The sequence below is a fragment of the Leiobunum rupestre genome, chromosome 7 (assembly GCF_980474605.1).
Source record: "Leiobunum rupestre chromosome 7, qqLeiRupe1.1.hap1, whole genome shotgun sequence".
NCBI classification, from domain to species: Eukaryota; Metazoa; Arthropoda; class Arachnida; order Opiliones; family Sclerosomatidae; genus Leiobunum; species Leiobunum rupestre.
The window spans coordinates 48,699,136-48,770,359 of record NC_143390.1 but is presented as its reverse complement, the minus strand read 5'-3'; the positions used below and the strand labels follow the sequence as shown (position 1 = coordinate 48,770,359).

The 71,224-nt window shown below is 36.9% G+C and overlaps 8 protein-coding genes across 9 annotated transcripts; 7 read left to right on the top strand and 1 right to left on the bottom strand.

Moving 5' to 3' along the window:
* The first annotated feature begins 3,415 nt into the window (after positions 1-3,415).
* LOC149936620 (uncharacterized) lies at positions 3,416-4,054 on the top strand. Its single transcript, XM_090153704.1, has one exon. It carries the CDS (start codon positions 3,416-3,418, stop codon positions 4,052-4,054), a length of 639 nt encoding a protein of 212 aa, XP_090009830.1.
* Positions 4,055-8,272: 4,218 nt separating this feature from the next.
* On the top strand, positions 8,273-9,643 carry Slbp (Stem-loop binding protein). The gene is made up of 7 exons (XM_090152888.1): positions 8,273-8,516; positions 8,591-8,725; positions 8,782-8,868; positions 8,926-8,958; positions 9,024-9,137; positions 9,194-9,328; positions 9,392-9,643. Exons 1-7 carry the CDS (start codon positions 8,407-8,409, stop codon positions 9,522-9,524), a joined length of 747 nt encoding a protein of 248 aa, XP_090009014.1. The 5' UTR covers positions 8,273-8,406; the 3' UTR covers positions 9,525-9,643.
* A 2,774-nt stretch (positions 9,644-12,417) lies between these two features.
* LOC149936618 (uncharacterized) lies at positions 12,418-26,759 on the bottom strand. 2 transcript variants are annotated; one of them, XM_090181091.1, is made up of 9 exons: positions 26,605-26,759; positions 23,794-24,291; positions 21,737-21,801; positions 20,494-20,750; positions 18,742-19,747; positions 16,206-16,360; positions 16,005-16,144; positions 15,744-15,904; positions 12,418-15,427 (listed from the first exon to the last, which is right to left on the bottom strand). In XM_090181091.1, exons 2-9 carry the CDS (start codon positions 24,239-24,241, stop codon positions 15,377-15,379), a joined length of 2,283 nt encoding a protein of 760 aa, XP_090037217.1. In that variant the 5' UTR covers positions 24,242-24,291; positions 26,605-26,759; the 3' UTR covers positions 12,418-15,376. The 2 variants fall into 2 exon arrangements, with proteins under 2 accessions (XP_090037217.1, XP_090037218.1); XM_090181092.1 differs by lacking the exon at positions 26,605-26,759 and adding an exon at positions 24,660-24,727.
* A 2,074-nt stretch (positions 26,760-28,833) lies between these two features.
* Positions 28,834-31,747, top strand: LOC149936617 (ABC transporter G family member 20-like). Its single transcript, XM_090181641.1, has 9 exons — positions 28,834-29,098; positions 29,171-29,485; positions 29,561-29,966; positions 30,034-30,402; positions 30,463-30,640; positions 30,703-30,818; positions 30,877-31,213; positions 31,354-31,440; positions 31,522-31,747. The coding sequence occupies exons 1-9, from the start codon at positions 28,986-28,988 to the stop codon at positions 31,731-31,733; spliced, it is 2,133 nt and encodes a 710-aa protein (XP_090037767.1). The 5' UTR covers positions 28,834-28,985; the 3' UTR covers positions 31,734-31,747.
* Positions 31,748-32,076: 329 nt separating this feature from the next.
* On the top strand, positions 32,077-35,276 carry LOC149936616 (clarin-2). The gene is made up of 3 exons (XM_090181411.1): positions 32,077-32,860; positions 33,504-33,692; positions 33,756-35,276. Exons 1-3 carry the CDS (start codon positions 32,608-32,610, stop codon positions 34,025-34,027), a joined length of 714 nt encoding a protein of 237 aa, XP_090037537.1. The 5' UTR covers positions 32,077-32,607; the 3' UTR covers positions 34,028-35,276.
* An 8,030-nt stretch (positions 35,277-43,306) lies between these two features.
* LOC149936615 (uncharacterized) lies at positions 43,307-45,325 on the top strand. The gene has a single exon (XM_090153703.1). The coding sequence runs from the start codon at positions 43,307-43,309 to the stop codon at positions 45,323-45,325; it is 2,019 nt and encodes a 672-aa protein (XP_090009829.1).
* Positions 45,326-45,428: 103 nt separating this feature from the next.
* On the top strand, positions 45,429-48,037 carry LOC149936614 (uncharacterized). Its single transcript, XM_090153702.1, has 2 exons — positions 45,429-46,300; positions 46,363-48,037. Exons 1-2 carry the CDS (start codon positions 45,429-45,431, stop codon positions 48,035-48,037), a joined length of 2,547 nt encoding a protein of 848 aa, XP_090009828.1.
* A 7-nt stretch (positions 48,038-48,044) lies between these two features.
* Positions 48,045-48,539, top strand: LOC149936613 (uncharacterized). The gene has a single exon (XM_090153701.1). It carries the CDS (start codon positions 48,045-48,047, stop codon positions 48,537-48,539), a length of 495 nt encoding a protein of 164 aa, XP_090009827.1.
* Positions 48,540-71,224: the final 22,685 nt, after the last annotated feature.

The following is a 71,224-nucleotide window of genomic DNA, read 5'->3' as shown; positions in this document are numbered from 1 at the left end:
AAGCCTGACGCATCAAGTATCGTCAACCCGATATTAATCCAACCTAATAATATAAATAACCTAACCCATTATCCCCGCCAAAACCCCTAAAATGCATTGAAATACGGCGAAAATACCTGAAATAAAAAAGAAAGTTAGTATGTTTTGCATTTCCACATTTTCTTTTTCGTCATCAGCGCCACGTTATCCACAACGCACTAAAATCTAGGAATTTAAAGAATCGTTCTAGGGAAAATTCACTGCAAAAGGCCAATGTTTAAAAATGCATATCTTTGTTAATATTCATTTTCGCCAAAATAAAATGAAAATTAAAGTAATCCCCATCTTGCCCTCTATCCAAAAAAAATATATAAAAAATCGGGTGGGGGGCAGCTATTCTACACTTAACCCAAAATTGCTGGCAAATAACAATTTTATATTTATCATATCTTTCTAAATAATAAATTGCGGTTAAAACTTTTCGCATTACTGTAATCCTTGACAAATAATAAACAAAAAAACAATAACAAAACCAAAAAAGCCGTAAACACATTTTCGGTTTGCACACGTTTTAAAAATTTAGTAATATCTTGTCGTTAAATCTAATTCGTCATCAGTCCTACCTCATCCAGCAAGTACAAAAATCTCGAAATATGTCGTATTTTCCTAGGTAAAAATTGCTGGCAAGTCACAATTTTAAATTTATCATAACTTTCTAAATAATAAATTGCGGTTAAAACTTTTTGCATTATTGTAATCCTTGACAAATAATACAACTAAAAAAATAAACAAAACCCTATAATCACGGGTTATATGATATTTATCTTCACGTGATCAAAAAAATTAGAATTTTACGCATATACTAAGTAAATCTAGTAAACGTGCATTTTTAGCGTATTCACGACGAAACACCGAAGCAGCCGAATTCTCAAAATAAAAACCGAAACAACATGGAACAATTTTTCTGAACTAGAGGGCGCTCAAAACAGGAACGCGAGCCGGTATTTTACATTCGTTTTCCACCCGCTCCCACCCACTGGGCGTCTCACGCTCTCTGACTACGGATGCAGCCATAAGAGGAGCCTCAGTACAACTCCCCTTCCCTTAATCCTCCTTGATCCTATGCGAATTTCCCGAGCTCAGCTGTCGAAGGCATCGTCTGCAGCTTTCAAATTTATTCAACGATAGATTACGCGTCGGGCGTAGCATAGTCACTAAATTGCCTCTCATTGGCTGAAAGGTACCATGTGATTAAATATGACCTGGCGACAGGCCCGGCCGTAGGCGGCAGCATTCTAGTTACCAATGAGATTTCTATGGCCAGTATCTCCATACCGAAAATGGCCGACGATTACGCCGCCGAAAGGTTTTTACTAAACTGATCGGCGGCGTTTTTGACCGTTATTTTGAATTATCGACTAAGACTATTGGTAGATAAAGCCACTGGCTTAAATTATTCTCACCGCTAACTTGCGGTAGATGACGCCACCGTCTAGTGATAACTGTTTGGCCCTGGGCCAGCCATAGAATAAAAATTTTGGCTCTAGAAGTACTATATTCCCAACTCAACGTGTTTTAACTAATGACGTTTGGGCAGCTCCGATTACTTCCAGAGTGCTCTGAAAGTCGTTGTTTGTCCCAGTGGGCTATCTTCAGTGAAAATGTATAAAACTTTGCTATTCCATTTTTCAAATTTTAAATTAAAATTACCCTTAAAAACATTGCTTTCCTATTTTTGAAATTTTTACTTGACACGTGTAAAATTTGCTTTATCCGAGTGGGAGTTGAGAGCATTTTCGTAGTAACCAAAGGAAAAACGCCAAAAAACCTGATAACATCGGAAAAATAAATGTTTCTGAAAAGTTTTTCAGCACTTTCGGTGTTTACTATTCCAATCGAACGGCATCAAATAAAGTGACGTCATTCTGAAATAGCACGCGGAGACAGACGGGAGAGTTTCGTTTGGCCCACTTCTCATTTGGCCCACTTCTCATTTGGCCGACTTCTCATTTGGCCGACCACAAAATACACGTTACGCCGACTGTCCATTTGGGGGGGGGGGGGGCGAGCCGGGCGGTCGCCCAGGGCCTCTAAAATTTTACCATATGGATGCATATACTGGAGGTCCGCTACTCTCAGTTTCGCTCATGCATTTCATCCGGGGCCGCGAGCCCTCTAAGCCCGGCCCTTTGTAGACGTCAGTCTCTCATGGGTGGCCCAGATCGACGGGCTGATCTCGACTTCTCTGGAGCGGCTCAATCTTTTGAGGGCGGTTTCAGTGACTGGCTGGGGGGCCGACAATAGCAGTCAATAGACTGCTTTATACCCATCTCATTCGCTCCCGGAGGGATTATTCCAGCTCTCTCTCTATGCGTCGGCCACCTCCACTGTTCTCGCTGAGCTCGACAAGGTTCAAAATGCAGCTCTCAGAGTCATCCTTGGGGTCCCGCCCTCAACGGCCATTAGTCTCATGGAGGTGGAAGCAGCGCTTCCACCATTGCGCTTCAGACGCGATTTGTTGAAACTCCTCAACCTCACTCCGTGCGGCGCAGCGGACACTCCTGCTTACTAAACCTGGCCCTTAACGGGTCAGAGTGTGCAATAACTGGTGGCTTTACCGGGGAGTTGGGGTCCAGCCCTTGTAACCCATAAGGGCGATGGCGCACTTGGAGATGTTAGCTCTGGTCAAATGGTCCTATCTACACCTCCGACTTCGGTCAGGTAGGGGCTGGAAACTGAGTTTCGGCTCAGGCTAACGGAGAGGGTCCGTGCAATGTGTCCGCCTCGGCGGATTGGGTAGCCTGCTGTGGGGTGGCGGGCCTCCGTATGATGGCACGGTGGTCCTGTTTCCCGGCCTTTTGGAGTCACTCCGGGATCTCCGGTGCCAGCTGTGCCGGGTTACTAGGACTGCTGTGTGCTCGTCATTCCCGTTTAGGAGCTCTCTCCAAGGGGTTTGACTCTTTACCTAAGTAGGTGGGGTGTCGGCTGGAGTTGCTACAGCATCCACTCTAATCCCACTGCTGTGTGCGAAGTGGGAAATGGTCCACCCATTGCTGCACCTTCTGATGGGTGGAGTGGCTTGCGTCAAAGGTGCGACCATCAGTAGTAGGGTACTACTACCCATGCTAGAATTGTCACCTGTCCGGGCTAGGTGGACGCTGGCGTAAGGCACTATGATTATAGACCTCCGGTGGTATGGGCTCTGTTACTAGGTACACCGGGCTATAAATTCTGACACACTGCTTACTACACCTCCTTTTTGAGGGAAGGATTGTCTCCTCTCGAGACTTTGGAACATCGCTTCCCGTTGGGACGTTTACCATTCCTCCTCAGGGCTTGGCGTTTGGCACAGGCCCACAACCTGAGCTGGCTCTTCAATATCTCCCGTCGCCATTTGTCTTTCAAGGATTTGCCGTCCTGGCAACCGCCCGCCGCGATGATTCTCTCGACTTGGCTCACTACCGCTAAGGAGGACAATAGTTCGGATATGCTGCGACAACTTTTCCTCGCGGCTCTAGAACTTCACGGAAAGAACGCTACAGTCATCTATACCGACGGCTCGTTGGCTGAGGGCTCGGGTGAGGCGGTTGTTGCTTTCGTGGTCCCGGCTATCAATGTCGGCACGACGTGTCTTGTGGATTCCGGTCTTACCATAAATAGGATTGAACTCTTCGCTTTTCGAATGGCTTTGTCTTACGCGTCGGTCAACCTCCAAGGCACTCTGGTTATTTGCTCGGATTCCAAAATCGCTCTCACGCAGCTTCCCTCTCGTTCTACGGACCCGGTGGTCACCACCATTCACGACTTTTGGGATGGATACCAGTGGCCCATAACTCTCCTGTGGTGTCCGGCTTATGTTGGAGTTCCGGGTAATGAAATGGCGGACCGTCTGGCGGGAGTTACTAAGCTTCTACGCCCACCAAAGGTAGACTTCCTCCTCGCGGGGGAAAAAAGCGCCTGCCGCAGGGCAATTTCATCAGTATGGACTCCAGTGTGGTCAGTAACTAGGACACAATGGCCTCTTCTAGACGCGAAGCCTTTTCCTTGCTCTCAAGCCATTATGCGGATACTTTAACGCGGCGGGATGACACGCTACTCGCGCGCCTCGGCTGTGGCAGACAAGTCCCACGGCCTCCTTCACTCGGTGTGGAGCCGCTTCCCACGCCTTATTCGCTTGCCTATCGCGACGGATGGCCCGCGCTTTTCTTCTTCGGGCACTTACGTCTAGGGCTCTGCCGACCAATCTAGCAGACGTCCCCAGAGCGGTACACGCCGGATTCACCGACGTCGTTGCGGCGACCTGTGACATTTTACGTAAAACCATTCAAGCTTGACTATAACTCTTTTCGGACGTTTGTTTGGGCCTTTTGTATTACTTGATGGTATTGTAGTTAATGAGTCCTTCTCCTATGTGCATGGTGTGAAGTCTTCCAGCCATTTACTTCAACCTTTTACACGTTATTCTGCCCCCCCCCCCACCATGATAACGTCGTCAGAGAGCCGTTGTTGAGTATTATAATTAAACAACTTATACTCTATTTAGTGGACTTTAACTTAAATTATATTTCCCATGTAAAAAATATTGTTTAAAATTATTGTAATTTATGCTATTGACCAATTTACAAACGATCCAATCAACGCGAGGTGCACCTATAATTATCGTCTTTTGGGTCAAAATGTCACTTAACTATCTTGTTTTCGTGTAAACGATAGCCGACACTTGCTTTGAGGCCCGAAAACGGTTTTTTAGTGATTTGAAACGGTTATAAGCGATTTAACCAGAGATAATTTATAATTTTATATTATTAATTCTCTCTGATATAACTATGTTCACTTTTTGGTCGAAAACGATTTGAAGAGCTTCGAAACCTTTTTAGAGGTATCGCGTATGTGTGAGCGTGGCTATAGTTGAATGGTATTCGTATTACCGAGCGTATTAGCCTCGGTATTAGCTCGTCGTATTCTCGGGCGTGTTACAATCGATTACCATTTGGTTGGCTCGAAGTTTTTTTTATTCGATTGTAACGTGTGGGACAGTTCATTTGATTAATCAGGGTGAGATATGTGTAACGGTCAGGCCAACGGGGGATACGTGGAAACAAGGGTGGGGACACCAGTGGCGGAAGTATGCCGACCACACGTTGGCGGATTGGTGGTCGTCCTCACACGGTCATCCACAAACTCTGCTTCCCGGACGCTTGGGATTACAGGAGTGAGCCACTACTCCCGGCGTTGGCTTGAATTTGGAACTTTGAAGGCGAGGGGGGAAATAAGGAACTTATTAAAGTGAACCAGTGAGTGGCAGTGACCATCGACTTAGCCTTCAAACCCGTGCCCTGAAATACCTGAGCTAATCCATAATATGTTTCCGTAGACCAAGTTGAATTAAAGGCCACACCGGCCTCCGAATTAATACAATTTCCGGTGCGAAATTATGACGTAGGGAATGAAAAGTCACCTGCTACTCGATTTTCGGGCTGGATTTTTCACACCAGTGGGACCCTTTTATTAAGTGGGCCAGTTAACCACTGACCCCTCAATTGACCACCTTCGATTTAATTTTTAAACTGACCTAGACAATTTTAATTGGTCATTTGCCTAGTCACACCGCCTTTTCTATAATATTCGAGCAGCTAGATTGGTTTTGGTTGCGAATAGATGAATCAAGGAACCTTGTACAAGTGTGTAGCCGAACAAGAATCACGGAACTGAACAAGAATCACGGAACTGAACAAGACTTACGGAATCGAACAAGAATCACGGAATTCCAGATTCCTTGATTCGGAATCTCGTACACGATTCATCGAAGTGACGGACCCCTCGACTGTAACTCTATGGCCGCAAATAAGCTTATTCTAGCTTAGTGACAAATATCTTGCTTTTTAACATAAATAAAATAAAGATATAAACAACCGATGGAAAAAAAATTATATTAAAATGCAAGTATTTTATAAAGTCAAATTTTCGAATAACGATGAAGAAAAACTATTTTTTTTTGATAGACACAAATCGGTGTCGACCCAAGGCCTTAGACACCAGCACACACAATAAATAATTAATCAGGGTGAGATAGGTGTAACGGCCACGCCAACGTGGGGATACGTGGTGACAAACGATGAAGAAAAACTATTTTTTTTTGATAGACACAAATCGGTGTCGACCCAAGGCCTTAGACACAAGCACACACAATAAATAATTAATCAGGGTGAGATAGGTGTAACGGCCACGCCAACGTGGGGATACGTGGTGACAGGGGTGGGGACACCCGTGGCGGGAGTATTACGACTGCCCGTTGGGGATTGGTAGTCGTCCTCACACGGTCATCTACAAACTCTGCTTCCCAGACGCCTGGGATTACAGGAGTACGCCACTACTCCCGGCGAAGGAAACTTAAGCCAATACCTATCTAGGTTTCAATGACCACGGCCAACTTTGACACTCGCGCAATAGCGGCCAATCCATTTGCCGAAATTATATGAACAAGGATTTTCCCACTATAAACTATGCTATAAGCTATCGGCATTCAGCGCCACGCTAGTTTTATATTAGCTTCATTGCAAAAACTATTCTCAAAATAATTTTCCGCTAGGGGCGCTCAGGGCCGAGATATATTTTTGTTAGTAGGTTAACATAGAAACTTCAACGAATGGGTTGGCTGCTATTGCGCGAGTGTCGAAGTTGGCCGTGCAATGACGAAACAAAAGGGGCGTAGCGATAGTGTTGTCGAACTTGTCGGTCGTAGTCAATGAGGTAGAATAAACAGAGATCCAAACAAATCTGGGATTCGCGGGTCACGTTTTATTTGAGTAGGAGAATTAGGCTTAAGTTTCAACTTTATCCAATGGTGTTGGCGCCATCTGTTTCTATATGCAGACACTTTTGCAAAATATATTAAGGTTTAGTTTTCCAATAACACGATAGATGGCGCCAACACAATTTGATTAAGTTCATTTAGTAGGCCTAACTCTCCAACTCAACAAATATTGTCCCGCGAAACGGTAGGTCCTGGAAGGCTGATTTGGATCTCTATTTATTCTACCTCATTGGTCGTAGTCATCGACTTTCACCAGATTCCCCTGACATCTAGTGACTGCACCAGTTGGCTGTGTTCTCAAAAGCGTAGAAATTGTGTAGGAATTAAAGTCGGCGTTTTTGCTAATTAACTTATTTATAAAGGTAAATCAAAATGCCTTCAAATAAACAAGAAATAGCGTGTAAAACCAACTAGAAATCTTTACTGAATGCTATTTCTTTGTGCTTATTTTAAATTTGCTTTCAGTACATGAAAAAAGTACTTTTAATACACCTAGCTCACTTAAGCCTTTGCAATTGGCATTGCGACATACATTCAGCCAATTGTAGTATCATTTAAATAATTTTTTAACATACATTAACCTTGGATTAATATCAAAAGCTAAATAATTATAATTCATCATACTTTTTTTATCCTAAGCTCGTATAAGTCATAACTTATGGAAGCCAGGGATTTTGGATTAAAAATATAAGTTTATATTATTAATCCAAGCAGAAGCATTAAAGCAATGTTTATAGCCAAGGCTAACGCTGAGCTAAGAGTAGTGCGAACTTCACCAAATAATATTATTCGGGTGCCGCCACCAGATGTCGGACCAAATTCTGGAGTCACCTCTACAACATATAGTTTCCTATCTATATACGAAGGTATTTTATCTATGGTCGTAGTCTTTGAAACGATAATTTGACCTTGGATTAATAATAGTAGTTCCTACCTGGATATATCACTAGGGAAAAAATCTGACAAGCAAATGGCTTTTGCGACAGCAGCGCCGCTTCGGCGAACTTAACGGAAAATTTCCGAAATTCCCATAACACGTAGCCTTTTACAAGGCAGAACCCGTAACAAACACTCAGCAAATGCACGCGGAACGCTAGAGTGATATATCCAGGTAGGAACTACTATTATTTATTCAAGATTTGACTTTGGCGATCTGGCAACTTTGACACTCGCGCAATAGCGGCCAACCCATTCGTTGAAGTTTCTATGTTAACCTATGCACAAAAATATCTCTTGGCGTTGAGTGCCCCTAGCGGAAAATTATTTTTCGAATAGATTTTGCATTGAAGCCAATATAAAAACGATCGTGGTGCTGAACGCCGATAGTTTATAGCGGGAAAATCCTTGTTCATGAAATTTCATCGAATGGGTTGGCCGCTATTGCGCGGGTGTCAAAGTTGGCCGTGGCTGAACGCAGCCCAGATCATGTGACTATTTTAGCGGGCTAAGCGGGAAACAGGAAGAATAGAATATAACAACTCCCGCGTAAAAGAAGTGTTCTTTTTGTGCTCTTCGTATTTATACAATTTTGATAATTTGGACTTTAGTTAAACTAATATTTAATTAGTCTCACCCTCACAAAGATAATCTGAAAGTCAAATTATTCATTTAACATGTCTGATAATGATAAACTCACTAACTGGGGTGACATTGTGGAAAATGAAGAAAGAAAAGAGGTAACTCAGATTTTGAGAAATTACAATGGCAGAGAAAACAGAAAAAGGTATTGGTGTTTTCTTATTAATATTACCACCTAGCTTTTCATAAACCATTGAAATGTGTTTAATAATGAATTAGGTTTTCGGATGCAACTTCTCCAGTAAATCGACAAATTAAGCAAAGAATTTCTAGCAAAAATTGTAACTCATTTCTTGGAGACCTGGTTCTTCACGATAACTTGAAATTAGAAGTCAGAGAAACCATTTCAAACGTGTAAGTTTCATAATATCAAATTTAAATATTGATGATAATGTTCCATTTTACTATAGAGCAAAGTTGAAAAATGATAAACGTTTGGCTAAATATTTTGATGAGGAAATGGAACAGAAATGTGCATCTTCTGATGCAAGCACAAGGTATTTTAATTCATTTTTAACATTGAGCTTGTCCTACAATAAACAACTTTGTTTCAGCACACCAAAGAGAAAAATGTTAGGGGTGCCACGGTTAGTATAATATTTGCTATAGTTAATTTATATTACTTAAGTTGAAATAATATTTACGTTTATAGTACTCCTGTGGATATTTATGAAATGGATAAAGAAGTTTTAGAACGCAGACAAAAACAAATAGATTTTGGGAAAAATACTTTGGGTTACCAAAACTACGCACAAACTATCCCAAAGTAATAACATAAAAAAAAAATATTTTTACTTATTTATTGAAATTTTTATTTTTTAGAACTGAGAGAGATAGAGATCATCCTGTTACACCAAAAAAGTATCTCAAGTACTCTCGTCGCTCATGGGATGCTTTGATCAAAATTTGGAGGAAAGGATTACATACCTGGGATCCCAAAGATTTGTTGGATCAAAGGTAAATTTTAAGTTAAACCTTAATAAAAATTGAACTTATAATAATTATACAATTCCCTCTTAGCTACGAAGCAGCATCTGACACCTCATTTTCTAGTAATTGCGCATCTGGACACACAAGCACCTCATCAGCCATAGATTTTGATATTGAAGAAGATCCGATGAAGGGAATTTTCCCTGAACTAATGGAAAACTGAAGTGTTTTTTTTTTTTTTTAACTTTTTCACAGCTTTGTACAAAACTCAACAATTTTATCATATCATTGTCATTTCATATATTCAAATAGTTTTTATTAAAGAGTTTTTTAAAAAATCTTATATGCCTACAATTGTACTTCACCCTTAAAATCAAAATGTAGTGTGTTTGTTACCTATATCAAATTGTGCAGGCAAATGTAAATAATACAAATTCATTAAAGAAGTATCCACTAGACTAACACATTAGTGCCTGGAAAAGTTTTAAACTATCACAGACTGTATGGCTTCACCTATCTAACTGGTTTGAATGAAATTAAAAGTAAGTATTGTGGTTATTTGTTAATTGAATTAGTCACAAGGGAACTTAGCTTTAATAAATGATGTTTCCCCATGTAATGGTTTTAGAAAATCACTATGATGTTTTTCAACCTGCAGTTATTGTTTCTCAAAACTTATTTGGTAAATCGATTGCAAGCTAATAGCATTAACAGTATCAACCAATTACTTTTCTGTTAGCAAGATCTTCTGCATACTTCTGGTGAATGCTAATTTTTAGGCATGTGCGAGAGTGATTTTTGGGTTTTGAGCTGAGCTTGAGTATGAAAGCTTTATCAATTTAACGAGCTTTTAGGCTTAGTTAAAAAAGGGGTTTCGCGTATTGGAATAATTAACCAGTGGGCTGCATTTCATCAGATGAGGAATCATTTTAACTAGAATCTTCACTTTCATCACTGGGTTCTACTATTTCTTCATTAAAAGAATATTTACTGCCAGAGCTTTTACGTTTATTTGAAGCCATATTTGTGAAGTCTAAATTAATAAATGGCCATACAAGGGATTACAACAAGAAAATAGTGGACTGAGGAAATTATTGTTGCCCAGTGGCGTAGCTGGGAACTCAGAGCCCCCCCCTCCACAAAAATCTCTATAGGGCCCCCCTTTTTAATTTTTTTTATGGTTAGCGCCCCTGCCCCCTCCCCGAAGCTCGAGGCTCCACCGGACCATCAGCTACGCCACTGTTGTTGCTGTATAATCAAGGAGGATAGGAAGGGAGGCGAAGTAGGAGGGATGAAAGCGCCAGCATCCTTGTAAGAAGTTTAGCGCGCGCTCGGCGGGAAAATTTCGGAAAAATGGCGGCCACACGTATCGTAGCGGCCGCAATCTTGCCGCCATTTTTCCGAAATTTTCCCGCCGAGCGCGCGCTTAACTTCTTACAAGGATGCTGGCGCGTTCATCCCTCCTACTTCGCCTCCCTTCCTATCCTCCTTGGTATAATTTAATACCCCCTTTTGAAACTGGTGATAGGGCACGGCCAAGTTTGATCTCTCGCGCTAGCGCAAACAGCGCGTGATTAAAGTTGGCCGTGGCTAGGGCACCCTATGTTATGTAACTTATGGTTTTGGTTTCGTTTTCTACATTTAAAATCTGTGACCAATCAGAAACAACTACGACTTTTACCTCACCCAATAAGAGATCTTAAGGCCAGGCGCTCACTGCTCTTCGTAACGTCTCCGTCCTAGCTTCCACAAGGGTTTGCTTCATAACGGAGACAATGCCTTGTGGAAGGCAGGACGGATTCGAAACGGAGAGCCAGTGGGCGCCTAGCCTAAGGCGGGACCAAAGGGAATTTCTTAGCCGCGTTCACACTAGACACTTTGGAACCGTTTTAAAACGATTTCGAAAGTACAAATTGTAAAATTTTGCTGTCGAATGTATTTATCCTATGGCTATTAATACAGTTGACTCCGAAAATGTTCAATTTTAGCTTTCGAAACCGTTTAAAAACGGTTCCAAAGTGTATAGTGTGAACACGGCTCTTGTAGCTTTTCCCGCAATTTTTAAAAGCTCGCGAGTAGTGCCTTGGTACGAATAATAGTTTCGAATACTCGACAGTTAAGCCTAGGCCTCGATTTGAGGCTTGAACCTAGGTGCAACCAAAGATAATTTAAACTGGTATTTTAGATTCGAATACTGAAAGCTTTCCCATTGACGGTTTTGTTACGAAGCGTTTACCCTTTTCCGGCACGTGGCCTCAGAAAAATCGGGCTCCATGGGTTGCGGTAAGGCGCAAACCATGGAGCGAATTTTTTTTTAGTTCCACCGGGAAAGGGGTAAACGCTATCGGCAATGCGTGAGAGAGTGATTTCGAATCTAGGGTAAGAGTTTAAATTATCTTTGGAGCAACAAACAGCACGCCACGCAAGGAGAACGCAACCACCAACCAGTCAAAAGTCGTGCATTTTCTTGTGTACAGTTTCATTGGTTAGACCAAGGAGTTAGACGCTTGCTGCCTTGGGAAGGATAAAATTTGGAAAATCAGCGAAAAGGCTCTTCCAATGAAATTTGTACACAACCCTGCGTTTAAACTTTAAAGGCTAGCTGGGTTCCCCTTGCTTTTCAACTAAGGCTTTTCGAACGAAAACGAGTACTCGCACATGCCTACTAATTTTCCTAATAATCAATTACATCTCTATTATCAAGAAAAAATCACATTTTATTTGTTATTGCTAATAGCAGTATTTGTTTAAAATGCTTCTTATAGATAAGACCCTATATATGCTTTTACTTATACTATGAACAAGTAAACCGTTAACCTTTTTAGAATTCTTACCAATACTCAGTTTGCAAGAGATACCATACATTTCCTTTGATTTATGAAAATTGGCTTCAAAATGATTGAAAGCTAACACAACCCTGAGTTATCAGTAAAAAAAGCCCACATTTTGATAAAAAGATTACCACATATTTTAAACCAATTTTATCTATTTAAGCAACCATTACTTTTGGTTTCAGTAGAAAATTTCAGTGACATTTAATGTTGTAAAAAAGTAGGGTAAACACTACACCAGCTTGCAATAAGGAATTCATAATAATTGTAATTATATTTAATAAAGTGATATTCAGATAAGCAGTGCTTTTTGAGGAGCACAACATTTTTTAATATATATATAGAAATAAACTAAAATAGGCTGAAATTAAATTAGTGTCAATAACAAAAACATTAGGAATTTTGTAATACCACTAAGGTAACATAAACCCATTTGTTTTACACCAAAGTATGAAGCGTAAAAACCTTCCCAATTTTTTTTTAAGATTGTGATAGAGTAACCAATATATCTGTCAGCTTCTTTTGGCAGAGTGGGGATTTATGGTAAGAAGTAAATTGGCCCATAAAGTTAGGCTTTTAAAAGCGTGGTAATGTCAGCCAAATGAAGTTGGCATATACTGTAATAATTAATATTTCACTGGTAACAGACGTCTTTAGCAAAAATCACACGTTTGATTATTGTATTACAACCTTACAAAGCCATTAAAAGCAAATAAATTTAATTTGCATAATACGAGACTTGGCTCAGCAGTATTTAAGTTTTAAAAATCATTCTCATATGGCACATAAAAATTTACCCATGACATAAAAAATGGTAATTATGTAAATTATGGTGAAGAGGGTTTCTTTTTAGAAATTTTAATGGCCTTTTCTTTTTTTAATCTCAAAGTGCTTTCAGATCACATTTCATCTTCCATTTCTAATTAATATTACATTTCAAACGTGACCTGATAGCATTCCATGAACAGTAAAAGTAAAATACCACAACAAAAAAATCCATATCCTTACGGGATATAAGAGGCGGAGATTAGATTTTCTAGTAAATAAAAATTTGCCACTTATTTACCATCATTTATCCCAAAATCTGACTGCTTTTGCGACAGAGCTAGGAGGTTCATTTCACATATAATAGAAGTATTAAAACTAATATTGGGTACAAAGTGTTATCATTAAACATTAAATCTGGAAAAACCTAATCTTGATTGAAATATTAAAAAAAGTGAAATGATCTTGGTATATTTAAATTACCCTACCTTAACCTAATACGGAAAGCAATGGTTAGGAATAGAGATACAAAGACAGCCAGTAGTTCTGTGACAACAACATTTAATGTATCACAAACAAAGTCCATGAGGTAGACAAACAATAGTTTGTACTCATTTTGTTTAGAAGCCTATGATAAAGCCACGCTTACATTTTCATCATAATTAAACTGCCATAATGAAAATTAATACCTATAGCGGCGTTTTCAATATTGTAAACAAAACATTTGGCATAATTTCTAACAAGTTAATAACAACAATACAACCGCTTACAAAAAACATTCCAGATAATTTGAAGTTACGTATAAATATGTATTTAAAAAGTAAAATAAACAAAAAGATGGTAGAATAACGATAATTAGCTATTCACACGGGAGATTAATGGAACCGCAGAACGCAGAAATTAACAATAAACACTATATGCTCTTACAAATCACTGGAACAAAGATATAACAATAAAAAAGAATGTAAAAATATAACTTTACAAATACACTGGTAGACATAGCCAACCAAATACACGTGTAGACAGGCAAGCAATTTAGTTATAAATAATAAGGTAGACAAAATTAAAAGAGCAAAACACATGTACAAAATTACTTGTGTTCAAAATAAACCCCATCCGTTGTTTGCACCGAGTGAAATGTATATTATTTAACACATTTAAGGGACGCTAAAATTGGTATTCTCCAAAGAATGACAAAACCCTATAAGCATACTCCTTGAATAAGCTCATACAAAAACTTTATACCATTTCGAACAGTTTGATGATCATGAAAATAGATTTACGAAGGGAGGGAAAACTTAATTATCAACAAATTGCTAAAACCTTTAACTTCAGATTAATTTAAAAATTTGTTAACACGATAAGTGGAAATTTTGAAGTACAAACATTTTAGCCTGGTCTTTGAATATGTATATTACTACTAATTAACTCCAATACAAAAAATTTTAAATTGAAAGCATTTATCTTGAACAAAAATGAACACATATTACAAAGCCACTTTGAGCTGTATTTAAATAAGGTGCGAATATTTGAGCTCCTAAAAAGTGTTAATATTTGTCACAGACATCACTTTTTAATACCGGGAAAGGATAACGCATTACTCCCATTTATAGGGTAGCGTCATTTCACACCAGTTTTTAACTCAAATGAAAATCATCTCGACCAGCAAGAAAATTATTGCGTATGATTACCAATACTTAAGCCATAGGTTGGGCTAAAGCGATAATTATTTACAAAAGTAACTAAATTGTAGGCCTAACTGTATATAAAATATTACATAGAACTACTGGCTGAATATTTGCGGACTCTTTAAGGGGGAAAAGTTGGCACAAATGTAAATATAACTTACACAATTACATTAGAATGCAATCAATATAGTGGAATATAACTTCCATAGTTTGAACTAAAACATATTGGTAATGTACAATTAATAATTGATAGTCATTCGAATAAAAAATAATGTCAAATGCACATTCAAAATATACGGTATTGGTAATTAATTCTCGCAGTTTGAATTAAGGTACTAATGAGCTTTTACACTACTACGTGAGAACTCTTGAAATGGTAAACCCGATATCTTTAATGGAGAAAAAATTCTATCGTTGACAATGCAATAACTTATTGCAAAGCACCCAATTAATATTTCCCAAATTTTACATTAAAAACTGTTTAAATTTTGGCATTTAACTACCACATTGTCACACAGCACTATTTTTAAGGATATGTTGGAACACCATTCTTTCAAAAAGGGTTTCGCGCATTAAGTCTAGAACACCAGGAGAGGGGGGAAATTTGAGGAAGCGTAACGCATTGTCTTAATGAAAGAATACACTGTTTGGAAGGCTTAACTCATACCGATGAGAAAACTGTTTTGCCAAAAAGAGAAGGGTAGACACTGATATCTTAAGAGTTAAATAATTTTCACCACGACACACGTACTGCAATTTGATATCAATAATATTAGCAAAAGTAAAACTTATCACCCATTTTCCGCTGCATCTCCTCTGCATATTGGACAGGTGCGATTTGCCTGAAATTTATTGCATTCAAATTAATATTTTTTTAAATTACACAATGAAAATGGAATATTATTATTATTATTATTAAAATGGAATATTAATAATAATATAATAATAAAGCTTTATTAGGATATTCCCATCACAAGGGAGTGTTATAGTTAAAAATATGAATTAAATTAAAAACAAAACAATTGCCTAGTCGGTGTCTCAATCCTCTATACTAGAAACAATTATTTTACATTTAGATTTAAACCATAACCATGATGGTATTTATCCTTTCATAAAATGTAAAAATACTGGCCACATTTACTGTCCCAAAAGACTTACCTTTAGCCATTTATCTACACATCTTGCGTGAAACTCATGACCACATGGTAAAACTCTTAAAATCTGCCTCAGTTCAAAGTCACACATGCATACAACGCAAGAAAGCTGTTCAGATTCGTGAGTTTCTGGATTGAAGCGGTAAGATGGTAGCAGATCAATTTCTATAAAAATTTTAAATATATTTTTATTCCATAAAATTCCTCCTAATATCATAAGTGGCATAACAGTAAATTTGTATAAATAAACTGAAACCGTATGTACCTGCTTTAGTTAATCCTCTGGGTTTAGCTTCCCCGAGCCGTTCAGCCAAATTAAGAAGAGCTTCATAGTTCTCAGCCTCCGGCGATTCAGGGCTAGTTATTTCTTGCACGTAAGGAATTGATGGATTAGACAGCATAGCTCTATTATAAAATAATATTATGAAGTAAATTAGTGGCACAAATCTGGTAAAAGTGAACTTACAAGAAATGCAGAACAAAACCGGAGTATGCGTTGGGTGCGGGAGAGGCACCAGCAGCAATCAATGGCCCTCTCCACCTACGACTCGCTGGTTGAGGTCGCCTAGGTGGCGGTGGTGGAGGTAAAGTTTGTTGGAAATGTCTTGCTAATTGATTACCCTACAAATAAAAATACCATATTGTTTATTAAAGTAGCTGCAACAGGAATAAACTAAAATAAGAATGGATATGCTGACAAACTGATGACAGAAATTGGAACAAACATAATAACACTGACTGTATACAACATTTGTCTCAATTGAATTTAGATCTTGGACAGCAAATTTGAACCACAAATTCTCCCTGAATTACTGAATGGAGGAGAGCCGAGAAAAATTTATACAAAATATGCCATGGAACCTATTTCCTATCTTACAAACCTTTACACCTATATAATAAGTTAACCCAACAAAACTGAGAAGAAATGAATTGGCAACTAATATTTGCATGGTATCCAAAACAAGCACGTTGGCTATTTTGACCAAGCGTCCTAGTCAGAAATGGGTTGAGGGGGAGGATAAAACTGTGAAATTACAAAGGGGAACAATGTGGGGGTGGAAACTGAGTAGAGTCGAAATTTCAATGCTTGTCCACTCCACAATAGCACTAAGAACTACAATTGTAAGGACAATGCCATAATATCTTAGTCTCTTATACTGGCGCACACACTACACCTAAAATGTGCCGGGAACACTTTTCTAATTGAAAACAAATTTGTATTTCTAATGGTTCTCGAGATAAATTTTAAATGACCTTGAGAAATGGTAATTTCCATTGTCAAGTGACCCCCTGCACGTTCTATGTGTCCTGAAAGTTTCAAATTCATAGCTAAAATACATTTGGTGTTATTGTCCTTGTATCGTTTTTTAGTTAACACCCGTTCATATTTACAAATAAAGAAAATGGTTTCACAATTAAAACTGACTTAAGTAAAAAACCCTAAATATGACAACGTCGAAATAGTTTTTGCATCAAACTTAATTGGAATTCGGTAGGTAGTGCTATACTACAATAGCGCCATGTATGTGACCCAGGGTTGGCTGATTTAAATCAAAATTTAAATCAAGTTATTTTTTTGTAGTTCAAAGGAGAAATAAAAAATGGCAAATAAATAGGTTCTTAAAAAATTAAAATACAGAAAATCTGAGCAAACTAAAATATAAAATAATGAAATTTAATTAATTCCAGATTATCTAACTGATTAAAGTAAAATATCCGTTAATTATACATGAAAAGAGCCATTAATTGTATAAAAATCAATTTCAAATAAAAAAAATCCGATTGGGGTGAAGTGTAGTACAGCGGCCTCATCGAATTTGATATTAATTTTGGTTGCGCCTGATAGACCTTGTCACGTAGATGTCGAGGGTAATTTTTATTTTGGCCGCAAATGATTATTTAATTGTTTAACTTAATTTTTTTTAATTTACGGGGAGTTTAGTAACGTCTTTTACGTGTTTTGGAAGTAATTATCTTCGTCGGGTTGTCACCTACACCACAGCTTGTTACTGTTTGTTTAGGTTTCCACTCTACTAACTTTTTAACATTAAGTTAATTAATTTAATTATCATTTTCAACCCAAAAACAAAAGTTTCGTAATCTACGCGTCAAGTGCTACATTCTCCGCCACCCACAAATACAAAACCACGGTAATTCCCTAAAATTAGTACATTTTTAACATTAAGTTAATTAATTTAATTATCATTTGCGGCCCCAAAAAAATTAGTTTCGTAATCTACGCGTCAAGTGCTACATTCTCCACCAAAAAAAAACAAGAAATTACATGAGGCCGCTGTAGTGCAATTTTGCCTCAGATTGAAATCAAAATAATTGATTATTTTATTTTTATTAAAAAAAATCCAAAAAGTGCGGTCTCTATTGGCAAAATCAAGGACCGATCTTTTACGAGTATAAGTTGTATAATGAACTTGATTTTGGTGATGAACATAACTAAGATACCATAACACACTCGCTACGTGAGCACAAACGCTAAGTGGTGTTCTGGGCGCCTGCTTTGCAAGTGCAATATGTTACCAGTATTGGTTTTGGTAATTTACCTTCAACTGGTTGTTGCTGTTGTTCTTCAATATATGATATGTATTGTACATACACTGAACCGTGTACCCTGACACGCGAGCTTGGTGCGCTAACCAATACGCCGTAAACATTGATTTTAACAAATAGACTATACCAAGTTTTGTCAAACATTTGACAACTGTTACTCAACAAACTATGGAACCTAGGAGAAATTCGTAACGGACAATATTGCTTCTTAGAAAATGTTAAACAAAACGTTTCAATTTGAAAAAATTTGTCGAAAGCCATTTCCCACAGAAAAAGTGGGAGGTTTTAAAAATATTTACTAAAATTTGATTTTTAAGATAACTTAGGTTGCAAATGATCAATAACTTGTAATACAAGTTAAGACACTGGTAGAGAGCTATCCTCCAGTCACAGAAAAATTTGGGAGGAAAGTATCCATTAACAAAAGAATTACTTACCATACAGAAGAAGTCAGTTTGAGCTGCCATGGCTAAGCCATGATCTTGCACTTGGTGATGCATAGTAGATGGGTTGGAGACAAGTGGGTTTCCGTGTTGATTCATTGACGGATGTGGTGGAACCATGTGTGGTGGTGGTGGCGGCGGTGGTGGGTGATGCTGGTGATGAGTGAAGTGACCAGACGGAGGAGAAAGAGTTCCGTAAATATTGATTGGTCGCCGATCCAGAGGATGCTCGTTGGCATCTCCATTAGATGGGGGAGACTGTGGTGTAGTTGGTGGTGTGTTGGTAAACTGTCCGTTGCTAAATTGAACAGAATTGAAAGGAACCCTTTGCTGCCCAGCCATTCCCATTTGTGGACCAATATTGGCAAATGGTGATGGAACACTAGTAGGTCGATTCATAAGGTGCGGAGGACCACCAGGAGGTTGTGGTTGGAATCTGGCCCCAACGTTAAAAAAATTATGGGGTGTTGAGCCTGAAGAATGGCTAAAAGGGTAATGTTGTTGGGCAACGGGGCGTTGAGAAGTTGCATTTTGTAACTGATGAAAGCAACAACTGCAAGAGAAAGATGGGATTCCATTCCCAGTTGCATTAATTCCTCCAGAATTGCTATAAGGGTGCGGTGGTATGCCGCAAGTGGTAAAATGCGACGGAGGTGGAGAATGAAGGTGCATTTGACTGCTAGCGCCACTTGATGTGCAGAGAGGAAGTGGTGGTGTTGGAGTTAGTGAAACGGTGAAAGAGTTTATTCCTTGAGATATATCAAAGACATAATTTTGCGATGCAACTGATGATGGCAGATTCTGAATAGGTTGCCCAGGTGGTGTTGGCTGCTGTTGATTAGGGCTTAAGGCTGGGTGAGGCAAGAGACCTGGGTGATGAGATTGAGGTGGGAGAGAAACTTGAGGTTGAGGTTGATAGTTTCTTTGGTCAATATTATAGTTTGGTGGATGCCAGAGTCCAGTCCGATCTCTGTACCGACTTTGACGCATCATTGTTGGGCTGAAATAAAACCAACAATTTAAGCAAATTTTAAACCCTAAAATATTTTACAAAACATTCTCACTATCTCAAGGGCCTCTAATATTTTCAAGGTTTTTAGATTAACATAGATGGTCACTGCACATTGTCATTCTACATTTAAACTAAACAAATACATATACCATTTGTGAAAATTACATAACCAATTTACATTAAAAAATTCACCATTACAATTGTAGAGCTTACAATTGTTATCAGACCAATCATAAGTATCACAAATTTATTTTTTTAAGTATTTTCCTTTTTGGGATAAACATGCACATTTGTTGTTAAGTGGTAAGTGTTATAGTTAGATACCTCGTGGTATTTAAAAAAAATTACAAAATGCATTATGCACCCACTTAAGGCACGAGCGAATTTTTGAAAAGCCTAACTGAAATTAGGTAATTATTTTGAAAGTTGAGACCTAAGCTAATTTTGTATTGTATACATTGCCTACAATCTAACTTGCTAGAACTACTTGGTGGAATCATGTCTGTTTAATTACTGCTCGCATGGATATTGTAATGTAATGGTAAAAATCCTTACCTACTTTGAGTTGATTTCTAAATTAGCTCAAAACTTTCTATAGCCTAACTAAAAAAGGGCATGGGTTACCACTCTTGTACCCGGACCAACAATTAAATCTAACAGCACTGCCCATGTCAGAAGTTAACTTTGGTGATCCATACAATAGACTTAAAATTAAAATGTGTTTGTTTGGCTACCTTCGCCGACATCTTTGAATGTTGCTGCATCTCTGATCTCCAATCGGAGGAGGTAATGGAGCAAGGCGTCGCTGAGGGATGCTCCTGCGCCAATTATTTCGGTCAGCCATATTTGAATAGAATGGCTCCCAAGCTGCAAAAGGTATTGGAGATGATGCTGTAGATGGAATGCCTTGCTGCTGTTGACCGAGACTAGAATGGCGATGATCTATTCCATGATTTGAGAGACGCCTACGTTTACGACTCGGACTTTCACTCTAGAGACAAGCAAAATAATTGTCATTTGTATTAGGCGAGATCTAATACAAGGGTTATATTATTTCATGTGAATTTGCCAAAAATTTTTGTTAATTTCTAATTTTTAATAATTTTCATCTATACAATAGTCAGTAATCCATACCTCTACTTAGAATGCTTATCCTGCCGTATCGCGTATGGTAAGATCACTGACGGCTTTGGCCCCGCCTAAGAGAAAAAATCCCCTTTGAGCACGTTCCCACTCACATTGTTGTTTGTTAAGTTAACATAGTGACGTCAAATAAACCGTCAGCCACATTGAGACGAAAATCCACCGTGATAAGCATTCCAAGTAGAGGTATGGATTCCTGTCTAAGTAAACGCGATTCCCAAAATTTATTTTATACTCTAAATGAATTATAATTATATTAAGTTATATTTTTTTAAAGTATAGTCATTTGGTTTTTCATTTTAGTTTTACTCAAATTATTCACAGACAAATTGATATAGCAAACTACATAGATAGTTTTCTTGCTTATATTGACACCAATTGCTCCTACTATCAAGCAAGAGTAAAAAGTGTAACAACGAATGTCCAAATAATTTACAGTACAGTGTAAAATTGGGAAGCGAATAATTTCAAAAAGTGTAAATTTTTCATTCACATATCTTTCGCTTTGGTAAATTTAAACTAAAATATTAAAATTATATATATATATATATTCCCCATTTGATGAGATTAGTTATTTAAAATAAGTAACTTATCATGTCCAAGACCAATTTTCATATTATTTGAAGGTTCCAAGTCATATATTGGAACTATTTGTCAGAAATAAAAATCATGCAAGAAGACTAAGCTTTCATTACTTTTTATCAAAAAAAAAAGATATGAAAATTCAAATCCTAACAATTTTTGTAATTTTCAAACAGAAAATATTATATATTTAAGAAATTCAGGTAAGAGAGATACTTATAGCTACTGCATTGCAAAATGTCAGGGCCATACCTTTCGAGATCCATCATCGCTGCCACGCATAACAGAATATGGAAGAGGTGAATGAGGCCCATGATCTGTAAAATTTACAAAAAACTATCAGAAATCATAATGTGGAAATAACATTTTGAAATCACAATAGTGAAGGATATCCCCTTTTATAAAATTATATTATAGGGTTTCCACATTTTTTTTCGGATTCAAATGCCGACTTTTCCAGGTTTTTCCCTGGCCAATTCCAAAGATTTTGCTTTAAATTGAGATGAAATATTTTAGTTTTAAATCAATTTTTCCAAAAAAGAAAAAATGTTAAAAAATTAATAATAATCCAATTTAAAACGTTGATTTTTTTATTTTTGAATGAAAATCAACCATCTTCAGAGGGAATGAGTATTCAGCTGACAAATTCAGTTACGGACACTAAGTCAGTGGCTGATTTTTACCTGCGTTTTTTTTGTACAGAAATACATTTCCCAAAGTTTACAATGTGTACTGACATGGACCAACTACCGAATTACAATTGTTGGCAAGCTTCCATAGCAACATCTCCAAAGTTTGATTAAAAGATATTTTTACAGATACTTGTCTTTTGGGGGTTATAACCAACTTTCCAGAAGCAATACTGTGATCCATTACCAATCTGCTACACTGCATTATTTAGTTTTTTTTTAATCATGAACCAATTAAATATCTATTTTGTCAGTTAGTATTTAGAAATAGCTTATGACAGGGAGAACCACCACGGTTCATATAAATAATATCATAAAATAAATCCTTTACCTCACTAAAAATCTTCCATACCTTTTAATTCTTTTTAAATGAAACTATAGAGTTGAAATTCCAGAAACTGAGTACTGACTAGCCAGTTAAGCAGGTTGTAGGAATGCTGAAATCATACTGTTTTATTTGCCCGTGAATTTGAGAGATTCGAAAACTAATCCAATCTCAAGCTGCTATGGAACCTTAAATTAAGTTAAAAGTGGCTTGAAAAGTGTCCTTCAATAGTTTGTCCATGGGGCAATGCAGCATCCTGATTCACAATCACAATTATATTTAAAGATAAATCTACTACCGCCACTTACATATAATTTCTATCAAATTGTTTATTTATTTTATGCAGCTGAATTATCGTAAAGTAATAGGTTTTTATTCTAAAATAAATAGAAATTAGGTTGCTGGAAAAACAGTTTCAATGTGGAAACTTCCATGAAATTTTTTCGGTTTTAACCAAAACAACCTCTGTATCCGCAAAAGCAATGCCAGCCCCTAGGCTTAAGTCTACTCAGTCAATGGGTTAATCTGCCACTATTTAAAGGACTACTAGTAACAACCGTTACAATTAGACTGGGCCCCCAGTGGGTCCGATTCCAATTATTGTCAAACATTAAGATTCACATTTATTATAATTAACTTCTTAGATATTGTTGATTGTGATTAAATTTCTATTCAGCTTTTGTTTATTTTTGACTGTCTTTTTAACTAACATAACTTTTATTATAATAGTGTGTTAAATAAAGCCAAATCAATGTGAAAAGCATTAACTCAATTCTAAAATTGATTTAAAATATCCATTCTGCAACATAAGTTTTCATACGAATCCAATAATGGTACCAGCATAAATAAGATTTTTCTATTAACTACTAACATTTATCCACTTAATCCCAACAAAAGTGTTGCTCAAATTCGCTGTAAGCTGCTCCATGAGGAAGAAAGCCCAAAATATTTGATGATAATTACATTCATTTTACGTTCTCATAGTGCTCTCCCATTTAAAATTTAACGTGGAGAAGATATGGAACCCGCACGCTCATATGAAATATATAAATTTAAGATTGTATTGAGTTAATTTTCAAACACCAAATTTAGTCATTTTGTCCAAACAATTATTTTGTCATAATTTACAAAATTACCTTCAGATTATTTATTAATTTTTAAATATTGTAAGCTTTTCTCTGGTCAAATTGGTTGCTAATTTTGGTGACAATGTGAACTAAAAATTAAATCTCAATTAAATTTAGTTACTTCTTGAATTTTCGTTTCTGAAGACACAAAATAAAAGCTCAACATACCAGCATGACGACTCCTAGCTCCTGGAACTTCCCGAAATTCATAAACTGTAGGTGGAGAATTCCTTTGTATATGTGCGTACGCAGATGAAAGGCTTATAGGAGGTTGTTGGTCTAGAGTGGGTGAAATTGCTAGAAGACCACCGGGCGCTGGAATCACATTCATCTGATGAGCTGGGTGGTGGCCAATGTGGGGTGGGCCACTGTAGTGATCCGTCTGATGAAGAGCCATGGAATAATTAGAGCCTGGATTGGCCAGCTGTCGGATTTCCTGCATGCAGGCTTGAGGATCCCCTTGGAAGACATGCTGAGCTCCAGAGGGGGCCAACATCGGAGGTGGGCCATGATTATCGTGGTGATGAACGTGGTTATGATGACTTGACTTTTGATGCAGTGCAGAGTGATACCGTACAGCCTGTTCTTTTTGCCCAGCACTTGGTGCGACAGGCATTCTCTTGTAATAAATATTAATGCTGAAAACTGATCCTGCAGTACCGAAACCTTTGGGCAAAAATTTGGGTGGAATTATTACAAAATCTTTATCGCTTCTAGGCCTATAAAATATTTTACTGCGAGCTATTCACAGATGGACATCATCAGATAAACATCTCCCACTAAGAGAGAGGGAGCAGATTCAAAATGACCACGAAGCCCACTATAGACTATGCGTATTTGGTCTAAATTTGGCATGTTAATAATAGGAAGGGCCATTCTTATGGAACAAGATATAGACTTATGCTTCTATTTAAAACTAAGTGAAAGTTTAGACCACAAGTTATGGCATTAAATAGGCTTTCTAGGTGGTATGATGGTTGAAGAAATTTGCAGTGCCACAAAGCTAGGTTTAACCTTGAATTAATTACGCTTACTGGATATAGCACTACAGCTTTTAAAAAGTCATTCCAGGAAGTCTCTAAGTGTTCCGAGGTGGAAAATGCCAGGTGGACAATAGCGCGGAAAATTCCGGCCCAGACAAAAGTGAATTTAGTGGCCAATCTGGCCAAAAGTGGCCAATAAATATTTTTACCACAGAAAATTATACAATAATAATAAAAAAATATTTGAACACAGAAATTTCAGATTTGGGTTACTTAAGGCTAATATATATAATAATAATAAGAATAACATCATCTTTATTGAGGATATCATTTTTAGCTACAGCTATTTTTCTCATGGTCCTCAGTCTAAATTTAAATTACATACAATAAATATAAATAAATTTGAATAAATCAAGCTTCTAATTAGTTTCATTTTTTATCATATAAAAAACGCTTAGCTTAACCTTAAACTATATGCATAGGAATTGTCAGATTCTTATTAACATTAGAATAGTCTTAATTTTTTTGGAATAATTAATTCAGTGTAAACTAAGACATTTTTACAATAAACTTAAAAATTTAATTCCAATTACTTTTTTAAGCTTTGAAATGCAATTTTTCTTTATTAGCCACTATAAAATGTCAGGAAATAACTAGCAAGCAAAATTAACGTTCCAGGGAAACGTTGATGCAAGCTGTTTGATGCAATGCATGTTCATGGTGTAAAAGCTTGACCTGTAGTTCTTGGATCACTACGCAAACTTTTAAAGACTTAAAATGATAGTGCTATATTCAGTAATTATTATTAATACATGATTTTAATTAAGAAATTGAGGCAAAGACAAATGCATACTGATACGGGTACATTAAAACAGGTACTCTAATGGCCGTGCACTACAGTTTTTTTACCCAAAAAAATTTTCTAACGTGCCACAATTCCCAGCTTATATTGAAACCATAGTTCTAAATAAATTAAAATACAAAACTTTTTTCTTGGAGCAGGAATTTCTTAACTAAGACCCTCAAATTACATTCATCGTTCAGTCATAGATCCAGTAGGGTATACCAAATTAAATATTTTCAATTGAGATTAACATTACTTAGCCTTATTGATATTACAGAGGTATACTGAAAGAGGGCAGGGAGTTCAACTTTACCAGGCTGCCAAAAACTGTTCAACAACCTTTAGTAGACCAATTTTTTGTCAATTTCTATTTTATTTAATAGTTCACAAAGAAAGGGCCTAATTCTAAAACTATCCCCAAGCCCAACACACTGTTGGTATATTTAAAGAAGTACAAAAACTATTTTCACCAAGATATACTAGAGTAATGACAAGAGTTCCTACCATATTAAAAACCATCAATATCAAGTATAATAGCCAATGCTATAAGTTAAAATCTTGTACTATTTATTCATAATACCGCCTTACAAGCTAGCATAAAATAATGAATAAAATATTTTATTGCAAGTTACAGGTAACACTAAATAGCGTGGGATAATCTGGTTAGTTCATTTATGGTAAATGTATTTCATCATTTCACTAGCTTCCGTTATCTATTCAGTCTTACTTAATTGTTAATTATAATGAGGGATCTGTATATTGAATAAAACTATCAGATAGAACTTCGATTAACATTGAATTTTACAAAACCAACATTAAGAGAAAAAAACAATTAAAATTGGCATTATGGTTTAAATATTTCAATTAAGCTAGCATTTCAATTTCAACGAGCTAAAATTAGGCAACATAGCAAATATATGACAATGTCACAGTATGGATAAGCCTAAGGATTATCGTCGTGGGTAATCGCAAAATAGCACTATAGCAATATCAGAAAAAAAAAGTACTAAAGGAAATAGCCAAGCCTTGGTAGAGAAGCCAATTTATTGGCAGGCAGAGCCCAAGCTGCCTGGGGGCTCCCCATTACATTATATCGTATTTAGCCTGCCGCACTAGAGCACGAAAATTCATAAAATAAAGCAAAATTATTACCTTAAGAGTCTTGGAATATAGGCTTGAGATAATAATTTAGATTTTGGCTTTTGAAGGCCTCAAACTAGCATCAAAACAATTTAATACTAGTTAAAACAACAATCAACCTCAAACTTTCAAGTTCAACCTCCATCACGGCTTTGCTTCAAAAGGAAATTAAAGCGGCAGTGTTTCCATCTTTTTAAGCCAAAATTTCCGATAGTAGGAAAAATTCCTCGTTATTTTCCAATGTTTCATTTCTCAATTCAGCAGCAGTTGATGGGGACCAGATGGCCGAACAGTACTCCAGTAACGGAAGGACGTAGGTTTTAACTCCTAACGACTTCGTTGCAAAGGAGCAGTGGGAAAAGTGTCGGCGGATGAAACCCAAGGCCCTAGCGGCTTGGGCAATGACACGTTTGATGTGGGTGGACCACTCCAAGGTGTCTGTTAAGGTCACTCCGAGATATTTTTGAGAGGAGACTGTGCACAGGTCAGCGCTTTGAAGGACATATTTCGCTGAGTGAACTGGCTGACCAACTCTGCGAAGAGAGAGAGAGAGAACTGAGCACTTTGCAGAATTTAGGGGTAGCAGCCACTGCTCATTCCACTTGCCGATGGTATCGAGGTCGGATTGAAGAGCAACGCAGTCCTTTGTCGAGATGATCGGCCTGGAGAGTGCTACGTCATCTACGAAGATGTAAAGTTGGGAGACGACGTTGTCTCCGATGTCGTTTATGTAGATGATGAAGAGGAGAAGCCCCAGGACCGATCCTTGCGGTACGCCAGAGGAAGCAGGGAGCCAGTCGGAGGTGGCACCGGGGAGTACTACTCAAAACTTCCTGTTCTCGAGGTAAGCTGATAGTCAGTTTAGGGTCCTACCCCTGACCCCGTAGGAGTAAAGTTTGGCCATGAGGAGCTATTGCGGAACAGAATCAAAGGCTTTGCGAAAGTCAAGGAAAATGATATCCACTCGGCCGGCTTGCTTCAGCCCAGAAGTCCAGGCATCAACGCAGCAAAGGAGCTGGGTCTCAGTGCTGAAGCCACTAGGGAAACCGTGTTGGGACGGACTCATGAGGTTGTGCTGGATGAAGTGAGCCGAGATGGTGGACGCACTGACATGCTCGTTGGCTTTGAGGACCTGTGACAGGAGTGCAATCGGACGGTACTCCATTGGGTCAGACTTGTCTCCACCCTTAGGGATCAGCGTGACGTTGGCCCGACGCCAGTCATCCGGGATTTCTCCCGTGTTGTAGGAGAGTTGGAAAATGACAGTCAGATGAGAAGCTAAGACATCGGCACATCTGCGTAGGACCACAGCCTGGATGCCGTCTGGGCCCGGAGCTTTTTGTGATTTCACCCTTGTGAGCAGCTGGTGAATGTTTTTGACCGAGTAGTTTATGTCGAACATTGGTGGGGCACGGGGTTCCAGGCGAGGAATGGTGTCCACATCGTACGATGGAAAAGAACGTCGGAAGGTGGAAGCGAGGAGATTGGCTTTGGCGTCTGCAGTGGTGTATGACTGACCCCTGTGCAGAGCCTTTAGGCGCTTGACGATAGTAGGTGACGACGATTCCCATGGTCCAGTGTTCGGGCGCAAAGGCAAGGGAGGCTTCGTGCGCTGGAAGGGTTACGATGAATGAGGCGAAATTGCGGCGCCTCTCTTGAGGGTCAATCAGCACGGAGACGGGGTGAAGCCCCAAAGCGATTAGACGGTCCTCGGCCTGCGTCACTATCAGGGGCTTAGACAAGGCGAAGGTTTCCTAGTCCAAACCCTCCACCCCCTTGGCTGTACTAAAATTTCACCTCCTTCTCGACCCCTCTCCGATATTTTACATAGTTTGAGAACCAGCTCCCTTGAAAGATTTCTGAATATGCCACTGTTTACTATAGTTTATACCTATATGAGAAAGATAGCGTTACTGCCATCTATGAATTGTTCAAGGCAACGTAAAAAATGAGCAGTTCGTATTTAAAAAAATTAAATTGCTTACAAGTCAAACAATGACTTAGCCCTACACCACATTTGTATCTTAATAAAAAAATTCAATAAACTTGAAACTTGAAACTTGAACTTGAAAGTTTGGAAACCAAGTCAAACTTCAAGCAGAAGTTTAATGTAAAGCTATAATCTTTCCGTTTTAGGTAGATAAATTTGTTTTTTACTCTACAAGGAGATAAGAGAGTTACATGAATATTTTTCGTTTGCGTAAAAACTAAAAAGAGATTTTTTATGTGAAAATAGCAGTAAACGTTTACGAATTTATTTGTTTCGGGGTTAAGTCGATATTAGTCAGATGTCCGACTAACGTTTTTCGGGACAGTTTTATTAATAATTTGGTCATAGAAGTTGCCCTATCAATCTCTCTTAATATAAAATAGAAGCATAAATATCCAGTGTCATGTCGGGGAAACTCGCGGTACAGGTTAAAAACGGTCAATTAACCTATGGTAGTGGAAAATCGGCTTTTCACGCTTTGCGAGGGATTAATTTGAATGTTCCAATGGGTGTCATGTAAGGTCTTTTCTTCAGAAAACTACTAGTGTGTAATATTAATTGGGGACTTCGTGGAAATTTTATCTTTAGATATGGACTTCTGGGACCAAGTGGTTGTGGAAAGACCACGTTACTTAGTTGCGTAGTTGGAAAGTACACGCTCAACGATGGTTACGTTAAAGTTTTCGACGAAATACCAGGTAGTAGGGACAGCGTCATTCCCGGACGGGGGGTTGGCTTTATGCCCCAGGAGTTGGCCTTGTATCCGGAATTCACCATCGAAGAGACTCTGATCTACTTCGGCAGACTACATCAAATGCCTGCCGTGACGTTAAAAATGCGAACCAAGTTTTTGTTGGAATTTTTAGACTTGCCCGTTAAATCGAGATTGGTTACGAATCTAAGGTAGCTAAGTGGTCCCTACTTATTTGAAGTTTTACCATATGACCATGCAATTGTTTTTATTTCGGCGACGAATAGTGGGGGTCAACAACGACGGGTTTCTTTTGCGGCAGCGTTGATCCATCGACCACCGTTACTAATTTTGGACGAGCCCACAGTCGGCGTTGATCCCTTGCTTAGGCAGAATATTTGGAACCATTTGGTCGACTTGACGTCTAGAGAAGGCATGACGGTCATCATTACTACGCACTATATCGAAGAAGCTCGTCAAGCCAATGTGGTCGGTCTAATGAGGAAAGGACGACTGTTAGCCGAGGCCAGCCCTGATGAATTGATGTTATACTTTAACGAACCGAGTCTCGAAGATTGCTTTCTCAAACTCTGCAAACTGGATAAGGAGGCCAAAGGAACCGACGATTCAACAGAGTTGAATGCGCTCATTAATGATAATTTTGATGATAATGAGAAACAAAAAAAATTTCCGGTAAGTTGAAGACCTTTTCACCCATTAGTTTCATCATCGCTAACTTCATAAAACCTTTCTCTGGAAGGTTTTCCTAATAACGGATGTTGACCCCTCTCCTAAAAACATCAGCTTGGATCACTCTCTGCGCAACACTTGCCACAATATTGACAACAATCTCCTGGATAATCGGATTCAGGTTCCAGAGCCACCAAACACATGCGTGGATACCACGAATAAGTGTCTGACCCTCTTTTGGAAGAACTTTACCAGACTAAGAAGAAATATCCCGATTTTGCTGTTCCAACTAGTCATACCGACCATACAAGTAGTCCTTCTGTGTTTGTGCATCGGCGGAACTCCATTCGATCTTCCTGTATCGGTAGTAAATACTGAAAACCCTATTATCATGAGTGACAGATTTCTGAAGTCCATCGACAACAGATCCATATCGCTGGTAAGAGCACGAAAATTAGTGGTGTAACCTGCCATAAATACAGTATCACGCTTTATCTAGTCTATGTCCCCGTCCATGGAAGGCGGTGTTCAAAGCGTAAAAGACGGAAAATCTTGGGCCGTCTTGTTCATTCCAGTCAATTTTTCAACTTGTCTCTACAATCGTCTTGTTCAGGGGCTGGTTGTCGACGAATACACACTCGACTGCAGCTCGATAACAGTCTACGCAGATTTGACGAGTAAGTAGAAGGAAAATCACGCCACTTAGTCACACCACTGAAAATCCTTACTGTCTCTATAGATCAACAAATAGCTTTTGTGATTCAACAAGTACTTTTAGAAGCTTTCCAGAAATTTTCCTCCGAACTTCTGCCGTCAATCGGTGGAAATCCGAACGTAGCAAATTTGCCAATCAAAGTGATAATAATCGTACTTCAATGCAATCCCACAAAATAATATCTTTTTCCTTCTGCAGATTGGGAAACCCATATACGGAACCAGTTCAGTCAATTTCACAGAGTTCATCGCACCTGGAATTATCTTGAGTATCATATACATCATGGCGGTTGGACTGACCGCGTTGAGCTTCGTCGAAGAACGTAAAACGGGTCTTTTCGATCGTAGCTGGGTTTCCGGAGTGAGCGCGTCTCACGTCTTCGCTTCGCATATAATGCTGCAGTTTCTGGTCCTCCTCGTACAAGTTTTCGGATTACTAATTTTCACGTTCTTGGTTTTCAACGTGCCATCCCGCGGACCGTTCATATGGGTCATTATTATGACGTTGCTTCAAGGAGTTTGTGGAATGGCTTACGGTAATTATGATTGTCTGGGAAAATGCATTAAGTAACCGGACGAACTTACGCTAGCAGAATATATATGCTTGATATATTAATGCAATCTTGGTCTCAGTACAGTAAATTGTTTCGTAATTTAATTATATTTCCATTAAAAGGTTTTCTTATTTCTGCGTTCGTGACCGAGGAGAGTACAGCTATAATGCTCGCTTTGGGATCATTCTATCCTAACCTTATTCTGAGTGGTGAGCGGTTGGCAACGGAACCAATGTTCTGCACCATATTGTCTTTCTGGTAGATGGTAATATGACGCTGTTCACTTACAGGAATTGTCTGGCCAATTGAGGGTATGCCATATATAATAAGATGGGTGAGCTACTGTTTGCCTCAAACTCTTCCCACTGAATCCATCAGAAATATTTTGTCAAGAGGATGGGGTATAGCCAACGGAGTTGTATGGGCTGGTTTCCTCGTTACAATCGCTTGGATCGTATTACTTTTAACGGCTGCAATTGCCATATTTAAAATTAAACGTTAAAATAAGATTGGCGCCGAAAATTTTTATTTATAAACGTTTAAGTTGCTTTTCAAAGTGTTGTTTTTAATTATAAATGTTTTATATAAAAATAAGAATTGTTCGCTATCTTCATAGCATTTATTTGTAAAATATAATTTCTATAAAGAGTTTTAATTTAATTCCTTCCTTCTGTTATAACCTTGTTTTACGAACTTTTGCAGGGTAATTCAAATTATAAGGGAGATGGCGCATCGAGCGTAAAAAAGCAAAGTGGTCTTTTATATTGAAATGTTCGAAAGTTAGTAGCGATTAAAAAAAGCGCTTCTACTGTTCTCTAGAACAGATAGTACGAAATACGTTTCGAAGGAATTTTTATTTTCGTTCGTGACCGCTTTTTTTATTTGACAAGTCGCGATTGAAGCCTAGTCCTAGGTGCTGAAGGCTAGGTAGTATATGGGAGAGCGGTCATAGCGGTGACGTAGATTTTATTTAAAAAGTTTAATTACTTAAAAATACTGTTAGTCTTTCGTTAAGTTGAGTTTTTGCTGAAAGTCTTATTTAAATAATTCAACCAAGTTCTGTGCAAGTATTTATTACAATCTAAATATTCGGATAAACTTTAAAATTCGGCCAAGGCCTCCTAATAATTATGAATAGCACAGGAAACCTTACGTGACTAATTTAGTGTAGTTTTTAAGCTATTTTCTTTCCGTCGGTTTACTTATTTTATAAGAACTTGCAAGGTAGACGTATGCAAGTTCCATTTATTTTCGTGCTATGCAAGAACTTTACGGTACAAGTGCACTTGAATCGATTTAACCGAACTGACTAGTTTGTGGATACTCGTTAAAGAATTTAACTTTTAAAGGGGATATGTGACAAAAATTGCTCAAAAATGTTTTCCAAAATAGATTTAGTGAAGAGAGTATTGACTTTTCTCACATTTTTTATATGTTGCGGAGCGCTGGCGTTCCTAACTGCATCTTATTCTACACATTTTTGGGTAGTGGTGAAACCAGTTAGAAATGTTACTTCAAATACAACCAATGATGATACTGGAAAATTTCGTGGTGAAATAAGTTTTGGACTTTTCAAGGGTGAAAAAAGGTTGAATCCTGGCCTGGGATTACGTTCACACTCGATTACTGGTAATTATACTCTTTATTTGGATGGTTCATTGGGTCAGCTATAGCAAATTAAAAATTTTTGGGGTTAGGCGAATATTAGAAGCAATGTTCCTTTATTTTTTGTAACTTCCAACCCAAGTGTGTACAGCTTAGCAGGAACAATGAATAGAGATATTATAAACCACATTCTAAGTCGAAATGGTTAACTCAATAGGTATAAATGTCCTAAAAATGGTAGTCCAATAGAATTAAATTAGAATTTAGCAGGGTTAAAAAAACTTCCAAAAAGCCCAACCAAGTGGGTTTTTAATGAGTTTTTTTTTATTTTAGTATACAATTTCCATATTTGTATTAGACGATATTTAAAAGTATACAGATACTGCAAAGCTGAACCCAAGTTATGTTTCAAGTTAACAAGCTAGTTCACTTTGTAAAGTTTGTATCATATTACAATTCAGTCTAAGATATATATTAAAGTGGTCATTGAACAAGTTGGGTTTTCATTAAAAATTTGAAAGTGGGTTTTTTCTGAGGTGGGTGGATCCAAAAAAAAAACCAGTGTTTTTTTGTTTTTGAACCCTGGAATTTAGGGAGAATTAAACCTTTATTTTGAATCTCATAAAATAAAAAAAGTGTTATACAAGACATAAACGTCTCTTTTCAGTGAGAGAAGAAATGTCTAAGAACCCTCACTTAATGAATTTTGGGCTTTGGCTTTTCACAATTTTATCTATGGCTTTGGCCCTTCTATTTGGAGTTGTCAGCGCTGTCTTTGCCATTATTAACACTGTTATGACTCCGGTGGAACTCATTACGGGTCTATTTGGATTATACCTTTGGAACGGAATTGCCGGTATGTGAAAATTTAATCAAAATTTTTATAATTTAATAAAAAAATTATTTATCTCGATTTTAGCTCTGTTTTCACTGGCTGCCGTGCTCAGCTGGGTGGCGCAGTTTCATTTGAAACTCAATATTAACGTAATGAGTGACGAGGAACTAAAGGGACAATGGGTATCCGAAGGATTAGCTGAATATAGCTTTAGTTTTTGGTTTGTCGCTGTGGCCATAGTTCTTTTTGTGAGCAATGTCGGTCTCGTGTCATTGGCTCTTAAGCACCCTTGGGAAAATAGACAGCCAAAAACTACTCTGGGAAAAAATCCAGATGGGGTTATTATGCTCTATTAATTGTTCGAAGAAAAACTCAACTTTCCTTAGATCTGACAAACCCACCTTTTATTTTTAAATATTTTGGTATTTACTCTACAACACATTCTAAGTCGATATTTTGTAACTGTAAAATTATAGGGAAAATTTAACAGGATGTGCATTTGTTACCTAAATTAATCAGAACTCAAAGCCAAAAAATATCAAGAAGGTATTCACGTACCTCAGAATATACTAAGAGTATCAAATGGGCGTGCAGTTTGGTTTTATCGGTGGCTGGAGCCTAACCTCAAAAGAGGATTTCAAATTCCTTTGGCACCATTTCTATGTACATAAATATTTTGCTTTTAGTTGTTTGGATCACATAGCAATGATGCTAAGGGCGTGTGACCCTTTCTTTGAGGCAGTGCTACAGCAACTGCAATTACTCTTGTCCAGCCCTGCCACCCTGCATAATTAATTTGGAGTCATTCTTTTGCTGGGGCTGAATATACAGTAATGGTGTAGTTTATTGCATGCAAATAGTTTTCACTTATTGTACTGGTTCGAGCAGTTTATGGCCAATTTTGATATACACTGAATGTAATAAATTAAGTTACAGTACAGGCAGCCAAATAGTTTTCACCTTTTGGCTACTCCTTTAGGCTTTATTTGTCCAACTTTGGCTGCGTGCAATAACTCGCAAAGAAGTGTCTGAAAACTTATTTTTGTTGAGACTGTTGCTAACGTGACGTAGGATCTTGTTGAAAACTGCAGCTAGCAACGTCATGTGACCATTGAGCAACGGAAAAACCTGCTATTACTTCCGATGACTTTGTTGCTCAACGGACGGGCAATGTGACGTCAAAACCAGAAGTCAAAAAACCCGTTTAGTAAATAACCGTTGATCTCAATGCTGAGCTTTTTTAGAGTTACTGAACGCAGCCATTCTTGGTACTATTATATACGTAAATAAATGCCAATTTGGGCACTTTGCTGAATTTTTGTACCAGCGCCTATTGCATGTATAAATCATATTTCACTATTATGACCTTATCGGGGAGAGGTACTGTGTTATTTAAATTTTAATAGATTACTGTTAGTGTCATTTTTTACTTCCATATCTGTCGATATTTTATATTTACTCCAGATCTGAGTTTTTATCTTTAATTAGGAGGTTGGTACTTTGAAAGATTACTTTTACCATTGTTTTTAACTTTTATATCCGTCCATTTTAAATATCAGATTATTTTTGTAATTTTTACACTAAATAAAAAAAAATAATTAACAACTGCTGTTGTTTGGTCATTGTGCTTATAAACATTTTTCTTTTAATTATTTTGCTAATTTACGTAATAAATTGAGGAGTGTCAACTGCTTAGATCTAGTTAAGTTACTTTAAATGTATTGAAATAATGCAATATCATAAAAAATACCATTAAATAGAGGAATTTCTTTACTGTTTTAATCCAAGTAATACTTTTAAAAATTAGTCAATTTACATTAAAGTTGGTAACGCAGAATCAATGAATGGTAGAAAATTTTAAGACACCAATTAGCCTTTTCAATATAAATAGAGCCACATAGCGGCTAACGCGAGAAATTCATAAACTGTAGGATTATCGCCTGCTAAGCAGGCTCTTTGTGTTTTACAATAGCGAATCATCAAGTTAGCAGACGAAAATCCATCAGGTTTTGCGATAGAGGTATCATTAAAAGTATATAAAATATTCTTAGGGAAGGGTTATTCTTCCTTCCTGATGTGTTTTCCTTGAAACTTGTTCATTGGCATGTCGATTTTTTAAACTATATGGTTTAATGGTTAGGCGGTGTACTCATTCGAAATTTGGCAGGAAGCTAGCTTCACTAAAAACTGCCTCAAGCCTGCGTAGGTCCATTTTTATAACATAGTTAAATACTTAGATGATAAATATATACTTATGGTAACGTGGAATTTGATGTATTTAAGGGAACTTACATAATATTTTATTAATATAAGTCGTCTCTCTAAATTATATTGATATTAGCTTCGCTCTGAGAATTCGTATTCAGGAAATGCGTCAAGCTGATTAATTAATACAAATATTTTTAGACTTTTATTTAGCAATCACAAGAATATCTCTATTTATCCTTAGGGAGAATGACCATCTCGAGACGATCAGCGGGCATCATGGTCTAACTTACCACCAGCAACAGAGGGAAGAAATAACTTTACCACCCTGTGTTTTAATCGCTTCGGAGACGTCAGATCTAGGGTAACCAATGAGATACTAGGTCGATTTGATTGACGATGAAGGGGAGGAGCATACTCGCAAACCGTGAGGTGGATTAGTAGATGCTAAAAAAAACGCGTCTCAATCGGTTCATTATCTTCCAGTACAAATTAATACATTCTTGGTAGTCACGACTGCTTTTCTGTGTCATTGAACGTCACTCGACATTGACCGAAATCGGAATCGCAAATCTAATAATACGAGCTCGCGCACCAGAGATTTTATGGAACGCTCCATAAATGGGATATCGAAGGAGAAGGCGCCACCTAAACCAAAGCCAATGTGCGCCGGAGCGGAACGATTATGCGCCACAAACGACTCCGGGTGCCAAACACCGCTGACAATTGAAAGTGAACTCCACGTATGTTTTAGTTACTAAGGACAACTTTAAATGACAGTAAATTATCCTTTCATTCCCCGCCTTCTATTCAATTAATTATAGAATCGTAAATCGTGTGTAATACCGGACACCGGTACTTCGTCGCAATATGGACAATTTGCCAATAGCATAAGTAACTTCATACGCTTAAGTATGACGCTGAACGATTTTGGTTTGTAGTAGTATGTCGGGGTGTGATTGGGTAATCGGAAATTTCCGGAGTGAAAATTCGTCACGCTCTCTTCGTTGGTCAAATTGGCCTTTTCAGTTTTAATAGAGCCACGTTGCGGCCAACAGTAGAAGCTCATAATTTTCTGTATTTTCGTATACAAAGCAGACAATTTGCTATTATAAAAACAAAGTGTCTGTTTAGCAGACGAAAATCAACGAGTTTATGAGCTTCTATTCAATAGACCACTCAATAATTTATCATTATTTTTCCAAAGTAATTTTTTTTATTTCTGTTGAAAGTGTTTCAATTTTAAATAAGCTTTGAGCACCGTTACCTGGCACTTCCAAAGACGATCAGCTAGCCGAGAATTCCCAGTCCAGTGAAGTCATTCAAAGAAGGGATTCAATCTTTGTAAAAAACCCGAGAGGGGTCGAGTAGGGGGTGAAATTTTAGTACAGCTCAGGGACAAGTGGCGTAGACAAGGGGTTGACACAAAAACACTCCCCTTGTCTACGCCACTTGTCCCAGTCCTTAGCCATGTAGTGGTTTATACGGTCATTGGCGAAACAGACCATCATTAAATAATAGGTAGTGCCATACTTATTTTGCTTATATTACTTATGTCAATAGTTATGATGTTTCTTATAGCAATAGTAAATAATTCAGCGGACGTAAAACACACGTACATTTCGCCCTAATCGCTGAAGCGATGCGTTATTTTGGCATGTAGGAAACTGGTCCACATATTACAGTGAATTAAAAGATTTAGCTAAAACTATGGGATACATTCGTGCGTGGTGAAAAGGTTGACGAAAATTTATCTTCAATGAAAGAAAGCTAACAACTTAATTATGGTTTATAAATAGGTTGAAAACGCGATCTTACTTTTGTAACGTCGAAATTAGCGTTTGAAAAATCACCTTTTCCAGTCTAGATATTTTCGGGATAATCATTTGATTTGATTTGGTGCTAGTTGAAAGTTATTGTATTATATATATATATATATATATATATATATATATATATATTTATATTTATTTATTTCGAGTTACCTAGTTTTGGAAATAAGGTAACGAAACGCGAACACCAGTGGCGCCGCCAGGATTTTTTCCCACGTAGGCACTACAATTTGGGGCCCCCTCTTGCCCACCAATTTTTAATATATTTACTTTAATCATAAGTAACATGATCATCATAAGTATGACACTACCTATTTACCTAATGCATTTTTTTATAATGGTCTGTTTCGCCATTGACAACGTAAATTATTACGTGACTAAAGACTAATATCTCTCGGAGAATTCCTCTTAGTCTTTGGAAATCGCCGAGTGATACAGCCAAGGCCCATTAAAAATTGAAATGCTTTCAAAAATGTAAATAACGCTTACTTTGTGTGAAAATATTTATGCATTATTATATAAGGAGATAAAAATAACTATTATAAACATTAGCTAGTTATTTTCGAATTTAAAACATGTGTTTTCGCTGGTATGAATAACCATCTGAAACTATACTACTACTATAACTAACAAAGTTACTTTGTCAACTTATATACAGGGTGATTCAATAGTCAGTGCAGAAATTTCTGGTGGTTGTAGGGGATGAGCTGAGAAATATGCAGGTTTTTGTCGCGTTTCTCTGCGACGAGTTTAAAGAGCGCTAGAGGGCTTCAAAGTTGACCTACTACCCCCTGGAAGTAGGCTGCTGTAAGGACGCCCCCACGAAGCAGGAAAAAAAATATTTCAGGGCTTATTACCTACCCATTCGAAACTATCTCGAGATTGAACGGCATCGCTAGTCATTATAGTGGACTCAAAATATCGTTTAATAGATCCAGATTGGCTCTTAATTACAGTCTCTTCCATTTTGCGTTTTCTCCGCTTTTGGAAACCAGACGGGGTTTTTCTCAAACTCATTTTAAACTAGGTTGTCTCAAACGAGGTCTCAAAATTAATTTAATCCTACACTATTTTACAATATTTATATATGATTCAACTATGATCGCGAGTTCTAAATTGCTGATTTATCGTACGAAAACAGACTGGAAAATGAAGATATATGAAAATGGTAAAGGATTTTTGAAATAGGCTCTACAAACCTAAAAACTGACTGTTAACAAAAAAGAGAAAGTGAGTCACCCTATTTTTAATTGAAATAATACACTACATGTCTACATATCTGTCACTGACGGTCATTTCAAAATAGTCGTCAAAATATAGCGAAGATAACTATATACAAGCCTTAAATCTAGTCACAAGATAGCTTGTTGTTTGTTTATTTTGCTGTCTGTCGCACCTGTGCGATTTCGTGTTTCGTCCAGCAACGCGCGTAACTCCCCCTCAACGGGAGGAGAAGTGACGGCTGCGTAAGGCACCCGTTACGTTTTTTCTTACGCGCTTACCCCCTGGTATTATACAATTGAGTAAATATAAACCCATCAAATATGTGCATTAGTTAGTTTGAAAATTTTCAGCAATTTCTCTATTAATTCGGCTACGGAAAATTTACCAATATGAAAAAATAGGGCCCCTTTTTTAATAAATTTGGGGGCCCCTCTAGTTTTCCACGTAGGCACGTGCCTACTCGTGCCTATTGCTGGCGGTGCCACTGGCGAACACGTTAATTTAAACTAGTTTTTAGACAAACCGAATTTTTCGAGTTACCTAGTTTAGGAAATAAGGTAGCGAAACGCGAACGAGTTAGATGGCGTCTGTATCGGTTTAGTAAACTTATTTTTTTGGTTTTGTCCTAACACTATTGTTGTACTATTGCGAAAGTATTTTCGTAACCGCATCGCATCGGTATGCTGCTTTGTTTCCGAGAACAGGTGAAGCAAATATGCCCTTCAATAAAACGTATATATATATATATATACAGGATGTCTCAATTTGCTCGATCAGGCCATTTTTCTCAAAATGTGTTTATGCTAGGGTTCTGACATTTTCAGGGTTTATTTGTTAGGTATGGAAGGCTTTGGTTACTAAATTTCAGAAAAATCGAGCAATTTTGTGCCGTTTTGGAAAATTTATTTTTTTCACCGGTAGGTGTCACGCAAAATGTTTCAATAGAAAAGTTGTAGGGCATAGTCGAAAGTGTAAAAATAATTTTGGTTCGGTTGAAAAAGACCTATTTTTCACTGAGTTTGGAGGTCGGGGGAAAAAAATAAGTTGTACTAGCAGGCAATAGCCTTTAACGTAAACAATCGTACATAATCACAACACACATGTACATTTATTTTAGGGAACTTATGCTTTCAGCTATGTAGTTAATAATCAGATCTGCAAAAGTTATTGTTAAAGAAAATTATTACGTTCAACACCTAATTAGACAAAGTAGACAAAGACCGCGTCTTCCATTTCGACGTGGTTACGAGTAAGATCATCAAACAAAGATTTGTAGACCAAAAATTACGCTTATTTTTCTTTTGTTGTTTTTTAACGTGAAATATCAATTGTCCGAGTAGTATTTAAAGCGTTTACATTTCAAAGTTAAAACATTATCTCAGCTTGGCCGATTGTTGTCTAGTATGCCTCTTTACACTCGAGATCAGCGCGCTCATATGCTAGAATTATTTTACGGAGAAGGTCGTCGTAATGCTACTCTAGTAAGTCAGTTATTTAGACGAAGATTGCCCAATTGCAGACCAAGTCATACGACGGTTCTTAGAGTGGTCCGCGACTTCGACAACTGGGGTAATATCAATCCGAGGTTTCGTGGTCGTGGTCTCCAGGACATCGACATGGAAAACACCATACTTGCCTACTTCGTCGCCTATCCTCGAGCGAGCGTCAGGACTTCCAGCTTTGACTTAGGGTTGGATCGAAACTACGTTTGGAGAACACTCAAAAGACACCATTTTCATCCTTATCGAGCGACACTTCACCAAGGACTGCATGACGGTGATAGACAGCGCCGACTCGACTTCTGCAATTGGTTTTGCCTCATGGCTGACGCACACCAGGATTTTCACGATCAACTACTGATGTCCGACGAATGTTCATTCGGAAGAGATGGGCCTTTCAACCGTCAAAACCAACATATGTGGGACTACGAGAATCCACACTGGGGATTTCCTCACCGCCACCAAGTGCAGTTTCGCTTAAATGTGTGGGCTGGTCTGTTAGGTGACAGAATTATTGGCCCGTTCTTCCTGCCAAATCGTCTGAATGGTCAAACTACTTGGAGTTCCTTCAAAATGAAATATCCAACGTGTTGGACGACATTCCTCTGGCCGAGTACAGACGCATCTGGTTCCAGCAAGATGGGGCGCCACCTCACCAATATCGTGACGTGGTTGCATATCTAAACGACCAGTTTCCTGGAAGATGGATCGGAAGAACTGGTCCTGTTCGTTGGCCTGCAAGATCCTCTGATCTAACACCACTCGACTTTTTTCTTTGGGGATTCGTAAAGGACTACGTATACCAAACACCTGTGACGAGCGTTGAAGATTTACGACCAAGAATCATCGAAGCATGTTGCCGGGTGACTCCAGAAATGGTTCGGGGCGCATTTCGCAATATGCAACATCGTGCATATTTGTGCATTAAAAAACATTTGTCACTTGGGCTAATTATTATTTGTTTATTTTTCGAAATCTTATAACTGAAATGCATGTTACCTACAATTCGTTAAAGGCTATTGCCTGCTAGTACAACTTGTTTTTTTCCCCGACCTCCAAACTCAGTGAAAAATAGGTCTTTTTCAACCGAACCAAAATGATTTTTACACTTTCGACTATATTGCCCTACAACTTTTCTATCGAAACATTTTGCGTGACACCTACCGGTAAAAAATAAATTTTCCAAAACGGCACAAAATCGTTCGATTTTTCTGATATTTAGTAACCAAAGCCTTCCATACCTAAGAAATAAACCCTGAAAATGTCAGAACCCTAGCATAAATACATTTTGAGAAAAATGGCCTGATCGAGCAAATTCAGACACCCTGTATATACGTTTTATTGAAGGACCTATTTGCCTATATATATATGTATATATATATATACATATATATATATGTATATGTATATATATACATATATATATATGTATATGTATATATATACATATATATATATATGTATATGTATATATATACATATATATATATATGTATATGTATATATATACATATATATAAATGAACCAGGGTGAGTATCTCAAAATCTGTTTTAGGTACGAATTTGAAATTTTCAGGTCGCATAGAGCGTGTAGAGGGAACACCTACTATGAAAATGTCGATGACCTTGAACCATGTCTTCAAGGTCATCCAAAAATTATCTCGAGAACCGTAAGTGTTCTACGTCACGTACATGTCTAATTAGCTTTGACCCGATCGGATTTGACCAATAGGAAGTCGAGAAATGTTTTACTAAAATCACAAAGGTCGTAAAAGGGAAAATTGCAAGAAAGCGCTAATAACTCGAAAACAAGTCGTGTTACATTATTGAAATTTGCTAGACAAACTCATCATGGTACGAGTCTTTAAAGTTGGTAAAATTGGATGACCTTGAAAACGTGGTTCAAGGTAGTGAAAAAAGTATCTCGCGATCAATTAGAAAAATGCGTTTCACCACATTCTCGTCCAAGTAGCTTTGAACCATGTCTTCAAGGACATTCGAAAATGACCTTGAGAAACAACTTATAATAATGTAACACGACTTGTTTTCGAGTTATTATCGCTTTCTTTCAATTTTACCTTTTACGACCTTTGTGATTTTAGTAACAATTTTCTCGACAAATCCGATCGGGTCAAAGCTAGTTAGACCTAAAACGTGACAGGGAATACTTTTCTAATTGGAACCAACTTTCTAACACTTACGGTTCTCAAGATAATTTTTGGATGACCTTGAAGACATAGTTCAAGGTCATCGACATTTTCATAGTAGGTGTTCCCCCTACACACTCTATGTGACCTGGAAATTTCAAATTTGTAAATAAAACCGATTTTCAGATATTCGCCCGGTTCATTTTTTAGTGGACACCCTGTATGTAGGATTAGAATAATTTTGGACAGTGATGTCATGGAATGATTGTTGTGACTTAAGTAAACAAAATAAAGAAACTAAAAGAAAAGGTTGTTTCACCAATAAAAAAGAAAATAATGTTTTATCAACCTAAAAGAACGAACATAAAAAGGAAATATTAATCAGTTTAAAGGTTAATTAATTTTGTATATAAAAACATCAAAAATGTAAATTATGTCAGTTGTCTTTTAAACCTTCATCAATGCGTGTTAACGCTACTTATCGAGTTAAAGTAAATAAAATATAATGTTTTTATTTTAACCAGTACTTGATTTATTCTCCTACGGCTCGAGACTTTTCTTACAGGGAAAAGACGTAACATAATGGTGCCGAAACCCGGGAGGGAACGTAACCAAGTTTCAGTTCAGTAAGAAGGTCTACGTCACAAGAATTGTTTCCTGTCTTAGTCGAGTTTACAAGGAAAGGCGCTTAACATCTGCAGATCGAGAAGGCCACAGTGAATTGAACCATGGAGCGAATGTTAAAGCAGAGAAAAGCTTTGAGAACAAGGACTACCGCGCTTACGCATGATATCGATACAGAATGGGACAAAGGTAACCAGAGAAGTAAAGAGCGACTAAATACATTATTTAAGCAACTCCAAGAAAAAGAAAATAAACTGTTTACCAAAGACGCCGAATTAGAAAGCCTCATACCCGAGGACCTCATTGAGAAAGAAGTCGATGAAGTGGAAAGCTACAGAGAGGACATTATCGAGAGACTGACAAAAGTGGAGAGGTTCATTCAAGACAACGAAGAAGAGTTACGAAATTCAAGTAGTAAATTCAATCCGAACGAAGATAACGGATATCAAGCCATAGTCCTTCCTCGAGTCACAATACCACAATTCCAAGGAGACCCTACGCAATGGCGAAGTTTCTGGGACCAGTTCAATGCCGCTATTCATTCCAAAGCTAACATCGGCAACGTTACGAAGTTTGTATATCTAAAGTCGTACATGGATGGTAAAGCCCAAAATACGTTAGCAGGTTTGCCTCTCACGGAAGAAAACTACGAAGTCGCCGTGAATCTACTAGAGAAGAGATATGGTCGAAAAGGAGCGGCTATCAGCAGCCATCTCGAAAAAATAACAAGGCTGGATCCAATCAGAAGGTCATCCGACATTGCAGGTTTAAGGTTTCTGTATGACACTTGTGATGTACAAGTAAAGTGTCTTGAAGCGTTGGGAATTCCACGAGCAAACTCTGGATATTTGTTCTGTCACATGATCACACAGCTACTACCACATGATATTGCTTTGGAGTATTCACGACAGCTCGAAGATCTAGATGAATACGATGCCAGTATCCTGATGGACTATCTGAGGAAGGAAGTCGAATGCCGAGAGCGCGCATCAATCCTGAATCGTCCAATAAGAGACAGCAAAGAGGATCAGTCCATCAGTCTGGCCAGGAGAGGAGGCACATTTCCGAGAGAAGATGCCAGTAGTTCAAGGACAAATAGATTTCCATCGAGAGCCAGAGTTCCTATCACGTCCGTCTTGAACATAGCAGTAACCAGCACAGAGTCATGCTACTATTGCAGCGACACCACTCATAAACCCGAAGACTGTAAAACCACAACTTTAGAAAAGAAGATGGAGCTATTGTCCCAACAAGACCGATGCTTCCTGTGCCTCAAACAAAGACATACCGCTCGAAGATGCAAATCAAAAGAAAAATGTAAGAAATGCCAAAGAAGACATCATATTTCGATATGTCGAGATATTCATGACGTAAGGAACCAAAAATTGGATAAAGAAGATACAACCTTGATCACTATGGCAGCAGTTGGTCCCGCAAGAGAATCCTATGATCAGCAAGTTCTTCTTCAAACGATTGTCGTATATGCTGAAGGACTCAATGGGAAGCAACCTATTCGATGTCTTCTCGATAATGGAGCCCAAAGATCTTTCATAACAAAAGAGGTCGTAGATCGTCTTAACCTGCCGGTAGTAGGTCAAAGAGCTATCACCGTTGGAGGCTTTGAAAATGAAAAGTCAACTACGTCAATTCGAAGAAAGGTCAAGGTCACCTTACGAAACTTGAGTGATCCGAGTAGTTACTGCGAGATGACGGTCTTTGAGAGTCCAAAGATACTGGGAACCATCATCAGTATGCCCGACGAAAGTATCCGAGAAATAATGGTGAACAGAGGAATCCAATTAGCAGACAGAGCAGAAATTAAAGGCCAATCAGTACAAAGGGAGCTGTCAATGCTAATAGCCGCAGATTATTATTGGTCCATAGTCACTGGAGAAATATGCAGACTGAATGACTTCTTCGTCGCATTGGAGAGCAGACTTGGATGGGCAGTCCAAGGACCGGCTCCTATGACGTCAAATGTCTTCGCCCAAGCCGTGGTTGTCATGGGTGCTACCACTGAAGTTGAAGAAGAAACAACTAAAGAACTTAAGGCCTTTTGGGAGCTTGAATCCTTGGGGATCAAAGAAGAAACATCTATCTCTAGAAATAATCACCAGACATAATTCTAATATCCAGTTTCGAAACAATCGGTACGAAGTTCAATTACCATGGAGACAAGATAAAAACGAGCAACTGGGAAGCAACTTCGGATTGGCTCATAGACGCATGCAAGTTCTATTAAAGAAATTCCAACGTGATCCTCAACTATACTTCAGATACCACGATACCTTAGAAGAGATTCCACAAAAAATGGTAAATTCGTTAGACTCAGGATACTATATACCTCACTTTCCAGTTATTCGAGAAGACAAAGAGACCACAAAGCTTCGTATTGTCTACGATGCAGCGGCTCACGAGAGGGGTTTTCCGTCACTAAATTCTCTACTCAGCCCGGGACCGAACTTAAATCCAGACCTACTGGCCATATCGATACGTTTCCGAAGAAGCCAGATAGCTATGATGGCTGATATCGAGAAAGCTTTCTTGATGATTTCACTAGCGCCTCAAGATCGAGAATTTACAAGGTTCCTTTGGATAAAGTCATTGCCGAAAAAAGACAAGCCAGTGGAGTTCATTCACTTTCGTATGACAAGAGTCCTGTTTGGTGTGAGCTCAAGTCCGTTCCTGTTGGCCGCGACTTTGAAATTTCATTTCGAAAAATTTAAAGATCAGTATCCCGAAACATGCCAAGAGCTCATGAAAAGTATTTACGTGGACGATTTGGTAACAGGAAGGTCGAACGTCAAAGAAGCTAAGATGTTGTACCATCAATCAAAGAGCATTCTCGCCGGAGCCGGAATGAATCTTCGAAAATGGGTCTCAAATTCCGAAGAACTTTCTCGATGTTGGCAAGGTCATGGCACGCATGAAGAAAAATCACTAGCCCTGTCATCAGAAAATTCTCTACTACCTCTAAAGGTCCTCGGAATTTTGAGGAGATCAAAACCAGATGTTCTAACTTTCAATGTGTCATCTTTACTAGAATTTCTGACAACAAGACGAAACACAAAAGAAGTGTTTTACAAGCAGCATCACGAGTCTTCGATCCTATCGGATTTTTATCACCGTTCCTGATACGAGTGAAAATTCTCTTTCAAAGGTTATGGATTCAAGGAATTGATTGGGACAGTGAGCTGACACCAGAGCTTGAAAGGGAATGGAATCAATGGTGTCTTGAACTCCCAGATTTACAGAACGTTTCGATTCATCGATGGTACTACGAAGGTGCAGATGAAGAAATTCGTTCTCAAGAAATCCATCTATTTTGCAGGCCTACGTACTTGAGATACGAGACGACAACTGGAAAAATTGGAGTCAGTTTTCTTTCGTCTAAGACCAGAGTCGCCCCAATTAAAGAGTTAAAGATACCTGGTCTCGAATTGATGGCAGCCTTGATCGGTTCCCGATTGTTGAAGTACTCATTGGACGTATTTGAAGGCGATATCACCCAATATCATTGTTGGTCCGATTCAACTATCGTCATTCAATGGATTCAACGTTTGTCAAGAGAATGGAAGCCCTTTGTAGCTAACCGTGTTGCCGAAGTTCACACCTTAACAGAGCCATTGTCATGGAGTCATTGTGCCGGAAAGACGAATCCTGCTGATCTGCCGTCCAGAGGGTGTACCATCAAGGAACTGATATCCAATGAGATTTGGTGGAAAGGGCCACCATGGTTGCGACAAGATAAATCGTCCTGGCCATGTCCTGTGGAAAAATCGCAACACAATTCTAAAGAAGTAGACGAAGATAGACGTACTATCCAGATGTACAGTTGCATGGAAGAGATACACCCAAGCATTGACCTGGAGAATTACAGTTCTGCGACACGAGTACTTAGAGTGACCGCCTGGATACTGCGCTTTGCCAATAATGCAAAAACAAGATCAACCAAAACTAATGGCCCATTAAACGCCTCCGAAGTCGACAACGCACGAAAACTGTGGATACGTCAAGTACAAGAGCAGTCATTCCCGGAAGAAATGCAGAGACTAAAAGAAAACCAGCCACTTCCTAAGAATTCGAAGATCAGTCAATTTGGCCCGTTTCTACAAGGTGGCGTAATGCGAGTTGGTGGACGACTTCATAACTCGAATTTCGAATACCACGTTAAACACCCATTTCTTTTACCTTCGAAACACAAGTGGTCCGAGTTGTTAGTACGAGAAAGTCACTGCATTGTTATGCACGGGGGTTTGAATAGTACCTTGACCCAATTACGAGAAAGCGTTTGGATTATGAAAGCCCGACAAATGGTGAAGAAAACGATCGCACAATGCATGGTCTGTCGCCGATTCAAGGTCAAAGCTGGAAATCAAGTTGCTGCACCCTTGCCATTGGATAGAGTTAAAGAGTCGCCTCCATTCACCGTCACTGGAATAGACTTTGCCGGCCCCCTTTACACTCGAGAAGCTGGGAGTCATACAAAGGTCTACATAGCACTATTTACCTGTCGAGTTACGAGAGGCGTCCATTTAGAGCTGGTAACCGATCTGAACGCTGACAAGTTCATGATGGCCTTCCGAAGATTCGTAGCTCGAAGAGGGATCTGCTCGACGATATATTCAGATAACGCCAAGTCCTTCAAAAGAGCCGACCAAGATTTGAAGAAGCTGTATAAGAACATTGAAGGCAAGCCGTTTCAAGAATATTTGGGTCACCAAGGTATTCACTGTGGAGCGATCCCCTTGGTGGGGGGGTTTTTGGGAACGACTTGTCCGTTCTGTAAAGACCTGCTTAAAGAGGACGCTTGGAAAAAATTCACTCTCTTATGATGAACTTATGACGAGTTTAACCGAAGTCGAAGCTGTAGTCAACTCCAGACCATTGACGTGTAACGAGACTGATCCAAACGAGCTACAACCATTGACGCCTTCTCATTTCCTTATTGGTCAACGAGCTACGACAATTCCAGATCAAGAATTCAGGAGTACCAAGCCAGATGCCAACAAAAATCAACTGTCTAAAAGGCTCCGTCATCGACAAGTCATTATCAATCAGTTCTGGAATCGCTGGCGACATCATTATCTATTAGAGCTTCGTTCAGCACATAGTAGCAGACCAGTTTCCGATCCGGTTTCATTCAAGGTCAACGATGTTGTCCTCATAGATGACTCTATTAAACTACCACGGCAAGTGTGGCGAATTGGTCGGATCACTCGGGTGCTTCTTGGTCGAGACGGAAAGATACGAGGCTACTTTGTGCGTCTGCCTAGTGGAGTGGTAATAAAGAGAACCGTGCAGAATCTCTATAACCTGGAAATCAACGATGGATGAAAATTTCACCTTTTCATCGGGCGGAGAATGTTGTGGCTTAAGTAAACAAAATAAAGAAACTAAAAGAAAAGGTTGTTTCACCAATAAAAAAGAAAATAATGTTTTATCAACCTAAAAGAACGAACATAAAAAGGAAATATTAATCAGTTTAAAGGTTAATTAATTTTGTTTATAAAAACATCAAAAATGTAAATTATGTCAGTTGTCTTTTAAACCTTCATCAATGCATGTTAACGCTACTTATCGAGTTAAAGTAAATAAAATATAATGTTTTTATTTTAACCAGTACTTGATTTATTCTCCTACGGCTCGAGACTTTTCTAACAGGGAAAAGACGTAACAATGATGAATAAAATTATGAGGATCGCAGGATTAAAAATTATTGCTCTAGAAATAAGCTTAGAGTATTTGTGCCTGATGGTTTGGTACTTCTTTTCCAGATTCTTGTCTTTGACCAGTTGGTGCAATCTTATTTTGCAATACCAATTAATTATTTTCTACGTCAAAATTATAAGATGATGTTCAATTCCTAATTGGGCATTAAACATGTTCATGGAAATCTGGAAAAATATCATACTTCAGGTGAGACATGAACCGAATCTTGTGCATGTAGTATCTCAAAATTGTTTCCAATGTCCTAAAAGAGTGCTAGACAATGTATGTTCCAAGTGAAAGTCTTCCTCAACCTCGACCGATTGTCCACCTGAAGACGACAAGGTGGGGTGGCGGAGTGGTTAGCGCTTTCGCCTCGCAGCAAGAGGAGCCGGGTTCGATCCCAACTTGTGGCACTTGGTGAGAACTCGGAACTACTCCTTCTACGTTGAGTTTGCAAGTTCTCTCCCCCACTGGTTAAAGGGGTTTCCTCCCGAGTTCTTCGGTTTCACCTTCCATTAAAACTTGTCGAGGTTAACGGTAATAGTTAGTGTAGGGAGCTGATGGCTCGCGTGGCATGGAGGGCTTGCCACCAACCTCCTACGCTTTAAAAGTCGCTTTATAACTTAGGCCTAAGGTGGTGCCTTGGTATTAGCCTAGCTGATTATTATCATTATTAAATCTGTTGGTTTATGCGAAAAAAGCCTAAATCCACATTTTCGGGAGTTTCGTAACGAACTCCTCAGGACCAAGTGCTTCTGTTGGATGCCAAAGTTTATCGTCCTTCACCACATTACAGTTTTAAACATAACATTTCTGTAACAAACATGCACAAATAAAATGGTAAAATTGATATGTTATGCAGTCATATGGAGCGAAATTTATTTTCTTTCTCCGTGGAATAGTTATGATACAATCATAGACATAATGCTGTGGATACAATCATAGACATAATGCTATGGATACAATCATAGACATAATGCTATGGATACAATCATAGACATAATGCTATGGATACAATCATAGACATAATGCTATGGATACAATCATAGACATAATGCTATGGATACAATCATAGACATAATGCTATGGATACAATCATAGACATAATGCTATGGATACAATCATAGACATAATGCTATGGATACAATCATAGAAATTTGTCTATGGATACAATAAAGGAGATTCCGTTCAGAAGTATTAATTAACCACACAGTGCTGAAACCGTCTATGGTAAAGACCCGTGGTCAAAATTTGGCTGAAATATGACAGTGGTTTTTTCTGGGGGGTTTATTTAGATAGATAAAGTACAGAGAAGTGATTTTAGTACAACATCAATTCAATTGTTTTAAATTCTAAAAAACCTCAGTAGGAACTGCTGTGTTTATAAGACACCGTTTGCCATTTTTTACTTGTTACAAAGTGGCCACTACAAATAGTCACTTAAACGCTTTAAAACCAGTATAGGCGTATATCTTATAATGCGAATTTGTTTTCTCCTACTTCTGAAATGATACATTTTTTGCAAAAAACTGAATAGTTCCGACAATTAGTAATAGGCGCTTAAATAAAACATCCTTCGAGGAAATTGACAAGAAGTAATATTTCCGAGAGCCAGGACCTACAAGAACTGTTTATATAGTGCTTAATTGTTTAAATAATGGACACTTTTCACCTGTAAAAAGAACGTCGTGTTTTTGCTAAAACCTTAATGTGTCAAAAAAGCTACCTGGCTAAAATGGAACACTGCTTGCATACCGTATAGGTGAAAAGTTTCCTTTATTTAAACGGTAGCATGCAGGTCCTGTCTCTAGGATATATTACTTTTTGTCAATTTCCCGGAAGATGTTTTATTGAAGCGTCTATTGCGCAAATTCTAACCATTTTCAATCATATTACGTACTGAAAAAATTTATTCTAAAGTTTTCAATCATATTACGTACTGAAAACATTTATTCTAAAGTTTTCCAAATAAAAACACTTTTAGGTCTAATTGAAATCGCCCGCCTTATTTTTTGGAAATATAAATTTAATGGTCACTTATAGATGGCGCTCTGATTACTACCCCAGGGCAAAATACTTTAGTCTGTTAGCTGTCACCTCCGTGTTTTAATAGCTCACCCAAGCAAGCGCCGTGGGTCTATCCTGTTTCATATGTCTATGGGAGGAATTTGGCGAATGATCGGGGCCAAATAAGAGAGGTAAAGGAAGACGCGAAAACGAGGATCGCCATTTTGTTGGGTTCGTTCCCCTTTGACAAAGATGCGTCAATTTTTTTTATGACCCGTTTACTTTTTAACTTCATTTGACGTTTCGCGCAGATGCCAGAGAGTAAAGCCAACTCAGCCGATTTCTTATAAAGTGGATGGTAGTTCTGCTAAAATTATTTGTTCTGCAAGATAATAAGTGTTTCCCTAAAATAAAACAAAGGCTTAAGATGTTGCAAGTGCAATATGCGTTGATGATTAAAAACGACTTCGTTATATTTTCATATTTAATAAATAAATTTATTAAATATGCAAATATAACGAAGTCGTTTTTATTCCTCAAAAAAATAAAACCATAAAAAAGTATAAAATGTTTTTCTCCGCGTCACGGGCTTAAGCTTTATGGTACTTTATTAGCACGCGCGTTTCGCCCGTGGACTTCAAATTTCAAAATCTTTGTTAACTCGACTGCGTGCTCTCTATCTTCAATAACTATATTCAGAAACGCGCTATCGACCATTTTTGAGTTTTTGAGTTTGAATGCTCCTCCATACTAATTTAGGGCGCGGGATGTGATAATGCAAAAACCGAGGCAAATACGCATAAAAATCGAAAAGTTTCGAAAATATTACGCAGAAACGCATTAAAGGGAATATAACCTCAGGTATATTCCAACGTTGGCAGCTCTGGCCGCTCTTGCCTTTGGCTTTAGAAAATTTTGGCGCCACTGTATAGGGAAATTTGAAAAATTGAAGGGGTCTTGCATAAAGATTGTTTTGCAGGTTATATTCCCTTTAACGACCGTGGTAAATTTGCAGAAATGCATTATGTCGTTATTAACCAATAAGAGTCTTCATTTCGTATAATTTCGTCTGCTCTAATTTCTTAAAGCCGCATTCCCAGGGTAACAGTGACAATGGCCGTTACTCAGTATTATTATACCAAATAATGCGTTTCTGCCAATAGCTAGTGTGTATTCTTGTGACGTATTAGTCTAAGCCACGAATGACGTTGGATGACGATGAACGACCGAATTTTTCTATCGCGAGTTGTGCCAGTGGCCATTTTGTCTAACACAATTTTGGAAGTTTAGCCCTGGCAGATAACTGGTGAAAATGTCTAAATGTGCAATACAATGTTGTGGTAATAGAAATAATTTTCGCAAATACCTAATTTTATCACTTCGGCAAATCCAGCACAAAATTTATCCTTCTCTTTATTTAAATTCATTATAACATTAATAGCACCACGATTAGCGACTAGGAGAATATGGCCGCCCGACTATTTTAAAATCGTTCCGATCCGAGATGGCGGTTTGGTCTTTACGTGGGAAATTCGAAATTGGGACTAAGCCCCTTCCTCGTGAATACACACTATAGCTTTTTGCCAAATATAAACGTACAAAACGCATTATGTCAAATTATTCTGAAATTTACTTAATTTTGGCGATAGTCGTTGTCATTTTTAGATTTCGGATTAAATGAAACCCCTAACAACTAGTTTTCATTTATCTAATTACTGCGTTATTTTTCATAAGAATGACAAAAAATCGATTTATCTCGAAATGGCATTTTTGGAGATAATGCGTTTTCTGAAACGCTAGGTAGAAAAAAAAATTTACACGTGACCTCCTGTATTTTATAGAAACAGCTATTCATCCATTTTTTCACATTTTCACTAATAGCCGTCATCACAAATATATTAAAAATAACAATTTGGCAAACCAAAATATACCTCTCCTTGGAAGAATTGTCCTTAGTGGTATTAATTTCTCGAGACGACCCTTGAAGATATATCCGCAATTCAGAGTTATTTACTAAAAACGTAATCCCGGTTCAATCCCACCCGGTATAAAATTTAATTTTAATTAAAATAATTGAGACGAAACAACCGAGTTTAATTTATTCAGAATAATATAAATTAAGTAGTTACAACAGCGAGTTAGACGTATCAAAACAATGCACAATTGAATTTAACCCTATTTACAGAACAAGTTTATCATTTAAATATAATACGAAGCAAATTTTAATGAAAGAAATATCTACAGAGGGTATTTGTATTTTTCTCGCTTACGACATACTTGCCGCATCTTTAACGCTCATTTTAATTCAACACTCGCCCTTGATGAAGATACCGTAGAATAGCTATATTCGACATCTGGTAGTGGACGACTCGTAGACTTCCTGTTGACGTTGTGACACATGCCGCATGAAAAAGACCAATACCGTCCAATTTCCAATATCATATAATGACTCGCACACCCAGGAAATCAATGACTGCATTAGGAATCGTAGATGTCCAAATATCCACACCAATAAAAATGAATTAACAAGAAGCGAAAAACTTACCAATCACAAAGCACAGAAAGCCCCTTGACTAAACGACAGCTCGTATATCAATAAATGACCTTAGACGGAATAGTTAGGGCTCTTTATAAATAAAACAAACGAACCCAATTTATGAACTGCATTAAACATCTTAATCAGTCGAGAAAACGTTTAAAATAAATTACGAAGTAATGACGAGCCAGTTAAAAACCCAGACCACTATGACACAAATCGATATTTTCTTCATAAATTAACTAATACGCTAAACACACAATAGATTAAAAAAAGACTGAAAAAACGAAATAAATTACAAACAAGTTGGCAAGCCAAATTATACCTCCTCGGAAGAATTGTCCCTAGCGGTATTAATTTTTCGAGATGACTTTTAAAGATATATCTCCGCAATTCCGAGTTATTTACTAAAAACGTAATCCCGGTTCAATCCCGCCCGGTATAAAATTTTAATTGTAATTAAAATAATTGAGACGAAACAACCGAGTATAATTTATTCAGAATATTATAAATTAAGTAGTTACAACAGCGAGTTAGACGTACTAAACAATGCTCAATTGAATTTAACCCTATTTACGGTACAAGTTTATCAGTTAAATATAATAAGAAGCCAATTTTAATGAAATAAATATCTACAGAGGGTATTTGTATTTTTCTCGCTTACGAAATACTTGCCGCATTTTTAACGCTCATTTTATTTCAAATTAAACATCTTAATAATTCGAGAAAACGTTTAAAATAAATAACGAAGTAATGACGACCCAGTTAAAAACCAGACCAACATAAGTGTAAGCGCACGATGTATACAACTCGATAAAAATATACGACTGAAAAAACTAAATAAAATACAAATAAAACGAAAGATATTTAAAATTAAAAAACCTGATCCTAATAAAACGTAAAAATACCCTCCACATCACGCACATTCGAAATACGCAGAATTAACGTTATACTATATCCAGTTTAAAATATTAGAGTATCAAAAAATAAAAATAACGAATAAAAAAATACACAATAACAACCCAATCAATCAGACTTCAGAAACAAAACTCATAGAAAAATATTATAACGCAGTCAAGCAATCAGACTTCAGAATCAAAATAATTCATAGAAAAATATTATTACGCAGTCAAGCAATAAATTAGTTCAAATATTTAGAAATCAAGCAATAGAAAATATAATATCAAGAAGCGCAACACCATACCATTCACAAGTACGATTTTTCACGTTATTATAATGAAACCGGATAAGCTTTTGGGCATGACTTACGCTTTAAAAGGTTCCTCTAAGACTGGACGATTTTGCGGGAAAAAGGAAATAAACTTAAAAAATAGTAGATACAAATATAAGACAGAAAAAACCAACAATACCAAAGATTAGACAAAAAAGAACGTAATCGGGATCAGTTAAAAAACACAACAAAAAAGCGTATCCGAAACAAGATTTCACCTTTAAAATTTCATACGTAAAAAATGTAGACTTTAAAAACCATTAATATACTCTTCCGAGAAGCTAAGTTCATAATTTTCAAACATCATGTATCGGTGGTTCTGTGGTTGAACGATCGCCTGTCACGCAGGAGGTCTCGGATTCGAAACCTGGGCGGCGGTTTCGTTTTTAAACAGCAGAGAATACGCTACATTAGAATTACTTCGATGTAATAATTTAAATGGAACACGAAATTTCGTTCTATTTAGTAACAACCAAAATTTAATACTCTGTTAATTTGTAATAAACGCTTCCGATAAAGCTGAGGGTCTAATTTTCGTTTAAGCGTAATAAGTGTCGGTGGTTCTGTGGTAGAACGTCCGCCTGTCAAGCAGGAGGTCTTGGGATCAAATCCCGCCTGATGCGATCGCAAATTGATACTAAGACGAGTACCGTAAACAATTGGTGGAAACCCTGCCATTTGGAAGTTGAGACGTTTATCGTAACCCTCAGCACTTAATAAGTCGATAAGAAGAAGTTAGAGAGCAAAGACGCATATGCAAATTCAACACTCACAATCGCCGTTACACAAACTCAACACTCCCAATCGTCCTAACAAACAAACTCAACTAACGGGTTCTACCCTTTAACCATTTTATCTGCTGACTGCGCTAAAGCAAGATTTGACCTTTAAATTTTCATACGTAAAATATTTAGACTTTAACAAGTTCACAAAAATTAAAAAACAAAGTTCAATAAACAATATATACAGATATTTTATTCATCCGTTTAGTAAAAAAAAACCCCAGTATCATAATGGTTCCTTTACTTTAATATTTTCCCTAAAGAAGTCAATGGCTCGGCGGTGAAATATCCGCATGGTAACAATGCGGCCCGAGTTCAATTCCTGGTCACGATCAAATTTTACATTGAAATACTAAAATATTTAATTAAATATAAGATTAATATAATTTATAAATGTTTAATTAAATAGAAGATTAATATAATTTATAAATGTTAAATTAAATATAAGATTAAAATAATTTATAAATATTTAATTAAATATAAGATTATAATTTATAAATGTTTAATTAAATATAAGATTATAATTTATAAATGTTCAATTAAATAGAAGATTAATATAATTTATAAATATTTAATTAAATATAAGATTAATATAATTTATAAATGTTTAATTAAATAGAAGATTAATATAATTTATAAATGTTAAATTAAATATAAGATTAAAATAATTTATAAATATTTAATTAAATATAAGATTATAATTTATAAATGTTTAATTAAATATAAGATTATAATTTATAAATGTTCAATTAAATAGAAGATTAATATAATTTATAAATATTTAATTAAATATAAGATTAATATAATATATAAATATTTAATTAAATATAAGATTAATATAATTTATAAATATTTAATTAAATATAAGATTAATATAATTTATAAATGTTTAATTAAATATAAGATTAATATAATTTATAAATGTTTAATTAAATATAAGATTATAATTTATAAATGTTTAATTAAATATAAGATTAATATAATTTATAAATATTTAATTAAATATAAGATTAATATAATTTATAAATATTTAATTAAATATAAGATTAATATAATTTATAAATATTTAATTAAATATAAGATTAATATAATTTATAAATATTTATTTAAATATAAGATTAATATAATTTATAAATATTTAATTAAATATAAGATTAATATAATTTATAAATATTTAATTAAATATAAGATTAATATAATTTATAAATATTTAATTAAATATAAGATTATAATTTATAAATGTTTAATTAAATATAAGATTAATATAATTTATAAATATTTAATTAAATATAAGATTAATATAATTTATAAATATTTAATTAAATATAAGATTAATATAATTTATAAATGTTTAATTAAATATAAGATTAATATAATTTATAAATGTTTAATTAAATATAAGATTATAATTTATAAATGTTTAATTAAATATAAGATTAATATAATTTATAAATATTTAATTAAATATAAGATTAATATAATTTATAAATATTTAATTAAATATAAGATTAATATAATTTATAAATATTTAATTAAATATAAGATTAATATAATTTATAAATATTTATTTAAATATAAGATTAATATAATTTATAAATATTTAATTAAATATAAGATTAATATAATTTATAAATATTTAATTAAATATAAGATTAATATAATTTATAAATATTTAATTAAATATAAGATTATAATTTATAAATGTTTAATTAAATATAAGATTAATATAATTTATAAATATTTAATTAAATATAAGATTAATATAATTTATAAATATTTAATTAAATATAAGATTAATATAATTTATAAATATTTAATTAAATATAAGATTAATATAATTTATAAATATTTAATTAAATATAAGATTAATATAATTTATAAATATTTAATTAAATATAAGATTAATATAATTTATAAATATTTAATTAAATATAAGATTAATATAATTTATAAATATTTAATTAAATATAAGATTAATATAATTTATAAATATTTAATTAAATATAAGATTAATATAATTTATAAATGTTTAATTAAATATAAGATTAATATAATTTATAAATATTTAATTAAATATAAGATTAATATAATTTATAAATATTTAATTAAATATAAGATTAATATAATTTATAAATATTTAATTAAATATAAGATTAATATAATTTATAAATATTTAATTAAATATAAGATTAATATAATTTATAAATATTTAATTAAATATAAGATTAATATAATTTATAAATATTTAATTAAATATAAGATTAATATAATTTATAAATATTTAATTAAATATAAGATTAATATAATTTATAAATATTTAATTAAATATAAGATTAATATAATTTATAAATATTTAAAATGATGTAGAATAAATTATAGTACCTAACGTTATAACTTCCTTAAGGACATTCGCCAAAGCGGTTTCGGAAAATACCGCAGCTTAACAAGCGTCAGTGGCTTAGTGGTTAGAGTAAATCTCTTGCACGCAGCAGACCCGGGTTCGATTCGCGCAAACTGATACTAAGACAAATACCGTGAGCAATTGGGGGAGGCCCTGCCACGATTCGCGCAAATTGATACTAAGACGAATACCGTGAGCAATTGGGGGAGGCCCTGCCATTGGACGTTGAGAGGTTACATAACACGCAGCACTCGGTCCGTCCCAAAAGTCAATAAGAAGAAGATAAAGAGATAACGCCCGTACAAACACAACAAACACATCTCAACAAAAACAAACACAACAAACTAAACATTCATACCCTACACATAAACATTACAATAACGAAATATCCAATCAAACTGAGTTAAAACCGTCACGACGGTGAGCATTAACGAAAAAACACCATCCAAACCCAACCGCAAATTAATCCGTTAACGCTCACCGTCGCACAGCGGTTTTGCCAACCCTTCGACAGTCCTAGCAACTGCGAAAGCAGAGATTACCCTTTGCACGGAAAATGCGATCGCGTTCACAGGACAGACAGACACACACACACACACACACAGACAGACACGGTGATTGTATAACTCCTAGGGGACTTAGTCCCCTCGGAGAGGTAAAAACTGATAGTAATCTCTCGGCAAAACAGGTAGAGGGTGCTAGGGTCCCTTTTACCTTTGCGGTTGGATAAAAATTGGGAAACTAAATTAAACATTTATTTATCACAAACAAAAGCTTACATATTGCTGTTAATGACACACATTTAGCATTAATATAATAATAATAATATCGAGAAATAGAACACGTTTCTATTTTCTTCGCCAGCTGAAGCAATTGCTACGAGTGTGTTGGCAGGGCCGTCTTTACCTTGCAGGCGCCCTTTTCCATATGTCTGGGTCTTTATTGCATTATTTTCAATTAAATTATAAATAAATATAAACGGCCAAAAAGCGCCCCTCCGGAGCGCGGCGCCCAAGGGTTTAGCCCTACGTAGCCCAATGGTAGAGATGGGCCTGTGTGTTGGAACCATAGACATAATAAAGAAATAGACACCTTACGCGGAGTTTGATTTGACAAAAAAATACGGGAGCGATAACTAGCAGACAACCGGCAGTTGTTCCGTATTCCTGGGGTACTACGTGTAAAGCGTCACTTAAGTTTGGTGGCGCTTTAGGCTAGGCGCCCACTGGCTCTCCGTTTCCTATCCGTCCTGCCCTCCACAAGACATTGTCTCCGTTACGTAGCAAAGGCTTGTGGAAGGTAAAGGAAGTACGTAGACGTTACGAAGAGCAGTGAGCGCTTGGCCTAGGCACGGCCAACTTAGATCCACTGCTACTCGCACTAGAAGGCCCCCCAGCTTTATTTTCCTCCCATGTTAACGACCGTATGAGGAAAAGCCGATTTACGCGGGAAAATTCCGCTTGGCGCGCTAGGAACCGGGACAACCCTTCTAATGTTATCCTACGGGGAAAATGTTTCGAAACAGTCCCACTTTTAGGAACCCTTTTCCCTTATCTTTGCAATATTGTTCAACGCTGAGATTTTAATATGATTTGAAGTAAGGTTTTAGCTTTATTTTAAGACTATGTTTGTAATTTTCCGATCTTTGGTTCGCGTACAATCTTCTTTTAAAATCGACCAAAATTTTAAGGCGAGGAATTGACTCCGTATCGAAAATAAGCCTCGGCGTCATCTTGCGCGGCGCGAGATTAAAAAATGTAAAGCTAAGAACACAAAATAAAATATCTCAGATTATCTGATAATACAACTTGGGTTCTATTTTTTACTTAAGTTAATATTTTATTACTTAAATTTTTACGTTTTATTATTATTAAACTGTTCAAAACATTATTTCAAATGGTTAAAGTTTGCTGTCTCTGATACAACCTAAGCTAATACAGTGTTTTGTATTAATTTGTGATTGTAACAATCAACAACACACTGAGAAATTGGATAAAACCATTATGAATCGCTTAGTTCCTCCTCTTCTGGACCTTTTGATACACAATATTTCTCAAAATTTTAAAAAAGTTAAACACCTACAATACAAACCAGTTAGTCGAAAAGTTTTGAAACTTTAAATTTTATATTTCACGTGAAATTTGTTACAATAAATTAGATTCAATTTGTAAAACTATGAAATTTAATATAAGACAAGTTTTTAAAATTTAATACAGAGTTTGAATTTATGTTTAGTTTTCAATCAGGCGCGCAAGATGACGCCGATGCTTATTTTCGATACGGAGTCAATTCCTCGCCTTAAAATTTTGGTCGATTTTAAAAGAAGATTGTACGCGAACCAAAGATCGGAAAATTACAAACATAGTCTTAAAATAAAGCTAAAACCTTACTTCAAATCATATTAAAATCTCAGCGTTGAACAATATTGCAAAGATAAGGGAAAAGGTTCCTAAAAGTGGGACTGTTTCGAAACATTTTCCCCGTAGGATAACATTAGAAGGGTTGTCCCGGTTCCTAGCGCGCCAAGCGGAATTTTCCCGCGTAAATCGGCTTTTCCTCATACGGTCGTTAACATGGGAGGAAAATAAAGCTGGGGGGCCTTCTAGTGCGAGTAGCAGTGGATCTAAGTTGGCCGTGGCCTAGGCCACGTAGTACCTAACGCTTAAGAATATTTATCGGGTTTAAAATCAGACGCAAAAACTTTAGCTGTTAATTGGAAACATGGGTAGTACGTTTATGTTAACTAACATGTTTTATAATTAAATACCAAAGTTTTGTGGTTTTTTTATTAAAAAAGTAGTAGTAAAAGTGTTTTCTACTGAAAATCTGTTTTTATTTGTTAAAAATTGTTAATATTTGTGCTTTTACTCATTGCAATAACTTTTCATCAAGTAAAACAATACCGAAAAAGGTTTCATTCCATAAGTAGGATTAAATTATAATATTATTTAGATAAATATTCATTCTTATTTAAAATCTTTATAAAACTATAGGTTTCCCTTATCTAAACCTACAATACTTTCTCAATGGATAATTGCTGTAAATCGCGACAACTGGACACCTTCAAATCATGATTTAATTTGTAATGATCACTTTTTAGAACGGGATATACAAATTGTAAATGGCAAAAGGTGGGTTACGCCAAAAGTCATTCCAACTCCGGTTTTGTTTCCATAGAATTAAAACAATTAAAAATAGTCTAAATTATTTTTTTTATTAAAAGAAACGTAGTCTAAGAACTAGAACTTGCTGTATTACGAAATATTGTTGGCATGGACATCTTCCCAGATCTCCACGAACATGTTTGTTGCTGAAGTTGGAATCGAACATCATCATTAAGAAAGTTATTAATTTATATTGCAAGCTCAGACTCCACAAATTAGCGAAGGACCAAAATCTAGAAATGAAGGGTCAAGCCATCAGACTTAAATTGTCAAAGCTAATTTTATTTCAAGGACAATAGCTACATACCTTTAGTAGAATCATCCATTTCATCAAAATTCCATTTACTTTTGTTTACAATTTAGAATCTCAGAATATTCCCATAACAAGCCTTAACCACAACACACCGGATGGTACACGAGTTACTTAAGCCTTTGACAAAATATCATTTCGTCAATTAGAATTTAATTATTTTTTATTAAAAGATCATCTGCTGCTTTTTATTAGGGTTTCGAAAGACTTAATTGACTTATTTACAAATTATAATTAAAATTAACCTTATTTTAAATTCTCACAGCCGAAATATTCGCGAGAATCGCGAATCATGTCAGAGTACCTAAAAGATTACAAACACGATCACGTGATGATTTTTTATTTTATCACCTAATCGACAGGCGTCGCTTAAAAGTAGTACCACAGGAATACGGAGCAACTACCGGTTGTCTGCTAGTCGTCGCCTCCGTATTAACCACCCGTACAATCTTGGGTCTATTTCTTTATTATGTCTATGGTTGGAACACGCAAAAAACTCGATTCGGAAACAATCTAGATCCGTTGATCCATCGGAATCGGCGGATCGGTTTCTAACGATTTCAGAGAGGTTGAAAGCAGTAAATGGAGCACGCGAAATTGATCGCAGCAGATCCGAGCTCGCAAATGGAACACGCCAAAATTGATCGCAGCAGATCCGAGGTCGCAAATGGAAGACACCAAAATTGATCGCAGCAGATCCGAGCTCGCAAATGGAAGACACAAAAATTGATCGCAGCAGATCCGAGCTCGCAAATGGAACACACCAAAATTGATCGCAGCAGATCCGAGCTCGCAAATGGAACACACCAAAATTGATCGCAGCAGATCCGAGCTCGCAAATGGAACACGCCAAAATTGATCGCAGCAGATCCGAGCTCGCAAATGGAACACGCCAAAATTAATCGCAGCAGATCCGAGCTCGCAAATGGAACACGCCAAAATTAATCGCAGCAGATCCGAGCTCGCAAATGGAACACGCCAAAATTGATCGCAGCAGATCCGAGGTCGCAAATGGAAGACACCAAAATTGATCGCAGCAGGTCCGAGCTCGCAAATGGAAGACACAAAAATTGATCGCAGCAGATCCGAGCTCGCAAATGGAACACATCAAAATTGATCGCAGCAGATCCAAGCTCGCAAATGGAACACACCAAAATTGATCGCAGCAGATCCGAGCTCGCAAATGGAACACACCAAAATTGATCGCAGCAGATCCGAGCTCGCAAATGGAACACACCAAAATTGATCGCAGCAGATCCGAACTCGCAAATGGAACTAACAATGGTTTAAAACCGTTCGCGCACGGCTTCTGCGCATTGATAATGCATTTCGCGAAATTTGAGAAAGTAGCCACTCTGAGATTTTGAATACCTACCTCTTAATAACGGGTATGTGATCGTCAAAAATTTGGCCTATACCTTTGCTTATGGGGACCTTATGATTGGCTTATGTTATTGTCCATATAGTTTCTCGAAAGCTCTAGTCATTTTTAAAAAGTTTTTTTTTGTTAAAACATAACCCTTCTACAACAATATTTAAGTTAAAGAAATTTATTAATTTCTAATAAAAGTAAAAAATAAAGTGTATATAATAGGTCAGGAAAAAATCAGGGAATAACCCTCAAAACTCACACGATTGTGAAATTGTAATCCAACATTTGAAGTGACCAAATTGTCGAATTAGAAGTAACCATCTAATAGCTGGCATTTGATTCTTGATTAAGCACAATATTTTAAACATAGCTAAAGCGAGCAAAAAATCCAGCATAAATCAGTAGTGGATTATGTTCCTTTGCGGCCTTAAGCTTGTTTTCCACTGGCGCGCGCTAGGACGCGTTTCTCAGTTTTGAACGAGGGGCTAACCACTCTTAGAAAGTCTGTACACCGGATTACGCTTAGATTAGCACTGCCAAAGGCAGGGACTTCAAAGATTACGAGTAGTCCCATTAGTACAGTCAAAGGTACGGCTCTGTACACCGATTACGCGGAGTGATCAGCCCCTCGGTTTTGAAACGTTCAAACGTTTTTACGCGGTAAGAAAAAAACATTATGACAAGCGTTCCCCATGGCGTTCGCTTATAACCAGGTAGTTTTTTAGACATATTAAGCCTTGGCAAAAACATGACGTTCTGTTTACAGGTGAAAAGTTTCCATTATTTCTACAAGCACTATATAACCAATACCTTGTGGGTCCTGGCTCTCGGAAATATTACTTCTTGGCGATTTCCTGGGAGGATGATTTATTTAAGCGCCTATTGCTATGTAATTTTTCAGGCCCCAGAGACCACGAGGCCATTTGGAGGTATAATAAAGTCCGTGGAGGAGGTGAACATTTATTAGAGTCAAAGCTCCTCTCAAGTTGGGAGAAGAGATTGAAGGTGTTTCTGGAGGGGATAAATTCTGAAACCCTGCAGATTGGGAAAGGGAATTTTATTTTGATCAGACCTCGTCTAGTGCTGCCATCATTTAGAGGAACTTGCAGTGGTGTAGTCCTAAAACAAAAAGAACCAGGGCGATACTTGGGTACGGCCAATTTCGATTTCGCGCGTAATCGATTTTGGCTGTACCTAGGTAACTATTTGAAATTGTTATGGTATTTTCCTGCGGGCAAAATATATAATAAATCCACACACCCTTTATTCGAGAAAAATGATTAATGAAATAGATAGAAGTGAAGAGAAGCACATTGTGAAGAACTAAATGAAAAGAGACTTAAAGGGAATATAACCTGCAAAGCAATCTTTACGGAAGACCCCGTCAACTTTTCAAATTACCCCGTACAGTGGCGCCAAACATTTTTAAAGCCAAAGGCAAGAGCGACCAGAGCTGCAAACGTTGGTGTTCCACACCAAATACCTGAGGTTATATTCCCATTAAAACGGTTTGAAAATTCACAATTTATTTATTTAAAAAATCCAACGTTTCGGAGGAACTGTTCCTCCTTCTTCAGGGATTTTTACAAGTCTGACAGTATGATTGTAAAACTTTGGGACGAAAAAATATTTATGCGCTTTATACATATAGTGGCTACTGTTCTATAGCCGCGAGCGTTTTTTCTCAACGGGCTCGGTATCTTCGTTCGCGCGCGAGACGACTACTATAGAGTAGTATCACCTCGTAGCTTTGGCCATGGCCGCCATTTTAGGCGCGTTTTTTTCTCTATAGGAAAAAGCATGGGTGACGTTGCGTGATGTAGCACTGACACTACTCTATTGTCGGAATGGGGGATTCAGCGAGAGGAGGAATTGGTTTGTTGTGTGGGAGAGGGTGAGGATCATAAAAACATTTAAAAAGTGGAGAAAACGTGGATAAGTTAAAGGGACCATCGTCACGGTTTAAACATTGCGCAGATTTATTTTTTTAAATTTCGATGGATTCGCGTACATTAAAATGGGTTTTATGTAATTTTGATTGAGCTAGTATATCTCTTGAGTCCCACCTAGCATTATGGCCAAAACCACGAAGGTGTTCGCTAAGGGGAGAATTATTGTACGGGTTGTTTATATTTTTGTGTTCTTTAAGCCTTTGATGAAATGGGCGACGGCATTGCCCAATGTAATAATCACCACATTCACAGGAGATTTTAAAAATAATGGCCTTGTCGAGGAGGGCAGTTGGTTCTTTGTTATTACATAATAAAGCTGACAATTTGGGTGGTGGGAGATAAATAGGATCGAGACCTACTGATTTAAGATTTTTGGCTAGTTTTTGAGAGAAGCCAGGATAAAAGGGGATACATGCTGGGATGAAAGATTTTTTACGTTCTGAAACTACAGGAGCTAGAGTTGTTTGGAAACAGACGGTATTAGAGAAAATTTTTTGATATTTTCATTATTATGTGATCTATTTGGGATTCCGAAAAAGAATTATTTAAAGCTGTGGATTTAACTAATTTTAATTCGGAGGAGAGGAAGGAAGAATTTGAGGAAATGGTGAAAGCGTGGTGAATTAATGTTGATAGATCACTTATTTTTTGGGAAGGATGGTGGCATGATTTCGCGTGTAAATAAGATAAGGCATTGCAAGGCTTACGATAAACTGATGTTTCAAATTGGAGGGTGGCCTGGTTGTTATGTATAAGAATGTCAAGGAAGGACAGTTTGCTGTCTTGTTCAGTTTCTATGGTAAATTGTATGGCTGGATTGATTGATTTTAAATGATTGTGGAATTCAGAGGGACAAGCTAAGCTATGGGGTCAAACGAAAAAGGTATCGTCATAAAATCGGAAAAAACATTTAGGTTTTTTGGGGACAGAACTGAGGGCAAGTAACTCAAAATTTTCCATAAAGGAATTACATAATAATGGACTTAAAGGTGAACCCATGGCCGTGCCATCGATTTGTTTATAATACTCATTTTGAAATGAGAAACAAGTGTTATTTACACATAAACGTATTAAACTAATATAGTCTGAAATTTCACAATCGGAATATAATTTGGAAGTAATTAATTTGAACTTAAGACAATCTATGGTAGCATTTGTGGGGGTTTGGTGAGGAGATTGACGATAGTAGCCTCGCGCGCGAACGAGGATATCGAGCCCGTTGCTCCTATAACCCTTCGACGGTCGACTCGCCTTCGAGAAAAAACGCTAGCGACTATAGAACAGTAGCCACTATATGTATAAAGCGCATAAATAGTTTTTCGTCCCAAAGTTTTACCATTATACTGTCAGACTTGTAAAAATCCCTGAAGAAGGAGGAACAGTTCCTCCGAAACGTTGGATTTTTTAAATAAATAAATTGTGAATTTTCAAACCGTTTTAAGTCTCTTTTCATTTAATGAAATAGAATCAAGGCGCGCCCTGGCAAGTTGAAAAAAAGAGGCAGGGCGCGCCCTGGCAAAATGGAAAAACCAAGGCGGGGCGGCGCCCTGCCTTTGAAAAAAGCACCGGGGCGACGCCCTGGCCCGACTACACCACTGGGAACTTGAAACTAGCAATGCTATTTATATCTTATTTATCTTTCACCACTAGATGTCTTTAAAATCGTACGAAGGACTTAAAAGACTACCCCCTACAAAACCCCCTACAAAACCACCTTCTCTTCCAAGTTCTAAAAGGCTCAAAAAGAGGCTTTGACACAGAACTCCCCACCTTATTTCCGCCACTGTTTTAGTTCCCGTTTGTTTAATATTTTACTCAGAACCATTTCTAGAACGACCACACACTTCCTTGCTTTTCGTGAACTTCGAACTACGTACGTTAATTATTAGGCACACTCATTGAGTTGGGAATATTAATCTAGAGATCCAATCAAATCTGCTCCCCGCGAAACAAGTTTTTGAAAAATACGAATGTGCCGTCTGCTCTAAAATGACGAGCAAACGTTATCATATGACCCGTGGCGCCATCCATTATTTTGAAGAAAAAAAATCTTTTTGCTTGAAAACGCGTCTTATTTGAACGAACCATTGAGAGATAGACGGCGCCACGGGTAGAATGATAACGTTTTCTCGTCATTTGGGACGCCGTTTGGAGCAGACGACAGTATTCTTATTTTTAAAAACTTGTTTCGCGAAATACTGAAATCCGACGTTTTGATTGGACCTCTAGATTAATATTCCCAACTCAATGGGCACACTTTACTCCGTCGCAATAGTGAAGGCGTGCAAGGAACCGTAGAACTGTGTTATTCGTATACACCTACCTGTATGGAAATAGTAACACTATTTCAAATAGATGGCGCTAGGGATCCCGTATTTTGGAATTTTACCTCTCCTCTCCTACTACAATACAAAAAGGATACTTTTCGCTCGTTATTGGATTTCTGAGTAGGGTAGGAAGAGTAAGCCTAGGACATAATTTTACTCGAATAGTTCGAGTCAGGATAAAACCGTTTTTCCAAAATGGCTTCCTGCGGTCATTATACCAGATAAATTCTGGACAACCAGACAATTTTATCGATCGGATTTACACTTTTTACTCCTGTTTTTGAGGAGGAGTAAAAAGTGTAGGGCCAATATTAGGTGAATACTTTTCACCTGTTCTCGGATTAAAGGTGTAAACTTTGTACCCTAAAACGAGCTATTCTCCTGCTCCGGGGCTGATAATTACCCTCCACCAGAACAATCGAATTGTTTAATTTAGCGTAAATGGCTCCAAAGCCAGATAAAAGTATCCACGTGTATTATGATTTATTACCGCGTTTGATTGAACCACCCGCCTGAAAATAATCGATTAATCCGATATCGGCTGGTATTTTAAACCTTACCTTACGAGATTCTTTTTGGATGATATATAATTATACATCTAAATTTACTTTAAAAGGCTTCTAAAAGTAGCACCTTCAGCGAATTAAAGCGAATGGCGAGTTGTCTCTCTGGACCGGCAGAGTTGCTCAGGCAGAGCTCAACCTTCGACCTAACTCTAAGGAAGACCGAGTGATAGGGCAGTTCGTCCGGCCTCGGTTAGTACAAAGAGAAGTGGGATTAGGAATGGCTCTCCTAGGGACGGAATCGCAGTCGGCTCGGCCGATGTTTTAAACTAGAATCTCGTTTGTCGACGTGTCGTTATTTCCTTAATACACAATATTATTTAAATTTGCCCACTATTATTTCAATTAACTATATATTATTGGAATTTACTCAAAATTGTTCCAATGTAATCAAAATTATTTAAAGTTACTCAATATTATTAAAAACACCAAATATAGTTAGAATTTTTCCCAATTTATATGAATGTCGACAATTTAAATTGAACTAATTTAATGAAATTCCATTTTACCCAAATTATATGAATTTACCTAAATGTATTCCTTTCCTAATTTAATGTGAAATTAACCTTAATTATTTTCGATTAATCCAATGATATAAGAACTTACCCAATATTATTTGATTTTGTGGAAATGTATTAAAATTTACACATTATATATGAAGTTTCCTATAATTATTTTTTATAAAACAATAACAATACGGAATTTATGGCACCAAAAGATACATTGATATTTTGAAAAACGGACTATTTCTCTCAAAAGAAATAAGACTAATTTACTCAGTCAGTAATAGAAAATTTCAGAATAGTTGGCGAATAATTACAAAACTTCTCAGACATGCGCCATTTTGTAAAATGGCTTCGGAATTTTTTCAAAATAGAAAGGACTTATTTATTCAATCATTTAATAAAACAAAAAAATTTAGATTTATCGTCGAATAATTACGGAACTTATATAACCGTGAGACATTTTGACATCCGCCATTTTTCAAAATGGCCTCGAATTTTATTAAAATTAATAGGATTATTTAACTTTAATAGATAATGTAATGTAGAAAATTTCACGTAAATCGACAAATAATTTCGGCACTTATCGCATCATAAGTTATATTTGGTTATATACTGGTTAAAATGGTTTTCCGCCGAGATCTTCGGTTTCCCCTTCCATAAAAACTTGTTGAGGTTAACGGTAATAGTTAGTGTAGGGGGCTGTTGGCTCGAACGCGTGGCATGCAGGGCTTGTCACCACCCTCCTACGCATTATAACCCGGTCACCTGAATTAAAGGCTTCAAAAGTCTCTTGATGACTTAGGCCTAAGGTGGTGCCTTGGGTATTAGCCTAGCCGATTATTATTATTATTATTATTTATATCCACCATATTTCAAAATGGCGTCGGATTATTATTGGAAAACCCATAGGTCTAATTAACTTGGGCAGATAATGAAACGTAGAAAATTTCTGATTAATCGACGAATATTTACGGAACTTATCGCACGATGAGTATTATTGATATCCGCCATTTTCCAAAATGGTGTCGGATTTCTATAAAAATCTATAGTACGAATTCATTTGGGCAGATAATGCACCGTAGAAAATCTCAGGTTAATCGGAAACAAATTACCTAACTTATTGCACCATGATTTATATTTGTATCCGCCATTTTATAAAATGGCGTCGTTTTTCTATCAAAATCTAAAAATCTTTTTACATCGTTCAGATAATGTAATGTAGAAATTTTAAGATTTATCGGCGAAAATATATGGCAGTTATCACGGCATAAGTTTTACAAATATTTTGTATTATACCTAAAATTTCGACCTTTTTATTCAAATTAGCTCGAGTTCACAAAAAATGGGTTTTATTCCCCTATATTTGTCCAAAGTAATCCAAAAATGTAAAATTTACAATTTTTTAAAAAAGAAATTTTTTAAATTATTGGAATTTGTAATTTTCGCATGTTATTTTACATAGACTTTTACTCATTTTATGTTGTCGAAAACATTTTTGGTTGCCATGGCAAAACGGAAGCCCAGCGTAACTTTTCCCTTTAACTGGTTTCATGTTACATCTAGGTCTAACCATGGCCAACTTCGCGCGCTCGCTACGCTCGCACCACGCGGCCTACCCAAAGAATTTCAAATCCATGTATTGGCGCGAAATAAAAGTTTGGTTTTTAGTGTCTTCGACGGCCGTCGGGAGCGCTACTTCCGGACCTTAAAGTCGGCTAATTTTACGATATAAATAACATGGTTTTCTATGGCGCGAAACTTGACCATAATGAATACATAGTACTGGAAATTATTTAAATATCAGAAAATTGTATTTATTTTATACTTAGGTTATAACTTAAAAGTTCAATTTCCATAAATAACTCCTCAAATACTTCATTACTTAGGTAATTTTTAAATAGTTTGTATGAATAGTTAAGCCTTGTTGGATTTTAGATTTGTTGTCTTTTAAAACAATTTTCGCGGCGGGAAATTCGAACACTTGATAATTACTTAATGCTGAATGATATTAGATTTATGTAAAAAGATATTTATTTCATTTTTCAATTATTATTTAAAGTTGTTACATATCAATAATTTTTGTATAAATTACCCAAAAATGCCTTCGAGTTGCGTTCCCTATGACCCATCTGTAAAAGGCAAAACACCTGGAGTTTCTTTCCACGAGTTTCCTTCTGATGGGGCGTTGAGAGGCATGTGGCTAGAAAATATCTCTCGGGATAATTTTCAAATAAATGACAGAATTGAGCGTTGTATGTAGTTTACATTTTTGTGAAACAGATTACCGTAAAGGTCTTAAATTACGAACGCTGGAAAAAACGGCAATACCTACGGTATTCCCACAGTTGTAGCCAACCTGGTCAGTGGCAGTCATATTGCTAGTAGGCCAAACAGGCAAACCCTTATGTTATTAGGCCTAACTCCCAAGGGCGCGGGTGGTGGCACCAGAGTGGGAGTTGGTATAAAAGGAGGTAGCAGAGAGAGAGATAGGGCTTTTAAGAGCATAGAGGCAGAGCTGTAGAGTCAGTGGTTAGTAGCAGTCAGAAACTACTATGGGAGTGGTTAACTCCCAGCTAGCCTGCTAGTCAGTTGTAGTTTTCCCCCAGTGGCTGCCAGGTTGCATTATCTTCCCTTGGTGGGAATATCTAAGAAATATTAGTATCTTATTATAATAGGATAGTTATTGTATAGTTCGCTCTAAGGCCTCCGAAGGCACGTTACCCAACCTTCTAGAGTAGAGTGGCTATACAGTATCCAACTTATATGATACCAAATGTGTTGAGTACAGAGCCTGACACGCAACGAACCACTTTAAAATTGGCAAGTTTGGCTTACGTAGCTGGTTTTGTGGTACAGAAAATGGAGCAAGCTGAATTTTGTAGCTTGTGTCTCGAGTGCATTTCAGGACCCTTCTCAAATTCAACACTTTTAGACTTCATTAAAACATCCGACAGAGGAGGTATAAGTTACCCAAATAAGGATTTTGTAATGTTTCATTGAGGCAGCACTTCCTTATTTTCGAGAATCAGCTAGAAATTAGCGAAAATATTGAATCTCCGTGTTGCCGAAACTTACCAGGTGTCCAATTTTGCATTGCAATTTTAATCTCCCTCATGCCTCGATATCTGCCAAATTTATCTGTGACAAAAAAATACCACC

What these genes read in the sequence shown, in the direction of transcription:
- LOC149936620 (XM_090153704.1), top strand. Translation starts at nt 3,416, where the DNA reads ATGATTCTCTCGACTTGGCTCACTACCGCTAAGGAGGACAATAGTTCG.
- Slbp (XM_090152888.1), top strand. Translation starts at nt 8,407, where the DNA reads ATGTCTGATAATGATAAACTCACTAACTGGGGTGACATTGTGGAAAAT. An exon ending in TACGCACAAACTATCCCAAA is followed by an intron (nt 9,138 to 9,193) that starts GTAATAACATAA and finishes TTTATTTTTTAG; the next exon opens with AACTGAGAGAGATAGAGATC. An exon ending in AAAGATTTGTTGGATCAAAG is followed by an intron (nt 9,329 to 9,391) that starts GTAAATTTTAAG and finishes ATTCCCTCTTAG; the next exon opens with CTACGAAGCAGCATCTGACA.
- LOC149936618 (XM_090181091.1), bottom strand. Translation starts at nt 24,241, where the DNA reads ATGCCTGTCGCACCAAGTGCTGGGCAAAAAGAACAGGCTGTACGGTAT. An exon ending in AAACTGACTTCTTCTGTATG is followed by an intron (nt 16,361 to 18,741) that starts GTAAGTAATTCT and finishes TTTTATTTGTAG; the next exon opens with GGTAATCAATTAGCAAGACA. An exon ending in GGTTTTGTTCTGCATTTCTT is followed by an intron (nt 16,145 to 16,205) that starts GTAAGTTCACTT and finishes ATTTTATAATAG; the next exon opens with AGCTATGCTGTCTAATCCAT.
- LOC149936617 (XM_090181641.1), top strand. Translation starts at nt 28,986, where the DNA reads ATGTCGGGGAAACTCGCGGTACAGGTTAAAAACGGTCAATTAACCTAT. An exon ending in AGATTGGTTACGAATCTAAG is followed by an intron (nt 29,486 to 29,560) that starts GTAGCTAAGTGG and finishes GGCGACGAATAG; the next exon opens with TGGGGGTCAACAACGACGGG. An exon ending in ACAACAGATCCATATCGCTG is followed by an intron (nt 30,403 to 30,462) that starts GTAAGAGCACGA and finishes CGCTTTATCTAG; the next exon opens with TCTATGTCCCCGTCCATGGA.
- LOC149936616 (XM_090181411.1), top strand. Translation starts at nt 32,608, where the DNA reads ATGTTTTCCAAAATAGATTTAGTGAAGAGAGTATTGACTTTTCTCACA. An exon ending in ACGTTCACACTCGATTACTG is followed by an intron (nt 32,861 to 33,503) that starts GTAATTATACTC and finishes GTCTCTTTTCAG; the next exon opens with TGAGAGAAGAAATGTCTAAG. An exon ending in CCTTTGGAACGGAATTGCCG is followed by an intron (nt 33,693 to 33,755) that starts GTATGTGAAAAT and finishes TCTCGATTTTAG; the next exon opens with CTCTGTTTTCACTGGCTGCC.
- LOC149936615 (XM_090153703.1), top strand. Translation starts at nt 43,307, where the DNA reads ATGGAGCGAATGTTAAAGCAGAGAAAAGCTTTGAGAACAAGGACTACC.
- LOC149936614 (XM_090153702.1), top strand. Translation starts at nt 45,429, where the DNA reads ATGCAAGTTCTATTAAAGAAATTCCAACGTGATCCTCAACTATACTTC. An exon ending in TTTTACAAGCAGCATCACGA is followed by an intron (nt 46,301 to 46,362) that starts GTCTTCGATCCT and finishes TCTCTTTCAAAG; the next exon opens with GTTATGGATTCAAGGAATTG.
- LOC149936613 (XM_090153701.1), top strand. Translation starts at nt 48,045, where the DNA reads ATGACGAGTTTAACCGAAGTCGAAGCTGTAGTCAACTCCAGACCATTG.